Source organism: Pecten maximus, unplaced genomic scaffold, assembly GCF_902652985.1.
Source record: "Pecten maximus unplaced genomic scaffold, xPecMax1.1, whole genome shotgun sequence".
NCBI lineage: Eukaryota > Metazoa > Mollusca > Bivalvia > Pectinida > Pectinidae > Pecten > Pecten maximus.
Genome location: NW_022979449.1, coordinates 86,771 through 151,992, shown reverse-complemented (window position 1 = coordinate 151,992; position 65,222 = coordinate 86,771). Strand labels below are relative to the sequence as shown.

Sequence of the window (65,222 nt, the reverse complement as noted above, 5' to 3'; positions counted from 1 at the left end):
GTACAATATAAAGGACAAGGTAAGTTGGTCGCAAAAAGGGGGAACTATTGTTTATTCAAAGTGGTTAAACATATCAGGATCGGAAGGATTGTTACAAAAGACATACAGGTGAACAACTTAAAAAGGAATATGTTTTTTCTAAGTGCTAATTTGTTAAGCCAGCACTCCAGGCTCAACAACAATTATGAGCCCTAGAACCTTTGAAGGATGCAAGAGCTGTATCATGTGTTCTTTTTGTTCCGATTCTACTATATCGGACTTTATATTAATATCCAATGAGATAGCAAGTGGTCGACACTGCTGTTAGACTTCGTCTCCATGGTTTCAAGTAGTTTAATATATAAGCTGTTAAAAAATTATCTAGAATTATGAAATGTAATGCATAACGGGTCTATAAACCCAGCTTATGATTTGCATTTTGGCAAACCGACCTTAGGGAGAGGAGAAAAATGTAATTGTAAGACTTCAATGTCTTATTCTCTTTAACGCGACAACATTTACTGTTACAGGGGTACGGACATGTTTCCCTTTTTGATGAGAATTCTACTGACATCGTGTTAAGCCTGAATGAAGTAAGTTTGTTTACATAGCAAGCCTAATGTTTTATATCTATTATTATTACACGCAAAATTTTGACACTCTTCTTGTTAATCATTTATTTCATTTTTTTTTTACAATATAACTGCGAATATCGAACCACCTTCCAGGACATCCTTTTCATAATGCATCAGTGCTGGTTATTTTAAGTAAAACAAACAAGTGTATGTATTTCAAAGAACTCTTCCAGTAACGAAACAGTTAAGCTGAGGTGCAATTTTACGTTACTCTTAATCAAAGTTATTATGTTACAGAAAATATCCATTAACGGAAAAGCCTTAAGAATAACAAAATGGAGAAACAAAAATCGCTTTTCTAACACGCCGAGGCGAACAAATCCACCAGCCTGTAAAAACCATGTAAGTAACGAGGTGTTTGTTTTTCGGGGCTACGATACGTACACAAGCTACAAAAAACATCAGCCACAGAATGATGTACTCTACCATCACATCCAAATGAGCCCGAAGAAGAGAAAACCGAGGACAAAACCATGGAAAGATGTGAATCGTCTTTTAAAAGTGCCATCGCCAAAGAGTACAGCCACGCGAACGAGAAGACGAACATGTAAAAGGAAAAGACGTCGTATGAATACAGAGGTATGTTTATATATTTTAGAACGTTGTAAAGCATTGCATACATATGCGGATATTCTGAAGTTCAGGTAAACTTTCAATCTACTGGTCAATTATCATGTTTGTACTGAATTAATAGCACATAATGATAGTATTACTTCTGGTAGTTATCGTAATCTTCAAGATTTGCAATTGTTTGTGTATTACGAGTGAGAGATGTCAATTTAGATCATTCTGTGATCCTTCCGTGATAAGTATATTTTTGCAGGAAGATGCGTTATCCCCTTAACTCAAAATTACGGATTTATACGCATTGTCCTGTCGGTGTTGGAAAGATGGTAAAATCTGCATTAGCGATGGAGATTATTGAGTATTTTATTTCACGTTGCTTAAAATGTGCACAGAAATAATGCACGATATTTGCCATGGTCATACTTAATATTGTCAATTTACTGAACATCATGCAAGAGGGAGTCGGTAAATCCACAATTGAAAGCACCTGCGCAAATACAAATTAACATCAACTTTCGGCCGCTTTTCATCAGCAAATCATTATATTTGTCACACTTAATTTAATCATTCTAATTATATAAATGACGTGATGTCGATCTATTATAAGTATCGAGAAACCAGCACAAATAGAACAAGTGAAGTTGATATGAGACATCCAAATTAGCATCTGCTAGAATGGTAATCATGACAACTATAAATGGATGCAAAATGAGCATACATGTATAGAGATAACAACATTGTAGTTTAACGTTTTTTCAAATAATTATAAAATAAACTTCGATAAATCGTCTCATTCAGCATCATAATTTTGAAACACACGTAGCCTGTTCAATAAAACATTAAAATAGGATTGGCAAAAATAGAATTGTTAGAAAATATCTATTAGTTTTCAAACTAGTTTGTTATAAAAATGACACAGCGTCAATAAAAAAATATGATGTGTTATTAACAATTATATTCCTAATACAGCAGTTCAAGCTGCAAACAAATTGGTATTTCACATTTTAGGCAAGACGAAATCCCCTACGTATGCTTTTCTTTGCACATTATTGCATTTTATACATTAAATATTGGTTGCTTTTGTGATGTTAAAATGGAGAACACAATATGCCTTAAAATTTGGATAGGTCATCTATATGCTTTACAATATTCGACGATTGTGTAAACTGTCATTATTCTAATACAAAACCAAAGATCTTACAAAGGCGGGTAGGCAGATAAAATGGAAAAGAAAACTTTTTTTTTCAAAATCCTCTACTTCTCAATTTCAGTAACAATAACAACAACTGCAAATAGTCTGATTTTATTTAATAATATATTTACTTTCATTGGTTTAAATATGTTAACATAGAGATAAATAACTTGTTTTCTAAAAAATCAATCTCTTATGTCAGTTATCCAAATCATTAAGTTAGGTAACTATTGTCTTCGTGTTTGTCCTATAGCAATCAACGTTATCGTCGAACAGAAAAAGGCGGGAAAAACGGAATTCATCTGCGCTGTGCAATGCTGACAATTTGTTAGAAGAATTAACCCGTATAAATAAGACTGATGGAACTTCAGGGTCAAACACTGAAACTGAAAACACCATTCAAACCTCAACAAATCTCAAACGATTATCTGCTAGAGTTCATGTTTATGACCATGCGAAACGTCTATTCAGTATCGAAGTTGATAACGAAAGGGTACTTGAAAGCATTCAGTTCGGCCTTCGGAGTAAGCAAAGGTGGCCTTCTGACAATACGATACTTATATCACACGCCGGGAAAATAGTCAGTAGTGAGAGACAGCCAAAAATGGCAAATGGAGACAACATTCATATCATTGTAAAAGGAAGAGGAGGAATGAAAGAAGGCGAGATAGAGAGTAACGAAGGTCCGAAGAAAGATGAGCTTGCCGCTCCAGAGACGAAAACGCAAGGTGCCGATATACAAGAACATATTAACATATCCAAAGTAACGAATCAAGACAAAATTACTGGTGGAGATGACGAAATGCTTGCCATTCAACAAAACCAGGGCGACCCTGCTAAAGAGAACAAACAAGGCAAACCTGCTCATCCAAAAGACCCGGACGATACTCCCGATGAATACAAAAACGGCCGTGAACACGACAAGGGTAACACTCCTGATGAGGACAAACAAGCCGCCCTTGTACACGAAGATGGAGAGGGCAACACTCATGATGAGTACAAACAAGCCAACCTTGCCCATGAAGAAGGCAAGAACGACACTTATAATAAGTACAAACAAGCCGATCCTGTCCATGAAGAATGCAAGAACGACACTCATGATGAGTACAAACAAGCCAACCTTGCCCATAAAGAAGAAGAGGGCGACATGCATGATGAGTACAAACAAGCTGAACCTGTCTATGAAGAAGGTAAGGACGACTCTTCTGATAAGTACAAACAAGCCAACCCTATCACTGAAAAAGGCAAAAGCGGCACTTTCGATGAGTACAAACAAGGCGACCATGCCCATAAAGAAGATCAGGGAGACCCTCCTAATGATTTCAAACTTGCCCATCCTGCCCATGAAGAAGCCAAGGACGACTCTCCTGGTAAGTACAAACAAGCCGACCCTGGGCATGAAAAGCACGGGCGACATATCGCAAAGAACACTCCGGTTATATCTGTTCCGAATTTAGGTAAACTATCATTTCCTTATTCCGAAATAGCATTTGTTCTAATAGATACAAAGATAATACATTTTGAACTTTAACACATATAGACATTTAATTTGGCACTTTATCCAAATCAAAATATATTTTGGTGTTCTTGCCATCTGTATTGTACATTATTCAAAATGCAATAAATCAAAGAAGTAAAGTTCGTTTTTATTTTGCTTATTACTATGCTTTCCGTTGCTACCAAGCTACGAATTTAAACAAAGGACATCATGTTCAGTGTAAAGTCATACAATGTTTGGTTTCCGATAACTTTTTTTTTTTTTTTAATTTATAGTAGTTGCAAATTTATTGTTCTCGTTTTCCTGCTCTGTTGGAAGTATTACAATAACGGTGATATTGGGGTTATTTTTTTATATTAATTAAGTGGAAGTCCAACATGATCCATCTAATGTAAACGACCAATGCATATCTGCAGCCATACCAGGAAGTGCAGCTACGGTTAACGATATAGTGGGTAAGGTGATTTTATACGGATATATTGTATTAACCTTCATATTAGAATTCGGTCAAAACTGATATTCATTTCATTTTAGCCATTGTGGGTATTTCAATATAGCTTCAAACAGTCATTTTTGAAATTAAAATCATTCATGGCAGATATTGTAAATAAATGATTCTCTGTAACGGGAAAATGTATTCGCTTAGAGATTGGCGATTGATAGCGAAGAAATATTCCATCATTGCCTTTTTATAACGTATTATTCAGGTTTCTTTTATTGCAATATTCATTACATCTTGATGTTGATTAAGATGTATCAGTTTTTATGATTGTTGCAAACCTTAACAGGAACACCAACGATATTAGTATTGTCATCGTAATTCGACGAACAGTCTCACAATTGGCACAGATGAAAGGCTACCCCAAACTTGGTCCCTTTTTCAATCATTTAGATATTGATTACATATCAAGTAAAATTTAAAACCGTAGAACGTATACAAAACTGACATTTTGAAATATATTTTGATAATAAGTGCCATTTTTATAGCAAACACTGGCAAATTGTGTGAATTTGTCAGTTCAGCGGCAGGCCAAGTTGACCCTGTTTTGTTTTGCTGTACAAATTATACCTAAAGATACAGCTATTCCTTCGGATTATGTCGTTTGTAGTTTAATACACATACCTTTATCACACACAGATTCTCATCCTCTTTAAACCCTTTCAGATCCTTTGGATATAATTAAAAAATATGATTTGATTACTTAATTGACGAAGTGGCAAATGATTTGGCAAGATCATTACTACATTATCTTATTGATTTGAAATGTCTGATGTTTTAGCCGAAGATCGCCCGATAATTACACACGGAGCTAGTACAGCACAGGTAAACATCACAAAATAAATAACCTAACAACACATTATTTAGCTATATCTGTACCATTACCCGACAATACATGATCGTTTGTTGCGATTGATTATATTAGTAGAACAGTATATCTGTAAATGACGATTTAATCCAAGGATTTTATAACCTTTGTTATATATATATATATATATGAATGTATATGATTTAGTTAAGTTCCATATTCGAAGGGATCAAATGACACATAGCCATACAGATATCAAGCTCGAGAAGCTCTATAATCGTCAAACTATCAGTAGCTACCAATTTGTAACAACTACCCAGGTACTCCAACTTATTATTTATATTTTACAGGAAATGGTTTCCTCCTCTCCGTTCAAATCAACATTCTTACAAGGATCAGAAGGTAAGTGTTATAAATTTATTAACCTGGTCATAGGGCGATATGAATATCTGTTTACTAAATACACGTCACGTCTCTAATATCTAGACAACGGATTTTCTGTTATCATCAAAATGAATATTCAAGAAAGACTTTACTTTTAAAACAAGTTATTCAATCTATAGTACTTTTCAAAAAAAAGAATAACGAAGATTAACTTCTGATACAAATCTTGATTTGTTTTATCTGGTTCAGCAAAAGGGATCGTCGTCTAGCTGATTTGTATTTTTTGTTTCTGTTTTTGTTATCACCTTCGTATCACGAATTATAATTCTGTCTGAAGCCTACACGGGGCTACGCACGCGATATAGACTCGAAGTTCAATCTCTCTGGCATGTGAAATGCGAGGGTTCTAAAATAATCCCTGACTTATTTTATTGATCAGATATAATAATCGTGGTTTTTTGGTTTTTGTTTTTGGTTTCGTTGATTTATTTTTAAAATTGATGATTGTTTAGCTTGGGAATTCAATAACACACTTTATTGAGAAGAACATAGTGGTCTAAAAATATATTGATTTAAGGAAAAAATATGGAAACCACATATTTTAGATACCGACAGCCACGGTTATTCCCCTTGTGTTTTTGGGTCGGCTAAAGTAAACATTTCTATTTGTTTCGTTATGTGAGAGAAAGTGCAATAAAGTAATTATAAACAGTTTCCTAAAAAACGTGATACTAATTACTGTTATGATTTGTTTCTTTCTTTAAGCTTCCCAAGCCCACATTATTGCTGAACTGGGGTTAGACGGCTATTTTCCCGATCAGCTGACATTTGGCACTGTGATGTCAGTGAAAGATTACCAAAACGACGCAGCAGATTCGTTATCAGACATCCCAAGGTTAATGCTACGGAAATTGATCATGCTTGACTTTACTAGTAGGGAAAAGTATTTAAATGGATACTTCAACAAATCAAGCAGTGGAAGAGTTGGTTTGACTGAAGGAGTCCCAGAAGTAAGTTCCACTGTATCTAATAACGATTACGATTCACTTTTTAATGTTGATGAGAACGTGCACGACAAGGTTTCATCAAATGTAGATAAGCGTAATCCTATAGATGTTTTCCTGTCAGTTTTTATTTGTTTACATCCTACTTTCAAACAGAAAGTTTGTTCTAAAATGTTCATATGCCATCTAGCGATACCTTTCATATTTCCTGTCCAGATAAGTGAACGTCAGTCAAAAGTATTAATGTTTTCTATGTGGCCTCTTCGATCAATAATAGTGAATGATGGGAAAACAGAGACATCTGTGGTTAACTGTAAACAAAATGTTGTGTCATTTTTAAGATTAGGCCGCCCACCAATATCAAAATCAAAATTAGCAAATGAACTTTTGTTCGATAATGCTCATCATTCTTTTGTTAATTACGATAGCACTCTGGGTCCGATTGATAAAAAAGCATGTCTCGGACTTGTCGAAGCTTCTTGGTTTTTACCTTCCCCAAAGGAAAACAAAACATTTACTTCTGTGACACTATTTCTTAATCTTCGGGGAGATGCTATGCATAATTCAGAACAGACAGAATATTTGAAAAAAGTATCTTACGTGATGATAATTGTTACCGACAAAGAAACAATGAAAAACCGAGAAGCGATGGAATATTTTAAAGTTGCTCATTCCAATGTATTGTTTCTGTTAACTGGGAATGTAACAAATAATTTCATCAATAAATTCAAACAGTTTTACATGTCTTCAGCACCAGATGGTTTCAGCGCTGAGTTTGTTCAGGTCACTGAAAATGGTCAAAACATCAGTTTATCGGAGATTAAAGAGACAGTTCTGAACATAATTGGACCATGGCTCAGAGGAAAGGACTCTTGTAAATCCGTGCATGATATGTGTAAGCAAGCGCAAAAGCTAGGAATAGTTGTAGATGAAGCTGTGCCGATATACAAAAAAGGAATTGAACAAGCGAAATTGATTTTTGATAATCTCCGGGACTGTCCTCTTGCAGATATAAAGAGTAAATGTACACCTTTACAAAAAGGGTGTTGGGAAAAAATTACTGCTGCAATGAAAAAATTTCGCAAGGCAGGACAGGACATACACATAAAAGAGAAATTGAAATGTGAAATGAATTCGCACAGGAAAATTCAGTGGGAAAGTATGACACCGTTTATGCTGCACTTTATTGATATATTTACCGAACTGCATGAGGATCAATTGGTCGCTTTTTTAGACTCATTAAAATTTGAGCTTGATGAAAAATCAAGAAAAGAGATGCCAGCTTATAGAACAAAATATGCGGATGCATGGAAAAAATCAAAAACAACCCGTGAAGCTAACAAAGATAAGGCACTCGCTGCTGTGAGCAAAGCTGAACAAAACCTCAGTGATGCATCATTTGGCATAGAACATATCTTTCGTGAACTAGGTCAAATTTACGAGGCCAGCGTGATAGCAAATAAACCTAGACTCAGCAAACAATTTGCGAACGCGGTAGCCAGGTCCATAAAACTAGGTTACCCTTTTGAATTAATGGATGGGGATGTAGCAAATGTCCCAACAAAATGGATAGGTCGAATCTTTGATGAACTGAAAGATTTACTTAACGACAAAAAAGTACTCACATTGTCTATTCTTGGACTACAAAGTTCGGGTAAATCAACATTACTTAATGCAATGTTTGGCCTCATGTTTTCGGTAAGCGCGGGCCGCTGTACTCGTGGTATTTACCTGCAATTGTTTCCTGTGTGTAAGTTTGACTTTAAATTTGACTATGTTCTTGTAGTTGACACAGAAGGATTGCGAGCACCTGAGCTTGGTGATCAAAAACATCAGCATGATAATGAGCTAGCAACGTTAGTTTTAGGAATTGCAGATATTACGCTTGTTAACATAAAGGGCGAAAATACCAGCGAGGTGAAAGACATTTTGCAAATCTGCGTCCACGCATTCTTACGACTGAAAATGGCAAACAAAAAACTGAAATTACGTCAGTCTTGCATTTTCATACATCAAAATGTTTCTGACGTTGGCGCTAAAGATTCCATGATACTCGCAAGAAAAAAACTTGACGAAATACTGGATAAAATTACATTGGAAGCAGCCGAAGAGGAAAATATCATTGGTATCAAACGTTTCAAGGACGTAGTTAATTTTGATAGCAATGAACATGTATGGTATTTTTCAGATTTGTGGAAAGGGGATCCACCCATGGCCCCTGCGAATCCCGGGTACAGCAGAGATGTTCAGAACGTCAAATCACTTTTATTTAGTACACTGGCTAAAGAAAGAGACAACTATCTGACTATTTCCGATACCTTTGTCCATATTAAAGACCTCTGGAACGGTATATTAGCAAACGATTTTGTTTTTTGTTTTAAGAACAGTTTAGAAATAAGAGCTTACAATGCATTGGAAAATACGTATCGCGGCTTAATCTGGATACTTGAAAAATATACAAATCACCTCACCAAAGATGCTGAGGTCAAAATGAAACAAGTTGTTGCCAACGTGCATGCAGCACACAGAAATGAGCGTGGATTATCTCAATGGATGAACGAAACAAAGGAGGAATGCCTTAAAATGTTTCACAAAAAACAATTAGAACTGAAAGATGATTTGAAGAAGCATTTTGATCACACAGAAAATAAGAATGATATCGCTAAATGGAAAAATGGCAAAATTTGTTCTTGGGAATTTTTTGTCGAGGAAAGAATGCGCAAACTTAAAAAACATTTCAATTATATGCAGGAGCATTGTAGAGTTGATTTTGAAGTGAGAACGTCTCTTGAAAATTCAAAAAAAGACATTTATGGTAAGGCAAAAGCTCTGGCTGAAAAAATGAAAGGCAACCGGCCTTCAACAAAAGATATGGTGAAAAGTTTTAAAGAAATGTGGCAAAAATGGATAGAAGAGCTTGATGTTCAAGAGGAACACTCAGATGACATCGGCACATTATTGGAGAAGATTTTATACGACACGTTTCAAAATCACAGAGATGTTGTAAACACAGAGTTGAATGAACGCAGACTTGACTGCTGCAAATTATTAAAACAAATGGAAAACAGCCTTGATGACTTTAAATTTGGCAAACGCTACGTAAGTTTTAAAACAAAATGGTCGGAGTATCTTCCTTTTGTAAAGGGTACTGACGAAAAAAAGGTAATAAATGACTTCACAAATATAATCCTTAGAGAAATCGATGTACGATTGCTTGACCTGAGAGGAAAGGAGTGGGAATTCGATGATACTGAAATAAAAGAAATTACTCAGCGTATTGTAAAACATATAAATGATCATAACCAGGATAAAAAAAATTACTTCACACTTCTAGAACCATACAAAGTAAGACTTGTAGTTCATGTATTTGCATGTGCGCTTCCGTTGTTAGAGAGTCTGGATTCTGAATACAAGGCTAAGCATAGCATGAAAACCAAACTCAAGAACCATGAAACGGTCGTTTGGCGTCATTTTCAAGACGTCGTTGACGAGAAATCAGCTACCCTGATAGCAAGTGACAGATTCTGTGAAGTCATTCGCGATAATGTTGAAGAAGTAGTCAGATCCCAACTTCCTCAGGAGATATTTGAAGATATCGTTCAGGACTTTTCGCTTTCAAAACGTAGATTAATGACATATATATTAAAAGAATTAGCGGAGAAAAACGATGCATTATCATTCACAGCCTACATAGAGGATCCATACACGTATGTATTCCAGTGGTTAAAGGGATATATAGATGATAAATGTTTTAATCACAATTTATATACCGAAAAGGCAACATCAGGTCTAAACCGTAAGTTTGAGGTAATTTCAAAAAGTCTGGAAAACAACTCTGTTACTAGGTGCTTGCACGATTGGATAATTTCTTTTCAAAACGACATCAAGGATACTGTTTGGATTACGATTGAGTCATTTTTTGCAGTTGAGGACCAAACAATAACAAACCTAGATGACTTCCTAACAACAATCAAAACAGATCTTGAAAAAGTGCTTGTTGAACTGGAAGAAAAATTCAAACAGGAGACAAAAGGATCAGTCAAATGGTATAATGATAAAACCCCTTACAAACTATCAATTGACAAACTCTGGGGTTGTAAAGCTGTATGTCCATTTTGCAAAGAGCCGTGTCAGTGGGATTTATCACATACCGGTATACCCCATTCCTGTATCCAACATAGAGCGTCAGGTGTTTCAGGAAGGAGATGGACAAAAACCAAAAAGCTGGCAGTAGAGAGTTGCAGTTTCGATCTACAAGCAGGTAATAGGTTTTCGTGTAAAAAACCATGCAAAGGAGGATTATGCAAGAACACTTCCAATGATGACCTTTCACATCCTTATCGCGAATACCGAGATTACATCCCTGACTGGGATATCCATCCCTGTCCGGATATGTCATCTTCTTATTATTGGGCGTGGGTAATTTCTACCTTTAATGAACACTTCGCCAAATGTTACAGAGCGGAAAAGGCCGATATCCCAGAAGGCTGGGAGAAATATACTAAAGACAAGGCAATCGAGAGTCTTTGCAAAATTGATTAGTCAACAGATACTGGTGGATAAATTTGAAAACTTATCGACAATGCGAGTTTTAACACTTAAGCATTATACTTGAAATCTAACCTCTATACGAGCCAACAAATGAACTGTCCTCAACCAAACTGTTCGTATGATAGGCATGAAATCAGTAAAAATGTTAATACCTGGAAAAGCCGAAACCGTGATCGTATTTATTATCAGGTTTGAAAAGCAAAACTCTGAGAATAAAACCCACGATCAAAACTTTTGAGTTATATTTATTGAATATTTTGATAAAGTATGGCATAGACTGATTATAGTTGTATGTAGCTCCTATTTACCAGTAATAAATTTTATTATTGACATCTTATTTTATCCCTGTGTGTATTATCCTTAACATATGTGTATATACATGTGTAGGATCTGAAATGGGATTTCGCATTGAATGAGATTCAATGAAACGAGTTTTTATTTTTGCTGGCCTTGGAAAAATTCAAATCTAATGTCCTTTTTATCACATTACTTTAATTTTTTTAATTTTTTTTTACATATTTTATGTCAAAATGAGGAGAGCTTAATGAAAGGAAGACGGCCATTTTTAAGCCATTGATGGTGCCACGTCTTTGGCCACATTTTGAGGTCGTTACAATGAATTTAAGACTAGCACAGCCATTAAAAAACGACCCGTGGTTTATAACCTAGTAAACTATAGAAACACAACTGGATAACAGGTCGATTTGGCGTCAATAATTATATAGGGCTAAACTATTTGAGGTTGATGATTCGTTTTTAACTTTACTTCTATGTATTTATATGCAATGCCATTTTGCTTTTTCTTTCTTTTTCGCTTTTTACGAATATGTAGTTTTTGCTAAAAAATACAAAAAATCAACTCAATTATTGCGACTACATTCCGTTGATTGTGACATTTAAGAATGTAATATACATTGCTTGAACTTGGCCTTCTGTATAATATAAAAAAAAAAATTTAATCTTTGAAATCTTTAAAAAACATTATATGAAACATAAAAATAGCATGACATTGCTTTATATTTTCCTTTTATAAAATACCGTGAACATAAAAAACATCATGAAAACAAGACAAAAATAAAAGCAAATTTTGTCAAGGATTCTTTTTTTAAATTTAAGTAGAAAATCTATCGTTATCGAATTTTTCCTATTTGTTTTATGCTATTAGATGTGTCTAATAGTTCTTCAATGTAAATATTTAATTACCTATTTCTTTATAAATATTGTATAATGTGGTGTACTACCTGTATACTCATCTGTATATGCAACCTTTAAACATTCTCGATCATCATTAATCTTGTTTACAATGATGTTATATTTACATTTCATTTTTTTTTTAATTTTGTGTATTTGTATTGGCAACTTTCATAACTTAAGGTAATGTAATTGTGGATATGAAATAGATAATAAGCTTAAAATGTATTTTTACTTCATCATTTATCTGAAGAATACTGCAGTTATTCACTTTAATTTTGTTCAATAAACCTCATATATGCGGATGGATTTTGCAATATCTTCTGTAACATTCATACATGATTATATATATATATTCCCATGCATTTTTGTTTAATCAATAAAGCTTGAAATATTACTGCATATCGTGTTCTTTATTAAAAAACTAAATTAATTTTTTGTAAGAAACGTTCACTTAAAAAAAACGACATCCACTCATACTTACCGCAATGCATTTGCATTTGCGTTTCATCAATTTATTTGCTTTTAAAACAGGTGTTTTTGAAAGTGCATTATTTTCTATTGATCTAAACATCGATAGATCTGTTCTTGTACAATATACAATCTCAATAAAATCGCAAAAGGGAAATTCCTTCATTTGAATAAATTTTAGGTCGTCAAAACTCAACTCACTGGGAAATGTGTATTTTCTCAAGAGGTAAAAGACATAATCTAAACATTAATGAGACTGTTTTACTCTCAAGATAAACCACAATTCTGCGAGTATTAAGTCTTGAAAATTCGTAATTCGACCCGGAGTATCGTTAATTATGGAAAAGAAATATGGTTGCCAGTTGCCAGAGATATTCTCCCTTTGATAATTTAATTCAACTAAAAAGTTATGTAATGCTGTGTTTGTACGGAAGTAGCCATAACTTCACATGCTACATCAAGCAAAATAAAATTGCTCAATTAGAATCAATGCGAGACAAATGGATTGAAAACTCTCACAGGAGAAAATCATTATCACGCTAAAGATGGTGTTTTTAAACAATGCAAAGTAACATATTGTATTCCAATGCAATTTTTACGTTATAAGCTTTTTAACATCAGATGAGAGAAAAAATATTTAAGAAGAGAAAAGACAATAGTCATTTAGAAAGTAAAGTAGGGAAAAATAATAAAAACATTAAAAAAAACGATCAGAAAATCAAAAAAATATAAACTTATTAAAAGTATATAAGTCAGTAAGTATGCATGTGTTAGTTTAATTTGGACGGTATTAATTTTGATATATTTAAGATTAGCCCAAGGACCTTCAATATACTGTAACCTCATTGAAAACATCGTTATTTTAAATGGCATTACTATATCAACATACATGCAACTTTTCGCCAATTTATCTCGAATTCAGTTACTTGCTAAAATTTGAGTGCTCCAAAAAATATATTTTATATGTAAATACATGTAATAACTATCTCAACTGTCGGTTAAGAAAGTAATGAACACTGTCCGCCACATTGTTGTGAATTTATTTAATGACTGGCTTCAGCTCAATCCGTTACCGTCTGACGTTAAACACAATATTGCTAATCGAGTATTTAAACACATTTTATTGCAAAGACATCAAAATGAACTACACACCTTCAATCTAAGTATTTCTTTCTTAACAAATACAATATCTTTAACCTTATATAATATTTATGATTTACGTATTCAAGAAAATGTGATAATGTGGAGGATACGTTTGGTTCAAAGTGAGTTTATCAATAGAAGGTTAAGAAGAGAAGAAAAAAGGATTGAAAGTGAAGTAGTGCATATACAGATACGATACTGATTGCAATTGGTTAGTTAATTGTATACCAAAGATACTTTCTAGCTGTTTCCTAATAAAATAAATAATAGATTCCCACATAAAATACAAGAAAATCTGAACAAAGATAACATTTCTTCACTACTTTTGTCTTTTAATTGGTCTTAATCTTACAAGTAAATGGCAAAAGATGGCCAACAACGTGGCAGCTAAAGAGTTGGAGTAAACTGGGAACAGGATATTCCTCCAGACTCAAAAGCTGATGCTATAATGTGATGTTAAATGGTATAGACTTTCTAAAAAGCAGAGCAATATGTTGTCTACCAGAAAAATACCGCCAAATGGCAACACTGCACAATTAAAGAATTACCACCGTCACAAGGGAATGCGAGAAGAATGTCTGGTCATAACAGCATATAAAATTACCCCTCGCCAGGGGGAAAATAATGCCGCAGTTAAGGTAGCCAGACTACAAATTTAACCCGGCTACAAATAAAGTGCCGGATTTCAAAGCAGAATGCTTATGGTAGGGGACACCAAAGATCCGACTGAAAAAAGTAGGCCAAATCCAACAAAAATCTACAAATTGTAGCAAATAGAATAAGGAGCCGACCCATATAAAAATATGGGCGATTTTCTGGATTTTCAAATTATTATCTCAATAAATCTGAACGCAAACCACTACAGGGGTGTCTTATCCGACAACCAAGCTATTAACTACAAATGTATAAAAGTATGAATGGAAATATTTGATTTTTTATCAATATCTAAATTACTCAATGTCAGTGATTCAAACCCTGCCGCCAACGAAAAGAGAAAACTACGAGGACATCCAGATCTATATCGAGGGTCGGAAAAAAACATTTATTGCAGAAGGTGTAAATGACAATGTTTTAGAATAATCTCAAACCTATAACAATGGTGGATCAACAAGACGAAAGAAATTTGATGCTTCATGTTCATTTTTGTTCTATGCACAGGGAATACGTCCTGGAGAAATTGAAGGTTAGTCAACGCCACCTTTTGAATGTTATCGCTATTTCTCAGAAAGTACTTAAAGGATCTTTCTCAAATTCCATGTGTAGGTTGCCCTTGGTATGTAGTTGTGCATATTGGATTTTAGGACCGATCGAAGAACAACATGGCCGACAGGCAGCCATCTTGGATTTTGACAATTGAAGTTTGTTATCGCTATTTCTCAAAAAGTACCAAAGAAACCTTTCTCAAATTTTGTATGTATGTTGCCCATGGTCCCTAGTTATGCATAATTCATTTTGGGACCGTTTGAAAAACAACATGGCCGACAGGCAGCCATCTTGGATTTTGACAATTGAAGTTTTCTATCGCTATTTCTTAGAAAGTACTGAAAGGATCTTTCTCATATTTCATATGATGATGCCCTTGGTCCGTAGTTATGAATATTAGATTTTGAGACCGATCGAAAAACAACATGGCCGACAGGAAGCCATCTTGGATTTTGACAATTGAAGTTTGTTATCGCTATTTCCGAGAAAGTATTGAAGGGATCTTTCTTAAATTTCATATGAAGGTTCCCCTTGTAGTTGTGCATGTTGCAATTCGGGACCGATCGGAAAACAACATGGCCGACAGGCAGCCATCTTGGATTTTGACAATTGAAGTTTGTTATCGCTATTTCTCAGAAAGTCATGAAAAGATCTTTCTCAAATTTTATATGTTGGTTGCCAATGGTCCCAAATTATGCATATTGCATTTTGGGACCGATCAGAAAACAACATGGCCGACAAGCAGCCATCTTGGATTTTGACAATTGAAGTTTGTTATCGCTATTTCTGAAAAAGTACTGAAGGGATCTTTCTTAAATTTCATATGAAGGTTCCCCTTGTAGTTGTGCATGTTGTAATTTGGGACCGATTGGAAAACAACATGGCCGACAGGCAGCCATCTTGGATTTTGACAATTGAAGTTTGTTATCGCTATTTCTCAGAAAGTCATGAAGAGATCTTTCTCAAATTTTATATGTTGGTTGCCAATGGTCCCAAATTATGCATATTGCATTTTGGGACCGATCGGAAAACAACATGGCCGACAGTCAGCCATCTTGGATTTTGACAATTGAAGTTTGTTATCGCTATTTCTGAAAAAGTACTGAAGGGATCTTATTCAAATTGCATATGTTTGTTGCCCTTAGCCGTAGTTATGCTTATTGTATTTTGGGACCGATCAGAAAACAACATGGCCGACAGGCAGCCATCTTGGATTTTGACAATTGAAATTTGTTATAGCTAATTCTCAGAAAGAACTGAAGGGATCTTTCTGAAATTTGATATATATATATATATTGCCCTTGGTCCCTAGTTATGCATATTTCATTTTGGGACCAGTCCGAATACAACATGGCCACGAGGCAGCCATCTTGGATTTTGACATCTGAAGGGATCTTTCTCAAATTCGATATATCGCTTGCCCTTAGTGCCTAGTTATGCATATTTCATTTTGGGACTAGTCAGATAACAAGATGGCCAACAGGCAGCCATTTTGGATTTTGACAACTGAAGTTTGTTATCGCTATTTTACAGAAGGTACTGAAGGGATCTTTCTCAAATTTCATATGTACGATCCCTTTGGTCTGTTGTATTGCATGTTTGTACCAATCTGAAAACATTGTCGACAGACAGCCATTATCGCTAAATCTCAAATTTCATATATTAGTTCTCCTTGTTTGAAAAGTACTGGAGGGATGTTTCTCAATTTAAACAGATTAGTAAGAGGAAGGGGAAAATAGAAAAAAAAATCAATCTGAAATTGAACGTATAAAGATCATTCAATGGTGGGCGCCAAGATCCCTCTGGGATCTCTTGTTGAAATGTGTACGGTGTCCACTAAAAACAGACGCAATTGTTTACCTTAAAGCTGAATGCACACAGCCGCTAAATTACGGCGGATATTTAGTAGATGATATAGACAACTTAAAGAATATCAATCAACAAGTAATTTACAGAATGATGTTAAAGGTATATTTTCTAACTGAAATATGCTAGAGATTACTTGAAAATATTCATTTATCATCGTTATGGTACAAAATTATATAATACTAGGCGAATACGTAATCAATACGATACAGATACTTAGTTTTCATATACTTTGAAAGAACAAGATATAAAACTGTTTGCAGGGTCGTCTTGGATAGTCGCGGAATATCTGCACTATTAAATACTGCGCGACCACAACACAAATTTGTATTAAAGGCATATGGTCTCTGATATTTCCGCACAAATACATCAAAGAACATTTGTGATATTTTTGTATATGTTGAAAACACCTAGGTAATTATCATTAATCGTTAATATCTCCTTAATTACGATTATGACAGTGATCGTGAAACAATTTAACGCATGTTTGTATGCATTAAACTTGAAAATTATTACCATTAAAAGTGGAGATGATTTTTACACACGAGTAACTTACATTCTATATGTGATAGTTGGTGTGTTGGTTTTTTTTTTTTTTTTTTCGTGTTATATGGCCATTTTAGTTATTTAATGGTGTATAGTATACGTGACTAATTTTCTAAATTATTATCGTATGGAATATCTTTTAATTGATTCTCAAATTACATCTTTTATCTTTCTCGCACTCATGTAAGAATCACAGTTCTCCAAGGTTCTGTCTTTTTTCCATTACAGTTCTTAATTCCTGTTAATGACTTACCAGTATCTAATGTAATTCTGCTTCCAGCCTTTTCTCAGGTGACACACCTATAGTACAGAATATCCTCCAATTTTCAGGACATAGAGACAGCCTTCAGCCGGGACCTCGATCCGTTAGGTACATGTAATTGGTCGAAAGTAATGTATATTTCAATGCTAGGAAGACCAGTGGTGTATTTATTTCTAATGCGATAGATTTATTTAGATGTCGATTTTGAATTAAGATTCAACGACAAATACTAATTGTAATGACAAACACTGTGACTTAGTTTTCGACTGTGACGGTAAATAGTGGATAATGTTTAGCTATATATCGTCCGTTATAAAGGACTAAACGAGAAATTCACAAAATTATAGCGCTTGAAAATACATATTAAGTACATTTGGTTTGTTTTTGTTTAACGTCATATTAACAGCCAGTGTCATTTAAAGACGTGCCAGGTTTTTGAGCTGGAGGAAAGCCGGGAAAAAAACCACTGGCCCACGATTAGTACCGGGCAACTGCCCCACTTAGGCTTGGAACTCGCAACCCAGAGGTTGGAGGGCTATAGTGATAAAGTGTCGGGACACCTTAACCACTCGGCCACGGCGGCCCACGCAAAGTCTATATATACATACATATATTATCATATACTAGAAATATCATATATATTATGTATATTATTTTATACATACCTATATATATATATATACCTGTGGAACGTCCGGTTGTAAAAGAACCTGCTATTGGTAAACACGAAACTCTTGAACACGATTTCAATGGCCGTTAGATGTCCACTTAGTATAACTTAGTATATTTGTCTCTATATTCAGATCGAAGTCCATGTACTATTCAAACAAAGGTATATATATATAATATCCAAAGATATTTACGTTGGACAATTTTTTTCATTAGAAAATCTATTAATAACACAGGCTAGAAGGAAAGAATCCGGGAGCCTTTCAGTCGGGAATTATTCGTGTTTTGCCGTAAGGACATCACATTTAATTGACGACGGGGATTCCCGATTGACGTTTGTCGTAGAAAACTCGTAAAAGTGTCTATGTTCCCGCGAAATCGCTGATAGCGGCTGTAAAACCTTTTAAACAAATTATATTATCATATACTAGAAATATCATATATATTATGTATATTATTTTATACATACCTATATATATATATATACCTGTGGAACGTCCGGTTGTAAAAGAACCTGCTATTGGTAAACACGAAACTCTTGAACACGATTTCAATGGCCGTTAGATGTCCACTTAGTATAACTTAGTATATTTGTCTCTATATTCAGATCGAAGTCCATGTACTATTCAAACAAAGGTATATATATATAATATCCAAAGATATTTACGTTGGACAATTTTTTTTCATTAGAAAATCTATTAATAACACAGGCTAGAAGGAAAGAATCCGGGAGCCTTTCAGTCGGGAATTATTCGTGTTTTGCCGTAAGGACATCACATTTAATTGACGACGGGGATTCCCGATTGACGTTTGTCGTAGAAAACTCGTAAAAGTGTCTATGTTCCCGCGAAATCGCTGATAGCGGCTGTAAAACCTTTTAAACAAATAAGAAAATAAAATCATAAAACCATTGTGTATTTTAAATATAAGTACAGAAAGATAAGAACAAATTGTATCCATAAAGTTTAATTGTAGAATGTTAATACAAATATTGAAAATAATGGCATTTTCTGACATTGTTAGTGCACACGTTCATGTTGCAATGCATGGAAGCGTCTTGTGTGGTATGTAGGGTACGGTCCTAGGGTACGTTTTTTATTTACACCTACCTAAGTGTGTAGGTACTTTAAAGGAATAATCTGCATAACAAACAGTGAGAATAATTATATTTTTCTTCACTATCCTAATCATTTAAATGAATTAAATTTGTATGATACTTTTTCATTCAGGGTCACAGGGGTCAAATATGCTAAAAACTTTTAACGACCTCTTCTTGATAACAAAAAGGCCCAAAGACCAAATATTAGGTCTTTACCATGCTGAATGAAGGCCTACAAAGTTTGTTCAATTGAATGAACTTGACCTTCATTCAAGGTCACGAAGGTCAAATATGTAAAAATCTTAGGGGGCATCTTCTTGGAAACCAAAAGGCCCAGAGACCCAATATTAGGTATGTAACATGCTGTGATAAAGCCCTTTGAAGTTGTTGAAATGGATGACCTTGATCTTCATTCAAGGTCACAGGGGTCAAATATGTTAAAATCTTAAATGTACATCTACTTGATAACCAAAAGGCCCATAGACTCAATATTAAGTCTGCACCATGTTGGGATGAAGGGCTACCAAGTTTGTTCAAATGGATGACCTTGACCTTCATTCTAGGTCACACGGGGCAAATATGCTTAAATATTGTATACGACTTCTCCTTGAGAACCAAAAGGCCCAGAGACCTAATATTAGGTCTGTACCATACGCGGATAAGGGGTACAAAGTTTGTTAAAACTGATGACCTTGACCTTCAACAAGTCGCACGTAATCACCAATAAATATCATTAACGAGTAGGCTACATCAGACATGGTGTCAGGGCCAAACACCAAAAGAGTAACGAAAATCTTCAGACAACCTCTCCACTCATTAATTGTTTGTTGTTGCAAGAGCATTCTTCAAAATATTGGCATCATTGCTGTTTTTTTTTCTTTTTTCTTTTTTTTCTTGTTTTGTTTTTTTCGTTTCTTGTTTTTTCGGCATGGCCGTACAATATTCTTTTGTCCCCAAAAATGACGCGACAGGTGGCGTCACTGGTCAAGATGAAGTATGTGATTGGTCAATGTAGCGGTAAATGCAAAATGCAGATATGCAGATATGCAGTTAAAAACGGAACAAATGTAAGATTGAATGCAAGCTGAATAAGTGGATGCATCTTTTCAAATGACACATTAATAAAATCATATTCCTGATTGAAATGCATTCGTATTCAGGCGCGTAGCTGCCTTTACGCAAATACGCAGTTGCGTACACATCAGTTTTCAACAAAACAAAAAACAAAACAAAAATCAAACAAACAAAACAAACAAACAAAACAAAGAAAGAAAAAAACTATTTGAGCTTATCTTTTATACACAAACTTTGAATGCTGTCCCTAGGTGATGGTTCTAGTCAGGCCCACTAATTGATATAACTAGTCATTGGTAGGGAACGCAATCAATCGATCGGTTAAAGTGGGACAAAGAAAACCCCGAAGACCTTTTTTTTTCTTTTCTTTTCTTTTTTAAGAAATTTCAGCTCGTCCCGCAGGAACCATTAGAAACAAGTCAAATGATAGACGTAATGTAATTGCAAAATGTTTACGCTAACATTTTAGAGCATTCAAGACATAGAAGATCAATGCCAAATTTATGCATTTTATATACAAAATTTGCAAGATGTATACATGAGAGGTTAAAGCAAATTCTAAATAGCACAGAAAACTTTGTTTTGATATCCAACGGTTTACACAAAATATGGGGGAAAAGAAAATAAATCCAAAGAATTTTGAAATTAGTTGTCAAATAAGAAAGATGTCAGATAAATATACTAATATAGATCTAAAAACTTAATATAGACTTAAAAGTGTTTCGATAAGTTTAAAATGAGCTTTGATACTCTTTTTAAGGTTCAATAAGAGATGCAATATTAATACATCCTTTTGTTGAAACATGTACCATTGGGTTAAACAAGAGACCTTTCTATATATAATTTACCCGAACATTTGCGTTAGACTTTTGAATGCAAATGAAAGTTTCGTCAAGCCAGAGACCTATGTACTAATAAGTCTCTGGTCAAGCACAAGGAATTTAGGAGACTACACAAAACATTGTTGCTATGGTAGTGTCCAATCACTGAACCGTGTTATACAAATGTATACTGGGGAAACGCTGGTTGTGGTATTGCACACGGGTGCTGCGCATGCACAGAAATAAATAAATATAGGTTTCCTTTCTTGCGCGCTTCCATCCGGGCCAACAAACGTGCGCGTGATTAGTATAAGTTGATATAACTTGTTTCACAAATTTTGTCAAATAAATAAAGCTTACAACGTATATTATTAAGGCATATAATGACAATTTACGAGCAGAAGAGAAGTGCGCATGCGCAAGTGTATAGACCTGTTTTCTCTCTGTGGAGACGATTCGAAGATGTAAAATCGATTATATCACCAATTTAAACTGCAAGTTCAACTAGAAAATAGACGGTATTGTACCTGATAGTGTTTTGAAGATGTAGAGACGTTAAATCCCAGGAAAACCTCCCCAAAGGCTGTTTGTGGGCTGGTGAGTGAAATCTGACATTGGTAACATAACAATAACAATATGGCGGACCGCGGGGAATTTTGAAAACGAAAACTTAAACGAATACAACCTGTGTTAAATTATATGAATCTAACTGTATATTTAACTGTAAATAGATGTCGGAACCTAAACTATTCAAATACCTAAACAAAACTGAGGATTTTCTAGCTGTGATACCGAGCAATACAAAGAACATTGTGATAGCCGACAGCAAGGGGGGATGTCTCAAAAGGCACTCATTCGGTCGTATTTACAACAGTATTGACTGGCGTATTTTCAGTGGAGGAAGCATACAAAAAGGAAAAGAGTGGATAACTGATAACGTGTCCCAATTATCAGACAAATATGGGTCAGTCTCAATATATGTTTGAGATGGGCACGTGTGATTTGACGACAAAAAATGGCAAATATATCTCGCTATCCAGTCACTCAGAAGACGCAGTTGATCATATTGTAACACAAACCGACCTTATTGTTCAGGAAGTATGCAAAGTCAAAAACTGCAAGTTAACAATATTGGAAATGCCCATGTACTCAATAGTAAAATGGAACACTAGCAAAGGCCACAAAAACCCGTCATCTTTCGAGGATCAGGATTTAGCTCTACAAGGACAAATAGAAACTCTGAATGCTAAGATCCGAATAATAAACAAATACCTACATAGCCATAGTCCTCCTCTTAACTTTGACATCTACAAAAACTCGAAGTACAAATCAGGCAAGGGAAAGAACAGTAGAACCCGACAGTACTACAATTACAATCTATACACAGATGGAGTCCATCCAGGTAACTTGTTGGCAAAGGTGTGGTTGAGGAGGCTTAGTCTGCAAATGATTGAGGACAGCAAGTAGTCAGCCCAACATACTGTATGGTAAATATGTGATAATTATAATTGTGGTATGTGTGGAGACCAAAGCTACAATATACAATGCTGTGGAAATCTGGTTCATATACCTCAAGATATCATCCATATGTGACCCTGACATTGTGATTGGATAATATGACAAGTAATGAAGAGCACAACTCTCCCTCAATACCTGTTTAACATGCATATGGTTAGGTAAGTAAGTGTGGATTTCCACGCTACAATCATTGATATGTTGTGGAAACATCTATAAAAATTAACCGCATAGAGAGACTGAGTGGTCAGTGTGGATTACCACGCTATACTATAATTATCCACATGTTGTGGAAACATTTATATAATTAAGCAGCATAGAGAGACTGAGTGGTCAGTGTGGATTTCCACGCTACACTACAATTATCTATATGTTGTGGAAACATCTATATAATTAATCAGCATAGAGAGACTGAGTGGTCAGTGTGGATTACCACGCTATACCATTAATATACATCAACTCTATCAGTATTACAAGAATCTCTATGAACATCTATTTGTATAAATAAATATCTGATGTATCCATTTGTCAATGTAATGTCTATGCTGAGGTAAATATAGGTATCTACACTACATCCTACACTAGTAGCTACTAGTGTTAACCTCAAGATGGCATCCAACAAAGCTACTACGAACATTGCCAAACGGAGAAGAGGGAATAGCAGTAGGGAAAGGCTAAGATGTCCCATATGTATGAAAGAAATAGGTGAACTCGATCTGTCACTCTCCTGCAATGTATGCGAGATGTGGTTCTGCCAGCAGTGCTCTGACCTTGACACCGAAGTGTTGAAGGTAATCAAAGAGAATGATGGTTTGACATGGACATGCCGAATTTGTCAGGACCATTGGAGTCCGAAGCTCTCAGCAATTGAAAAAAGTCTGGATGATATAAAGCATCAAACAAGCGAGCGGCTGTCATTAGTGGAAGCCAAGCTTGAAAGCATCGATCAAGTTATTGATGCCAGAGTCGAGTACAAGACAAATACAATCAAGGACAGTCTTCTGACTGATATTAAAAGTCAAGTAGAAGAACAAGTATTAAGCTGCTTCAAAGAATGTCAGGACCAAAAGAACCGGGAACTCAATCTGATGGTTTACAATCTACCTGAATCAGAACTGGAAGGAGGCCAGGCCAGGAATATAGAGGACAGGAAAGAACTAGACAGAGTAACAGAACTCCTTGGAATAGGGAATCTAAGACCAAAACACATAAGAATTGGTAAACCAGGAGCCAACAAAACACGTCCAGTCAAACTTGTATTTGAGCAAAAAGAAGAAAGACGCCGACTTATGGAAAAGGCACCAAATATTAGAATACTGCAAGATGAACACCAGAGAAGAGTTGTAGTTGCCAGAGATTACACACCAAAACAGAGGAAAGAAAGTAAAGATTTGCGAGAAGAACTACAAAGAAAAAGAGATAATGGAGATTACTGTTTTATTAGAGGTGGGAATATAATCCGAGCCATTGGTCCAGCTCCCAAACCAAAGGGATGGAAATCTCCTAGCCTACCTGTAATGCCTGTGCATTCAAGCAATCCATCTAGTCTAAATCAATTCAGGCCAATAATTGCAACTGGACAGAGAACAACCAACCCAGTAAACATACCTCCAATTACGCCTGCTAGTGGACACCACAATGAGAGAACGGCACTGGTCACACAGGGGATAGGTAGGGGATTAAGGTACCAACATTCACCAAGCAGTCTGCTTATTCAAACTAGCGACGTCTTCACTCAAAATACTCTACACGACTCACAAATATTCAATGACAGCGAGTGCGAAACGGAAGATACATGCGATTCAATTGAAGGAGAAAGCGAAGAACCAACACTGATTTATGGAAACCAATCTGTGGTAGAGAACATGGACCTTATAGGAGAACAATAGGAAATTGGTTTTAACAGCACAGTCACTGTAGATAAAGCACACACTCACAGAGTCTTATACAGTAATGTGGACACCCTGCTAAACAAAAGGAACGAACTTCAACATGCAATTGAAGAAGAGAAACCATCAATTATATCCTTAACAGAAGTTCTTCCAAAAAACAATTCAGGTGATCTAGACCCATGTGAATTTGCCCTAGAAGGTTTTGATTTGTTTTTAAACTCCACAACAGAAGGTAGAGGAGTTTTGTTGTACATAAAATCAGAACTTGAGGCAGAGTTAGAAGACAACCTCATGGATATGCAATTCAATGAAATGATTTGGTGCAAAGTGAAACTAAAAAGTGCGGATAAACTCCTGATTGGCTGTATTTATAGAAGCCCCTCCAGTCCAGAAGAGAACTCCAAAAGGCTACAATCTGTAATAAAAGAAGCAACCGGAATTGCAAGCCACCTCATAATAATGGGCGATTTGAACTATAGGAATATAAACTGGCAACTGGAAACAACAACAGATCCATTAAATTCACCTGGCTATGACTTCTTAGAATGCCTGAAAGACAGTTTCCTCTTCCAACATGTCACTGAAAACACAAGATATCGCCATGGAAATGAGCCAACATTACTTGATCTCATCATATCAAATGAGGAAGGTCTGGTTAGCAATATTTCACACAAGCCTCCACTAGGTAAAAGTGATCATGTGGTAATTTTATTTGACCTCCAGCTGTACACTCCTAATTCAACTGAAAATCAAGAACCGAGGTACTGTCTGTACAAGGGTAACTATGACAACATGAACAGAGTACTTGCTGAGATCAATTGGGAAGCAGTACTTCACAGTAAAGGAACATGTGAATCTTGGGATATCTTGAAGGATAAAATTAAAGAATTGATTATTACAAATATACCAGTTAGTAGAGGTAAACCAAGACGAGCTAGGTCCCAGTGGATGAACGGCACTACAATTGATGCTCTAAAAATTAAACGCAAATGTTGGAATAAGTACCTGAGGAACAAGAACCAAGAGACATACGAACAATACAGAATAGCCAGAAACATCGCCACCTCGACACAAAGACAATCAAAGAAAGAATTTGAAAAAAAGATAGCCACCGACTTCAAAAAACATCCAAAAAGCTCCTGGAAGTATGTACACACCAAAACAAAATCAAAGGTAGGAATAGCTTCCCTGGAACAAACAGACGGGAACAAAGCGACGGACAATAAAGAGAAAGCCGAAGTGCTGAATGAATGCTTTAGCGACATATTCACAGTAGAGGATCTTGATAACCTACCAACAACTCCAAATCTTGACCCAACAGCTGCTGCCCTAGAGAATATAGAAATCAGTTCAGAAAGGGTCATCAAGAAACTAGATAACATCAACACCACAAAATCACAGGGACCAGACGATTTACACCCTAAAGTGATCTATGAACTGCGGGCTAGTATAGGTAAGCCATTATCTATCCTTTTCAACAAGTCCATTGAAGAGGGAATTTTGCCACAAGATTGGAGAGAGGCCAATATCACTGCTATTTATAAAAAAAGGATATAAAAAACAGCCGTCCAATTACAGACCAATAAGCCTGACTAGCATTATAGTAAAGATACTTGAATCAATTATTAGAGATGAGATCATGGAATATCTTGAGACCAACAACAAACTGTCATGCTCCCAGTATGGATTCAGAAAGGGTCGATCAACAACACTCCAGTTATTAGAAGTTCTAGATGAAATTACCAAAGTTCTGGACTCTAAAAAATGTATGGATATAATTTATCTTGACTTCCAGAAAGCATTCGACACAGTTCCCCATAAGCGCCTTGAACTAAAACTCAAGTCATTGGGAATAAGCGGCGCACTGTTGTCATGGATATCAGCGTTTCTTAGCAACCGTAGGCAAAGGGTCAAGGTCAAAGGTCAATCGTCAAGCTGGACATACGTGCGAAGTGGAGTTCCACAAGGGAGCGTACTTGGGCCGGTACTCTTTCTTATCTTCATCAACGACATTCCTAACGGTACAAGATCCACTGTCAAATTATTTGCAGATGATACGAAAGTGTACGGCCCCAGTGACTCTGAGCAAGACACAGCCATCATCCAAGAAGATTTAGACAAACTACAGTTGTGGTCAGACAAATGGCAGATCAAATTCAACCCCTCAAAATGTTCTAGTTTACACTTTGGCCAAAATAATAAGAAAACCAAATACAAACTGAAAGATCAGGAAATTCAAGGAAACCCTGAAGAAAAAGACCTGGGTGTTTTATTTGATCCAAAACTAAAATTCAGTGCACAAGTCGCATCCAGTGTCAAGAAAGCTAATCGCATGCTTGGCATCATCAAAAGATCATTTGAAAATTTGGATAAATTCATGTTGACAACCTTGTTTAAATCTCCTGTAAGACCACGACTAGAATATGCTGTCACAGTCTGGAGCCCACAGTTAAAAAAAGACATTGTAGCAATTGAGAATGTCCAAAGGAGAGCTACTAAACTGGTCAGGAACATATCTCATCTCTCTTATCCTGAAAGACTCCGCCACCTCGGTCTCCCATCACTCCAGTACAGGCGGAAAAGATATGACATGATCCAGGTGTTCAGAATTCTTAATGGGATAGATGTGACTTCAGAGGATCTACTACAACTAACTGGAGAAGGCAGGACAAGAGGACATAATAAGAAACTGGCAAAACCATACACAAGGCTAAACATTAGAAAGCATTCATTCCCAGCCAGAGTTGTTGACGACTGGAACAGTTTACCAACTTCAGTTGTCAATTCACCATCAATCAACTCATTTAAAAGCAACCTTAACAAGTACTGGTCTAACAAGGAGATCAAGTTCCACCCATCCTGCTACACGTACTAGTTAAATAACGACCCGCCAATATTCTGTATAACACCTACCACCTATACAGTCTATACATGTATATAAAGATAGTGACCCTAGATACAGATGGTGTGTCAACTGTTAATAGTCCAAATATGAAACTGAACACCAATTCGTCTTTTGTGAATGAAAATTGATGACCATATTGAGGAAATTAGAATATTGTACACTATTTAAAAAAAAATATTTTTTTTTTTTTTTTTTTTAATGAGGAATCTACTATACTTGATACATAATTAAACATGCGCACTGTAAATAGAAGTATATAAACAGGTGGTCAAGAAGCGGACACGCTTACAAGAAGACCGATAACTGCTATTGCTATTGCTATTGCTATAAAGCAGAGTGTCAAAGACACGTCCATTCATCACAACGAACAGGCTAAGTCTGCCTGAACAAAGGCAGACGATTTACAAAGAAAACTCTGTGACGACTTGACCTCACACTATTACGTTAAAGAACACAAGACATCTCGACTACATAGATTGACATCTCTCTCGTGACAAGACATTCCGACACACACACACACGCTAACAATAAACAGGTACCCGAGCCGGTTATCCAGGTGTGACGGCTAAATATAGATCGTCTCACCTGGAGAGCGGCACGTGCACATGAACACGACAATAAATAAAGGCACTCGTTCACTCACTTATATAAACACACGTATCTATACATACATACACAGGCTAATAATTACATGTCATACATAAAATTACATGTCATACATAAATAAAAAACTAACTACGTGACAATATGGACATACAATTATATATATAGATATATCACAAAACATTTACCATTAAATTGTTTTGTCTCAACGGTTTTATTTATTTATTTTATGACATACAAGAACACTAACGAGATTGAAATACGTCACATTTCCTTAGTATAGAGGTGAGAAGTTTTATTAGATCATGTATATACCGTCAGATTTAAGTGTGGTTTCCTGATGATAGTCTTTCCCTTTAAGCCGCTTACAATATTAATAAAAAAAAATCACACCTTCATGAACTTAGTGTCAAATTGAATATTTCTGATGGAATGTAGATTAAATATTTAAGAACACATTCAACGTTTTTACTTGGCCTATCAAACTGTTCCAGTTAAGAAAAAATCCCATTTGAATAATATTATTTTATTTGCTTAAGCGGCATATGATGCATTCGAAAATGGTGAATTTGGTGAGTGTTAAGTTGTGTCAGAGATTTGGTGCGTGGGTACTGTAATAAGAGTACTGATCTGCCAAATCATATCACATGGTATTTTGGTGACTGTAATACATAATCATTTAGGACTTGCTGACTTCGTCCAATTTTTTGTTAGTAGTCTAGCCCAAGTCTAGTAAAGGTATTTTCGCACAGCACGAAATATCGCACACACCTGGCGATTTTATTTTTTTTAGTTTTTCCTCCAAGTTGCAGAAGACTGTGCTTTTCTTGTTTATATGCCAACTAATACCAGACTTTCGTCGAACTTTTGCCATTTTAAATGTATCTCTTCGGATTAACTTCGTTTTGAAAACAAAATCTGCAGACACCCCAGTCGCTCTCGGCGCCTTGTTTACATTACCTCCGTACATAGGGAGCGGCCATTAATGGATTTGTAAGGAGTTTTATAGAAATGTCTTTAAATACATACCGAAAGCGCGTAGAAGTATGTTACCTACAGAGGGATAGCTTTGTTAATAAAACCAGAGACATATATGTCTCTGATAAAACTAGCCAAAAATCACTTGAAACATAGCTTTTAAAATTTTCGTCAAAGTCGCATTAGGCCTACATATGTAGTTTAGTCATGAAACATCATACAAAAGCAAAAATGAAAATGATTTTTACGTAAGAAAAATTGATGCAATACTTCCTGTTGAGTAACACCAAGTTTCTGACTTAGTAGACAACTCTTTCAGTAAAAGATTTTTTTTTTCTTGTCATAAATAAATGGGCCATTACATAATATGTATTATCGAAAAATTCAGTTTAAGTGATTTTTAGCCAGTTTTAGTAACAAATCCATACTCTAACTAACTGGTGTATAATATGCGAGTATGCATATTATATGCAAGTTGGCAGCTTCGCCAACCTGAGCATAGTAGCCCTTAGAAAGAATATTCATACCCTGCCTGCACTGCTCTCCGGCACAACAATCGGTCAGACTGTCCATGCCCCATCTTCCAGAGCTGGGTTTATCGCAGCTAACAACGACCATCATCCGTCCTTCGTCCTACAGCTAAGAAGCCTTGGCCTGGTTACCGCTATAATATACACATGCAGGTTGCTTGGATGAAAACCATGTCACCAAGTTGCATATAATACACAAACTTGCCTATTATAATTATGAACAGTTAATATGTTATTTAAACAAAAAAAAAAAGGTACATAATATGTTTTACTGAAAGCATTGGGTAATTATAAGAAATTTGACGTTTTTATACCAGAAATATTGCATAAAATTATTGTACTTTAAAACCTACAAGTAAATGTTATTTTTGTCTTTTTGTCATATTTCATAAATAAATAAATGTGATATAGATGAAAATTTTTTAATAAGTTTAAAATTATTCTTGTTTTTCTAAATTTATGTATAATATGCAGATTTGCATATATTGTATACAATACGTCCCCTTTATAATATAATTCTTATGTGGACAAGAATGAATCTGTATATGTAGCTAACAGTACAAGGGTCATCTTCATCAGAGATAATATAATATGCTGTGTACATGTTGTATATGTTTCAGGGCTGAAAAGTACAGACATATCTGATCATGTCGCTTAGAACTCAAAGCACGATGCACTTTACTCTGCTGAGTAAGAATGTCCTGTCGCCAGAGGAACAAGAGTTGTATGAACTGGCAGACCTAGCCGGCGTCGTTATAGATCCCGCGGTCTTCAAGTATGTAGACACAGTGATGACAGCACAAACCTATTTATTATCTCATGAGAAATCATCCCTTTTTTTTTCTAAATTCCAGTCCTTTCTGAAACATCACAGGTTTTGTAAGTGTTATTAAATTTCAAGTAAAACATCTATCCCACCCCAGGACTCCAGGTTTGGTTAAGGGGAACCTCCTATACAATTTATTTGACAAATTACAAATGGACATGTACATACCAGGTACTAAGAAGCTAAGTAATAAGGCAATCCAATCATGTATAAAATTGATTTATTGTGGAGTCCTGGGGTCAAGTAGATAGTTTAATGGAATATAGCTCTAAGGTTTATTCACAGGGGCTTGGCACGATTTTCACTATAATACATATATATATGGACCATCATTTGGAAAATCATGCCAAGCCCCTGTGGGTTTATTCATATAATACTAGTAGAAGAAATATAGCAAATTTAAAAAAAAATATTCGTCTTCTCTAGTAAGAAAGAATTTGGTCTGAATCATTCTCAGGCAAAGAATTCTTCTTAAGGAAAAAAATATAGGTGTCACCATATTCACTGCATTATCTAGGTGAGCGATACAGTCTCTAATGACATTTTGTTAGTTGTGCACTGGATTTAGAGGATTGAGATTTTTGGAAAAAAAAATTTAATTGAAATTTTTGTCAGGTTTTTACTAGAGTACACGTAGTCATAATCAGACTAGTGGTTTTGGTTAAGTGTGCATCTTTGAATATCTCTTTGTATACATGTATATAAGAAAATTGTATGTCATCAATGGGTATACGTAGTTCTCTAAAAAAAAGTTACTCGTTACAGAATTGTCCTTGACCTTCTGAAGATGAATGTAGCACCAACGGCAGTGCTCCAGATGCTGAAGTCTATGTGTGGTCAAAGACGAAAGAAAGCTCAGACTGTCGGAGGAGACCATTCAGCCCCAGATCCATCTTCTCATCTCCCCACACGAGCCCGAGATGAGGGTAAAAGCCTCCACTCTACACATCGTGTCCGGTCAGGGAGTCCAGATCAATCCTCACAACTTCCTGCAAGGTCTCGCGACGATGGCAAATCTCAACATTCTGCACATCGTGTCCGATCAGGTAGTCATGGGCGGACAATGGCATCCCGATCAGATCCCAGGAAATAATTTTCATAATTTACGGTCAATGCTTTTGTATAATATTAAATATTCTGAAGTGCTCAGTCTTTCAGGATGATACAGGATGTTTGAGAAAGGGACTTGTGGTGGATATTTTTGACTATTTGCGATCTTCATCATCTTGTTATTAATGTTTTTGTATGATATTCTTAAGTGCGAAAACTGAATTTGTATCTTCACTAGCCAACGCTTCATTTCTTGAATTTGGTGTATCCAAATGACCTCTTGGCTAGCTTGATGCCGAGTTTGTGGTAAACATCAAATTTTGATTGTGATAATTTATTTTTCCGCTTTGTGTGGATAAAATGAAAAAAGCTAAAAATTGTGTGAAAGAGTATGTTATGACTATTTGTCTGAAATATTGTAGAAAGTAATGTTTGAATGAGAGGTTAGTAGACAGGAATAAGTCAAAGCAAGACATTTTATATCAAAGTTCAGTCATTGACAATGCTGATCTCAATGTTATGTTGAATTCATTGAAAAATAGGTCATGGTCTTAGTGCTGTGCATGTTAATAATTCAGACAGAAACATAACTAATGTCTTGGAAATTAAAAATTCATCTTAAAATATGTTCAATTTTGAGAAACTAGAAATATGCATATTTTTCCTTTTGCTTAAATTATAAACAGGACGAAAGTATGGAAAAACTGGTTTTGTGGTGGAAATATGATATGAAAAAAATAAAATTTGTTGAAAGTCTTCTGTTGTTTTTGTAAATCAATATTGTTGGAACAATTACTAATGTCGTGATTAGTGAAAATTTCATTTCTCATTTGTTGTAAAACCTGTGAGTTTAACTTATGCCAGTTGGAAGAGAATTACAGAATTTCATTAATTAAAGTGGGAAAATCCCCAAAGTGTAGTTTAAGACAAAGTTCGGCTTCTAGGTCTCAAGAGGATACCACATGGTATGTAGGGCGCTCTTAAAAAGTAGATAAATCAAGGTACATGTATGAAAGAAGAGCAGCAACTAGGTACGGAGTCCAGGTTTGAAAATGATCCTGCCGACTTGTTTCAGTCTACTAGGCAGGCCGTCATCGGGGCACAATTTATTAGTGTGACTGTTACACATATTGAAGCTGAATAACAATAGAGGTCATGTGACTAATAATGGACAACATGATGATGTCATAACGTTACCAAGTAGTAAGGGAGCAACAAGGCATCAACATGATGATTGGTCTAAATTAAATAAAGATTTGTCACAAGAATTAGGTAGATAATAGTAAAGTATTAGTGTGTGTAAGTCCTTGTGTAAGTAACCAGTAAAAGAGCCTAAATTATAAGATGTATGTAGAAAAATAATAATAAAGCAATTATTATACGATACAAAGTATTAAAAGGCATGATAAGTATGAAAATGTTCAAGTGATTTTTAGAGGTATAAAGTTAAAGGCAACTGCGAAAAGTAATAGCAATCGATCAGACATCTAATGGCTTCAGTAGGTACTAAAAGTTCAAAGTTTTGTCAAGTTAGTTCTACCAGAATTTATGATATCAGGATTTGAAAAGTTGTTAAACAAGAGATCCCAGAGGGATCTTGGCGCCCACCATTGAATGATCTTCATAGGTTCCATGTCAGATTGATCTTTTCTCTACTTTTCCCTTCATTTTACTAATCTGTGCAAATTGAGACATCCCTCCAGTACTTTTCAAACAAGGGAATCCTAGCTATATAAGAAATTTGAGATTTAACGATAATGGCTGTTTGTTTGCCAGGTTGTTTTCAGGACAAACTGGTCCAAAAATGCAATACAAGGGACCAAGGGGAACCTACATATGAAATTTGAGAAATAGAGATAACAAACTTCAATTGTCAAAATCCAAGATGGCTGCCTGTCGGCCATGTTGTTTTCCGATTTGTCTCAAAACGCAATATGCATAACTAGGCACCAAGGGGAACCTTCATATGAAATTTGAGAAAGATCCCTTCAGTAATTTCTCAGAAATAGCGATAACAAACTTCAATTGTCAAAATCCAAGATGGCTGCCTGTCGGCCATGTTGTTTTCCGATTGGTCTCAAAACGCAATATGCATAACTAGGCACCAAGGGGAACCTTCATATGAAATTTGAGAAAGATCCCTTCAGTACTTTCTCAGAAATAGCGACAACAAACTTCAATTGTCAAAATCCAAGATGGCTGCCTGTCGGCCATGTTGTTTTCCGATTGGTCTCAAAACGCAATATGCATAACTAGGCACCAAGGGGAACCTACGCTTCAGTACTTTCTGAGAAATAGCGATAACAAGAATTGTTTGCGGACGGACGGATGACGGACGCAGGGCGATTTGAATAGCCCACCATCTGATGATGGTGGGCTAAAAATGTGATAAGCCTTTTGAACAATTGGGCTCAGAAGTGGGCGTAATACGGTAGCTACTGATGACTGTTTATGATGTTTTTTAACTAATGTCTGATTAGAGGTCCCAGGTTATACACTTTGAAGCTCTTGTTTGGCTTCGTTGTGTTTGAACTTTTTAACAATACTTAATAATAGTGGTGTCTTCAAACAAGAGGAAGGGAAATATGTCTTCATGATGTGCTTGTAAGAGGTAACTGGAGGTGGAAGCCTTGTGAAGGTCAGAAATCATTTCCCAGATGTTTTTTTTTTGTTTTGCGAACTTTAGACACCATGAATAAGGCACACTGTTCCCCACTGTAGGTTGGTTGTAGAATTCGACTAAAAGATGGCCCCCCACAGAATTTGGAGTTTTATCTTCTATTAAGAAAACAAAATTGATCCCACTGCCCACATTACTGTGGTCAGGGTAAAGATCAGGTCTTTCTTGTGTCTTTTTCGCTTTGTTTTAAATCTCCTTTCTTGGTAACACATCCTCCTATGGCCCAGTTTTCAGCGATGTTGTTATAAAAACCATAACACCAAGACACTGCTCAAAGCTTGTTCATTTGTTTAGTAAGAAAATACTTTATGCCATTAGGAAAGCTAATGACTAGACTAAAATTTTACAGTGTTTTTGCTTGAATGACAATTTTAACATCACCATATGATCAGGGCCCAGTTGTTCAAAATGTGATTAGCTTTAAGTTAATCACTTGATAAGTGGAAATTTCATTTCTCATTTGTTGAAAAACCCAAGATATTTCCTTACTTTAAATTATGCCCATTTGAAGAGAATTGAAAATTACGGAATTCCATGAAGTTTTGTCAAGTTAGATCTACCAGAAAATATTTTATTAGGATTTGAAAAATGTTGTTAAAATGTGATTAGCCTAATCACCTTTTGAATAACTGGGCCCAGATGATTAGTGGAAATCTCATTTCTCCCTTACATCAAATCCTGAGTGAGTATACCTGGAAGCACACAGGTAGGAAGAGACTGACCAGTGTTATTGTCTCGGGAAATTATGTCTAGTTACTTTTATCAGAAATGATTTTATCTGGATTTTCGAATTACTGTCAAACCTGTATTAAGCGGCCACTCGAGGGACCGACAGATAGTGGCTACTTAAACCATGTTGGCAAAAACGGCCTGTTTCCCAATTCTTTTTTCAGCAGATTATTAAATTGATATTATGATGCACTTATTGATATTGATAACAATGTACCATGTATAGTGTATTTTGAAATGAAAACCAACAAAGATAAAAGTTTTGATGAATTTGATGAAAATACCCTGTCATGTGATCATCACGGATGTCTACTTCCGGACAAAACAGCCTCTTAATACAGGACGATACAACGACTCAGAGCAGATTTTTGTGGCTGTTGACCACGTTAGACAGGTGACCGCTTATTTAAGGTTAACTATATAATGTTTTCCATCGGGCGGACCACAGACTGACCACTTAATGGGGGTGGCTGCTTATTCAAGGTGGCCGTTAGAGCAGGTTTGACTGTACTGTTAAACTGTGATTAGCCAAATCACCTTTTGAATAACTGGGCCCTCGGGTCTCTTAAAACGACTGGATTGTCTCCCTTCATATACATAACTTGAAACTATATTATATGTTAAAGTGTTTGCAATTCATTTGAAAAAAAAATTAATGCATACCATATATACCGTATTTGACCTAATAAGGGCGCCTGCCCTAATAAGGGCGCCCCTACATTTTTTCAGGGAAATAAATCTTTGAGTGTCAAAATGGTGTTCAAAAGTAATAATTCATGTGAAATATTTTGCTACTTTATGTGTTCAATTTTCTTCAGCAAATTAAGTAACTGGAACACATGTTTTCGCCACATTTTGTGTATTCCTACAGGCTACAGATGACATGTCAGTGCAAAGAGCACCCAAAACTAAACACACATACAAATAATAACTTACCATCTTTATTTGAAGATAAAGTAAAGACTTCATTCTTGTTGATAAATAACTTTTGTTCAGAACAGAAAGCTAGTAAAAGACATTGTAAATCAATTATTAGGTCAAAGCAGAGACCTATATACTATATATAGTATATAAGTATATAGGTCTCTGGTCAAAGAAAACGATGTCTAATATGATCTGGGAAATCACCTGTTTCTATAAATAGAACACAAAAGCGTTCCATTTGAACATAAATGGTGGAACACATGTTCTCTGGTCTAAAGATCAGCTGGCATGGTTTACAAGTTTACAGGAGTATTCAAGTGATGTTTAAGCTTAATATATGATAATGAATAGATATCTTCATCTGGAATATTTTTATGACCGAATATTTAACCGTTTCCACAACCTTGGGTATTCTGCTATAAGGTATATTCTGTTTCATAAAACTTCAGAATAACTAATCTTAATAAGGGCGCCCCCACTGTCAATTACCCGCGCCCTGCGCCCTTATTAGGTCAAATACGGTAGTTTAATATAAATTTACAATCATATTTTCAGTGATATTTTATCTTTAGCTTATTCAATAATGCAATGAACTGAGGAAAAACAACTTCATGAAATCAAACGCAAATTTAATTATTGATGATAAACAAGTGATTCACTTAAAAAAATCTAGAAATCTGATTTTGTAACTCTATTCTGTCAAACAGTGCTAATTCATAAATGTTGACCAGTTGTTATATTTCAATAACCAAGCGTATCCGTGTATCACTGTTAGCCATCACAGCACATCTGAAAACATATTTTTAACGTCGTGTATCACCATGGAAAGTTGTAGTATGTGACTTTTACTCCATTAGGCTTGTCAATTTGATCAGCTGCCGGCGTGAGTAAATCACGATGTTCACAAATGTATCTGGTTAAGTTCTGACCAGATACATGACTGGACAAGTATCTTATCAACGAGATCGGTTACTAGAATGAGATCGAGGTTCCCACCTGAAAAAAAAAGAAGAAAATTAAGCCTTCAATTTAAAATGATACAAATATACTAAATATTGCGTATGTATACAAATACACGAATACAGACACTATCCAAATTCCCTGTAATGAAAATATTTCTCAAAACCCCGACAAAATTTTAAAAAAGTTTTACTTACTCAAAGAGTTCCTGTGCGCGTCTATTAGCCTCAGATTGTTGACTCTCCGCCTGTATCAAAACAGAAACAAATTACTAGCCTAAAGAAATCAGTGTATGTTTACCTGTGCATGAATACATGTGTAGTATATAAAAAATAAAAACAAAACTTAACAACAAACTTTCTCTAGCGCTCTCACAGCTATTGCTGCTCTGCAGGAAAGTTTATTTTTGAAAGGACAACATGATGACGTCCCAAATAATGCTTTTTTAAGTAGCGTAATATTTACTAGAGTCTGTTGAGACTAAGTCTTAATATTTCTATTATTTAATACTTTTTGTTCCCAACAAAAGAGTATCAGATGAATGTAGTCGATATATATATTGTATTTATATTTCAAAATCATGTGCCACCAAATATCTAGAACATATGGAGTACATAATTTGATTATTAGAGCTGTGTATCACAAGGTGGGTAGCGATACGATACGTATCACGATATATGAGAAGCTGATGACCTATCAGATAGCTATAGTATTCCATCACACAGTAGTCATGTTTTGTTTGTAGTATTTCTGGAATATTGGAGTCTTTGTCTATATTTATTACAAACAAAAAACAAAAAACAAAAACATAAGTTTTGTCCGTTTCCCGCAAAATGTTTTTGAATTTAGGTAATTTGGAATTGAATTTACTCATACAGCAGCTTTATACCCCGCTGGAACAGCCTTGTCAGCCATGTTGTTAATACACATACAGTATGCTAACGTTAGTCGAGGGAGATAACTACAAATTTTCAAGTATCTCGATATAAATCGAGGATAGACGATGCATCGATGCACCACTCTGCGATCCAATACAGCCATGCATCGGTGAATCGTCACACCACTACTGATAATGTCTAGGCTATTTCAGTACAACACCCATGTCGACCCATGCCCTATGTACATATATAGTACACTCCCAAGTATAGAATGAAGTTCCTGTGATCAGTGGGGTGCAGGATAGAAAGACTGATCTAGATGAATTGAGGAAGAGTAAAAGGAAAGATGGATACAACATAAACCTATTGCTCTCAGTAACTCAAAGTAAACCCTGCTGTGAAAATTCCACCCCAGACATTTTTCTTGACAAGCCTTTTTTATACAGCTGTCAATGACAGGTCGTATAATGGTACCCTTCGCTGTCTGTACGTCCCTCTGTCCGCTTGACCGTCCATTAACTCTTCCTTGTTAGCACTCTCTAACTGTTATTTTCTAGCCTTTATTTAACAATGGATTTTTTAATCTTATGAAACTTGCTACAAACTTGACACAATAGCTCAAACAAGGTTGTGTTATAGAATCACGTGATAATTCTTACCAGAGTTACGTCCCTTTTATTGCCAAATATTGTGTAGAAAATGCAAGAATTTTCTATTTTCCATTCAATTGCTCTAAGATTTGGTTCACTACAACAAGAAGCAATTATGTTCAATATATATTAGGGGTTTTACACTACATTTTCCTGTGGTAGCTGTTCCAGTGACAGGCGTATGATGTTCCCGCCATCTTGGCAGATTTAGTTCAGTTGTAGCCCTCAATTCGAAATTACATCCCTTTATGCATCAAATGTTCGACCAATCAAAACGAGCTTTACCGATGTACTTTATCGGTGATGTTTACAGACACATGGAGGCTTGTGTCATTTTGATGAGATATGTGATCAGTGACTTCTACCAATTGATCAAACACTGTGAATGTTTCCGAAAAGATTGTACGTCTCTGTATTTAGGTAAAATGACATGACATAGTCGACAATGTAGCTCTGTACTGGGTGCCGCAATTTGTGTTTACTGCGAAACCAAGTCTGAATGCAAAACAGGATTTGATTGGAACGGGTTTGTGGAGTGTAACGTAATCAGAAGCCTTGGTTAGTGAAGATGTGCTCCCGCTTGCGGCCCTTATGTTAAACCCACCTGCTGAGCTTCCTTGAACCACTCGTCAAGTTCACGGCGCTGAGATATTACGTGTGGAACCAGATCACTGCCACCAATGATACTTGGAAGTCTGTCTAGGCCAGCAACACCAGCCTACAATGAAAAACAAACAGTTACCGTCTGCTACCAAAGGATATTTCAATGATTTTATGATAATTGCGTGTCGTCTCAACCAATAACCAATTTGACCTTTGACCTTAAAGTTAATGCCAAAGTAGTGACCTTTTGAGGACACTATGTATATATGTTGTGTTAGGTGTTTCCATCACAAAATCAATAACTAATTTGACCTTTGACCTCGAAGTAAAGGCCAAAGTAATGACCTTTTGAGGACACGATGTACATCTGTTGTGTTAGATGCTTTCATGACAAAATCAATAACTGATTTGACCTTTGACCTTGAAGTAAAGGCCAAAGTGACATTTGAGGACACAATGTACATTTGTTGTGCTAGATGCTTCCATGACGAAAACTTTATGAAGATGTAATTAATACTTGAAGAATTCCATCAAGGCAAAGTTTTCAAGAAATAGGAGAAACATACATAAATCAGAACAAAATAGCTCCTTTCTTTTCCAGTGAATGTGAAAATAGTATATAATTTTAACATATATATATATAATTTTTATATGGTTGGTAAATGTTCATCCTTTCTTAACACCTTCTTGAATTTCTTGGAAGTTTTTGACAATACAGCCCTTCCATCGCGAATATCCTGCAGGAACGTCCCTTTCTGACCTTCCAGGAGAGTTTTGAGGTTGTGAAGGTCGTCGGGTCACAAGGTCAACAAAAACGGTCTGGACTAGGTCAGTAGGGACCCCCTCCTCCTTCACATAGTTTCCATGGTAATTATCTTCTTCCTGCAAATATGGTTAATACATCAGAAACCATGCCCTGAACCACTTACTAATCGTCCGACATAACAAAAATGACATTTTCATCCCAATACTGAAATAATTTACAAATAAGAAAACCTGTTCTATATTGTTATCACAGGTAACTAATACATGTATTTCTAATCTAAAATCAACAGGAGGTTTTCAAACTGTTATTGATACAGTATGTTTAAATTTATGAAATAATGCCCCAATATACTGATTTTCAGCCAGATTTTAAAAAAGAAACAATGCTCCACATGATTGTGTGAGGAAATTAAATCAAATAGATGTTTTTTTTTTTTTATTAATTTGGAAGTGTAATTTTGAGAAAATATTTGATTTCCTTGTTCCTGTGGGCTCACCAACAATTTGAGACTATATATACCCCAACCCTCCTTAGGTTATGTATACTTGACAATTTGAAAACGATTTCTATACAGTTTTTCAACGTGCTCTAGTCTAGTCTAGGCATGTTCTGGGGGTGTTTTGGGTGTATTTTGGGTGTTTTGAGGTACTTTTGTGTGTCTGAGGGTATTTGTGGGTGTTTTCAGGTACTTTTGGTTGTTTGAGGGTATTTTTGGGTGTTTTGAGGTACTTTTATGTGTTTGAGGGTATTTGTGGGTGTTTTGAGGTACTTTTGGTTGTTTGAGGTTTCTTTTTGGGTGTTTGGAGGTACATGTACTTTTGATTGTCTGAGGGTATTTGGGGTGTTTTGAGGTACTTGTACTTTTGAGTGTCTGAGGGTATTTTTGAGTGTTTTGAGGTACTTTTGATTGTCTGAGGGTATTTGTGGGTGTTTTGAGGTACTTTTATGTGTCTGAGGGTATTTTTGAGTGTTTTGAGGTACCTTTGATTGTCTGAGGGTATTTGTGGGTGTTTTGAGGTACTTTTATGTGTCTGAGGGTATTTTTGGGTGTTTTGAGGTACTTTTGGTTGTTTGAGGGTATTTTGGGGTGTTTTGAGGTACTTTTGGGTGTCTGAGGGTATTTGTGGGTGTATGGAGGTACATGTACTTTTGGGTGTCTGAGGGTGTTTTTGAGTGTTTTGAGGTACATGTACTTTTGATTGTCTGAGGGTATTTGGGGTGTTTTGAGGTACTTGTACTTTTGGGTGTCTGAGGGTATTTTTGAGTGTTTTGAGGTACTTTTGATTGTCTGAGGGTATTTGTGGGTGTTTTGAGGTACTTTTATGTGTCTGAGGGTATTTTTGAGTGTTTTGAGGTACCTTTGATTGTCTGAGGGTATTTGTGGGTGTTTTGAGGTACTTTTATGTGTCTGAGGGTATTTTTGGGTGTTTTGAGGTACTTTTGGTTGTTTGAGGGTATTTTTGGGTGTTTTGAGGTACTTTTGGTTGTTTGAGGGTATTTTTGGTTGTTTTGAGGTACTTTTGGTTGTCTGGGTGTATTTCTGGGTGTTTTGAGGTACTTATGGTTGTTTGAGGGTATTTTTGGGTGTTTTGAGGTACTTTTGGGTGTCTGGGGGTATTTTTGGGTGTTTTGAGGTACTTTTGGTTGTCTGGGGGTATTTCTGGGTGTTTTGAGGTACTTATGGTTGTTTGAGGGTATTTGGGGTGTTTTGAGGTACTTGTACTTTTGAGTGTCTGAGGGTATTTTTGAGTGTTTTGAGGTACTTTTGATTGTCTGAGGGTATTTGTGGGTGTTTTGAGGTACTTTTATGTGTCTGAGGGTATTTTTGAGTGTTTTGAGGTACCTTTGATTGTCTGAGGGTATTTGTGGGTGTTTTGAGGTACTTTTATGTGTCTGAGGGTATTTTTGGGTGTTTTGAGGTACTTTTGGTTGTTTGAGGGTATTTTTGGGTGTTTTGAGGTACTTTTGGGTGTCTGAGGGTATTTGTGGGTGTTTTGAGGTACATGTACTTTTGATTGTCTGAGGGTATTTGGGGTGTTTTGAGGTACTTGTACTTTTGGGTGTCTGAGGGTATTTTTGAGTGTTTTGAGGTACATGTACTTTTGATTGTCTGAGGGTATTTGGGGTGTTTTGAGGTACTTGTACTTTTGGGTGTCTGAGGGTATTTTTAAGTGTTTTGAGGTACTTTTGATTGTCTGAGGGTATTTGTGGGTGTTTTGAGGTACTTTTATGTGTCTGAGGGTATTTTTGAGTGTTTTGAGGTACCTTTGATTGTCTGAGGGTATTTGTGGGTGTTTTGAGGTACTTTTATGTGTCTGAGGGTATTTTTGGGTGTTTTGAGGTACTTTTGGTTGTTTGAGGGTATTTTTGGGTGTTTTGAGGTACTTTTGGGTGTCTGGGGGTATTTCTGGTTGTTTTGAGGTACTTTTGGTTGTCTGGGTGTATTTCTGGGTGTTTTGAGGTACTTATGGTTGTTTGAGGGTATTTTTGGGTGTTTTGAGGTACTTTTGGGTGTCTGGGGGTATTTTTGGGTGTTTTGAGGTACTTTTGGTTGTCTGGGGGTATTTCTGGGTGTTTTGAGGTACTTATGGTTGTTTGAGGGTATTTTTGGGTGTTTTGAGGTACTTTTGGGTGTCTGAGGGTATTTGTGGGTGTTTTGAGGTACTTATGGTTGTTTGAGGGTATTTTTGGGTGTTTTGAGGTACTTTTGGGTGTCTGGGGGTATTTTTGGGTGATTTGAGGTACTTTTGGGTGTCTAGGGGTATTTTTGGGTGTTTTGAGGTACTTTTGGGTGTCTGAGGGTATTTGTGGGTGTTTTGAGGTACTTTTGGTTGTTTGAGGGTACTTTTATGTGTCCGAGGGTATTTTTGGTGTTTTGAGGTACTTTTGGTTGTTTGAGGGTATTTTTGGGTGTTTTGAGGTACTTTTGGGTGTCTGGGGGTATTTCTGGTTGTTTTGAGGTACTTTTGGTTGTCTGGGTGTATTTCTGGGTGTTTTGAGGTACTTATGGTTGTTTGAGGGTATTTTTGGGTGTTTTGAGGTACTTTTGGGTGTCGGGGGGTATTTTTGGGTGTTTTGAGGTACTTTTGGTTGTCTGGGGGTATTTCTGGGTGTTTTGAGGTACTTATGGTTGTTTGAGGGTATTTTTGGGTGTTTTGAGGTACTTTTGGGTGTCTGAGGGTATTTGTGGGTGTTTTGAGGTACTTATGGTTGTTTGAGGGTATTTTTGGGTGTTTTGAGGTACTTTTGGGTGTCTGGGGGTATTTTTGGGTGTTTTGAGGTACTTTTGGGTGTCTAGGGGTATTTTTGGGTGTTTTGAGGTACTTGTACTTTTGGGTGTCTAGGGGTATTTTTGGGTGTTTTGAGGTACATGTACTTTTGGGTGTCTGAGGGTATTTGTGGGTGTTTTGAGGTACTTTTGGTTGTTTGAGGGTATTTTTGGGTATTTGGAGGTACTTGTACTTTTGGTGTTTTGAGGTACTTTTGGGTGTCTAGGGGTATTTTTGGGTGTTTTGAGGTACATGTACTTTTGGGTGTCTAGGGGTATTTTTGGGTGTTTTGAGGTACTTGTACTTTTGGGTGTCTAGGGGTATTTTTGAGTGTTTTGAGGTACTTGTACTTTTGGGTGTCTGAGGGTATTTGTGGGTGTTTTGAGGTACTTTTGGTTGTTTGAGGGTATTTTTGGGTGTTTTGAGGTACTTGTACTTTTGGTGTTTGGGGGTATTTTTGGGTGTTTGAGGTTTTTTTAAGGGGTGTTTTGAGGTACATGTACTTTTGGTTGTTTGAGGGTATTTGTGGGTGTTTTGGGGTACTTTTGGTTGTTTGAGGGTATTTTTGGGTGTTTGAGGTTTTTTTGGGGGTAAATCGTTGTGCCACTTTCCTGAAACCAGTTGTACAAACAAAAAATGGTTGAGACTTAACCCAGTCAGTCGTAATACATCCTTTTGCTTTGTATGTATTTAAATCTGAGTAGGAGATCAAGTATAGATTTCCATAGTGGGACCCCATTTGTCGTCAAGTTTATTGATATAACATAATAAGATTTGAACCAAGGGAAGTAACTCAGAAGACGAAAATGATAAATTCCCCATCATCATGGGAGTGTACCTCAGCCTGTCCACGTACTGCTGACAGGAATCCTGGAACAGATGGTGTTTCTCTCCCATTCTGCAAATAGGAAAAGCTCTTTTATTATACATAAATAAAAGAAATGATTTATAAATTAAGTGAAATTTATATTAGTTTTCTTTTAATTAAATATTTTTCAATAATGTTCCATAATAGACAAATGTCAAATACCAATTAAGATAAGTTATCTTTGTTTTGTAATTGACATTTGTCATTTATGGAACAAAAACATTTTTTTTTAAAAGATTAAAACGATAAATCTGATGACTTTTTTTTAGTTTGATCAGAGCATAGTAAATGTAGACAAAATCAAAGTACTGAAAGTACTGAAGACACAAACGAAAACAAATTATTTTAACTGCTTTTGTTTAGTGGGGACATGGTCAACTTTGTATGGAACATCACCAATACCTAGGATTAGGACTAGACCAAAATATTGGCAAGAAAAGAAATTCATATCTACTTTTGATTGCAAGTGCGTCTTGGCAGCTAATTGTCAGAATAGGTACTCAGGTAATCTTATTTGACATCTTCAATGGGTTAATGTATACGTAGTTGTAGATGTAATATGAAGGTCCTAGATTACCTGTAAAATGAATGAGGCCTTTCTTTTCCAACTTTTGAGGATCCCATGCCTATAAGCGCTTCACAAATTATCATTATCATTAGCCATTGAAAAGATATTTATACATTTGATGTAGCGCCCCATCTAGCTACCAGCTTTTAGATCAGAGCTCAGGTTAAAAACACTTGTGTGATTGTTTTATTATTGTATCGTGTGTGTGAGCCCTGGTTTGAATGATGTTATGTCAAGGTTTTGAATGATATTTTGTGGCAGATTGTTCTATCCCTTCAGTACCTTCTGTAAAATAGCGATAACAAACTTCAATTGTCAAAATACAATATGGTTGCCTGTCGACCATGTTGTTTTCCGATTAGTCTCAAAATGCAATATCCATAACTAAGCACCGAGGGGAACCTACATATAAAATTTGAGAAAGATCCCTTCAGCACTTTCTGAGAAATAGCGATAACAAACTTCAATTGTCTAAATCCAAGATGGCTGCCTGTCGGCCATATTGTTTTCCGATTGGTCTCAAAATGCAATATACATAACTAATATAAGCACCAAGAGAAACCTATATATAAAATTTGAGAAAGATCAATTCAGTGCTTTCTCAGAAATAGCAATAACAAACTTCAATTGTCAAAACCTAAGATGGCTGCCTGTCGGCCATATTGTTTTCCTATTGGTCTCAAAATGCAATATGCATAACTAGGCACCGAGGGGAACCTACTTATGAAATTTGAAAAAGATCCCGTCAACACTTTCTGAGAAATAGTGATAACAAACTTCAATTGACAAAATCCAAGATGGCTGCCTGTTGGCCATGTTGTTTTCCGATTAGTCTCAAAATGCAATATGCATAACTAATGTTAGCACCAAGAGGAACCTATATATGAAATTCGAGAAAGATCAATTCAGTGCTTTCTGAGAAATAGCAATAACAAACTTCAATTGTCAAAACCTAAGATGGCTGCCTGTCGGCCATATTGTTTTCCGATAAGTCTCAAAATGCAATATGCATAACTAGAAACCAAGAGAAACCTATATATGAAATTTTAGAAGATCCCTTCAGTACTTTGAGAAATAGCGATAACAAGAATTGTTTACGGATGGAGGGACAGACGGACCACGGACGCAGGCGATTTGAATAGCCCACCATCTGATGATGGTGGGTTAAAAACACCTGGGTCTGATAAACAGACTCTGGAGGCGTAGAATGCGGATGTAGACAGGGCAGGGTATACCATCACAACGGCCACATTAAACTAAGCACTATATTCAAAACTTACAGTTGAGACAGTTTCTTAATCGCTCATTAGAGTGAACATGATTTTCATATAGCACTCTACGTTATATGTTTACACTCCATACTGTGTAGCTACAAATAATCTATACAACAAAAACACATTCATTCACATGTACAGTTCAAATCAATTTGAAGTGGAATTTTGTTTTTCACCTATGTACATTGCATCAAATATTCTCCGCAATAGTATATGTACCATATACATAACTGTAACTGCATGATACATATATATATGTATGTATGGTATATATATCATGTTAATTAATGTTGGTGAGATGTGAATGTAGCTATATGTATTGATATCGTCGATTTCAAAATCAGAGTTTTTTTTTAATCTGCAGCATCTGTCAGATGAAAATGTAGTTCGAATGCCCAAACTGGATGAACTGTACATGTAGTAGCTTTTTTTAATCTGCAGCATCTGTCAGATGAAAATGTAGTTCGAATGCCCAAACTGGATGAACTGTACATGTAGTAGCATTCTTCAAAGTCCATTATGAATGCTTTTCATACAAATGTATTTCTTTCAATTGTTCATGTGTTTAAATTATTAGAACACTGAAGTAATTTTTATTTTCGTAAAAATGGAAGTACTGCTTATCTTTAAAACTAAATTGGATATTGATAAGATAAATTTGCCAAAATGTTAAAAATCAAACCTTATTAAGTAGAATCTAAACAGTTGTAAATGGCTAAGCCCACTATTCTTAACAACAAAATTACTCATTTTGATTCTCTGTCAAATATAATCAGGTTACTTGAAGACTTTGTCAGAAAAGTTAACACATATATACATTATTAATAGTTGCTTTAATTAAATTAATCTGAATTTGAACATTAAACCGACTTAACAATTTAAATGAAAAAAATGTGTTTTCACCATTGACCATAATTGATAAGAAGAAAATAATTATTTAACTCAACCTATGATATAGTATGTAACAGCCATCTCTATTATCTTTAGTCATGCCAAGTTATTTCACAATAGGATATATGCACAACACAAACAAGTTTTACACATTTTTGTTGTTTAGAAGAATAATGAACTTAGCAATTTTTGCTGTTCTTCTCAAATAATATGTACTAGTGTTGTAAAGAAAAAAAGATTAAATAATAATAATAAATCTAAGTTATAATAAATTATTTGCAATGATGTATCAATACTTTACTGTGCATTAGTTTAAAGGTTAATTTAATTCAGAAGCTGAAATGATTTAAGACAGAAAAAACCGCAGATGTAGGAATATAACATTTCCACTGCCTTTAAATATCTCTGGTTAAATTTAGCAATCAGTACATTTCCATGAAAAATTGTGTTTTCTAAAGAGTTACTGCCCTTTAACCGTCCCTGAAGCGTTCAAAACTCCACCAAACATAATAAAGGTCTATGTAGATGTACATCGTAGACCCCTTTCTTTTTTATAATATGCTTCGACTGTTATGTAATATTTCAAATGATAATGATAGATCATTTTCTTTTTTTTTTTAAACCATCACAAATATTAGAAAAAAAGAATCAGTCGCTATAATTAGAGATGAAATTTTCAGTGACGTCTACATCTGCATGCAGACAGCCACGTTAATGCGGTACGCGTTCTGTAAACGAAAAACTTCATGTGCATTACGTAGGATATAATCAATAGATCCGAAGTCAATATTAATATTCACAAGTCCATTTGCCTTTTCGAGACCCTATTCAGTGAGAATTTATTTAACTTTTTATTTGCAAACATGCGTATGGTACTCGACTGCCGTTGTTGTGATATTGTCATGATGAATAGACAAATTTTTTCTTTCGTAAAAAAACATCTATATAATCTAACCATCTGCAGACTACATCAATCACATGCAAGTTAATATTTCAGTGAGAAAATGACAGTCAAAGTTGGGTTTGATCACCTACTCTTGCTTTTATTATTGTTTACATTACTGAAAGATGGCGGACAAAATCGGATGCTGGATGAGTGATTTTCAATGTACAAAATGACAACGATATTCCGACGAAACTTTATCAATATTATAACCCATTCAGTAACATGCCACCAAAGAAAAAAAAACACATAGATGTCGATGATGAAAATTCAGCGTGATGTTAGTAGATTTTTCTTCCGGGTCACAGGTAAGCAGCAATATGGCGCCAGCGAAAAGTCGATTGTATCATTCCGCGTGAAATCTAATGCGTTCAACGCGGAAAAATATTCTTACGTATCATCGACAGAACATACTTAAATTAAATACTTTGAAAACTATCTATTTGTGAGGTTCTGTTGTTTTGTCATATATCTAACGAAACTGCAGTGTTGCATTTAACTCCGTAAGTCACGGGACTATTATTTTTTTGCGATAGAATATGATTGTGAAGTGGCAGTGGAAGTTGTGTCAGAGCGAACGAAAATGCCAAAAAAAAAAACACATTGTCCTGTCAGCTTCTAAAATACAACAAAAACAAAAGGTGATTTTTTTTAATAGCTGAACTTCACTGTATGTCATTTTTTATCGTGAAGTTAAACAAATATTTACTGCATAACATTACGGAGTTACTGCATACAATGTGTACAGTATGTAATGAATTGTCATTAGTGTATTTATCGACTACCCTCATTGAATGATGCATGTTATACTCACAATCATAAAATACTGATGCAAATACAACTTCATGCCACCTATGAGGAAACTCGCAATTTTAAACCTAAGGAAAAGCTTTTTGACACAAACGTAAGTTTGAGTCTATGTCAGCGCTTTTGAGGTGTAGCTGACAAAATCTACGATGCCCTCTGGCGGATACTGCCTTGGCCAATCTAACCGTTGCTTTACAGTAACTCCGTAATGCTATGCAGTAAATATTTGTAAATATCGTAAATATTCACGATAAAAAATGACATATTGTAAAGTTCAGCTATAAAAAAATCACCTTTTGTTTTGTTGACACAAACGTAGACACAAACGTAAGTTTGAGTCTATGTCAGCGCTTTTAAGGGTAGCTGACCAAATCTACGATGCCCTCTGGCGTATACTGCTGTTGGCCAATCTAAACGTTGTATAGCAACGTTTAGATTGGCCAACAGCAGTATACGCCAGAGGGCATCGTAGATTTTGTCAGCTACACCTCAAAAGCGCTGACATAGACTCAAACTTACGTTTGTGTCAAAAAGCTTTTCCTTAGGTTTAAAATTGCGAGTTTCCTCATAGGTGGCATGAAGTTGTATTTGCATCAGTATTTTATGATTGTGAGTATAACATGCATCATTCAATGAGGGTAGTCGATAAATACACTAATGACAATTCATTACATACTGTACACATTGTATTCATTCATACATTGTACTGTCAACAGCTATACGCCAACAGGTATATACAAGTATATTTCAGTGATATTCTTATTTTAGTGGTTTTTGGTGCTGAACAATTTTGCTTTATCGTGATTGTACTTACTGTAGTTCTGTTTATTGTTTTCTAATATATGATAATTACGAGTGTGACATTTTGTCATTGTGCAAATATGCTTAAATTCAGTTACATGCTAAAATTACAGTGCTGAAATTAATATATTGACGGTATTACCTCTTGCCTCTGTGTTCGGGCATGTACTGTTCCCTGAACCGACGTTCTGTCCGAGATAGGTTTGCGTGGAGTTATCCTCTCCTGTTTGGTGTTCATTTCCTGTCTGCCCGTCTGTTCATCTTCTCGTTCCTCCATCCTGGTGTGGCGCCCTCTAGAGGAGGTTGCAGGTGAGTTAATTCCAGGTTCTTCTTTGACCTTTACTCTTGACCTTTGACCTTTATCCTCATCTTCTGATGAATCGTCTAACTTCTTTTTTCCTGTTTTTTGCGATTCCTCAACTATTTCTACTATACCTTTTTTCTGCTGAAAATTACGACCCTTGGGTGACCTATTTTTTCCTTTACCTGTCCATTTTGTCCCAGAATCTGAATCTGAATCAGAAACTCTCACCTCATGACCTTTACTTGACATTGACCTTTGACCTCTGTTGCTCTCGGTCTCAGATTCAGAGTCCATTATGACGACTTCTTCGTCTCTTTCTTTTTTCAAACCTCTGTTAGAACTTGCTAATTCTTTCACAACACCTTTACGACTTGACCAATCGAACGGGTCATCATCATTTTGAACTTCATCGCGTTTTCTTTTAGATTTTCTAGTAAAACCGTAGTCCTCATCTGAATCATCCTCAATAATTTGTCTCTTTCCGGGTCGAGACTTTGGTTCTTGCACGACTTTCTCTTTTTTAACAACAATGTCCATTGTGTTGTTTTTAGAGCTTTTGGGGCTACATTTACCCCCTTTCTTTGCAAAAGGTCCCTGTGATGTTGAGGTATCTGTCACAATTTCACGAACAGGAGACGATTGAAGATTCAACCTTTTTGAAACTGGTGATACTGGTGACCTTGACCTGAGATTTAAAGATTCACCTTTATCAGGAGCTGGAGATGGTGACCTTGACCTTGGACTTCTTCTGGTTGGTGATAATTTTGATTTCACTGGTTTCTTTTTAGGAGAGGGTGACGCTGCTATATCAATTGAATTATGCAATCTGTCTGTTAGCAAACTTTGACCTTTTGGTTCAGAAGTCATGGAAGTATGACCTTGACCTTTTGATTTAGAAGTTGTGGCTGTGTCTCTGTGACCTTGACCTGACACTCTTGTTCCTGGAGACTCTTTGCCTTTTACACTGAGTGGAGCAGGTGAAGATTTATGCTGTACAGAACTTGATGGTGGAGTTGTCTTCTCTTGTTTCACTCTCCTGTTTTAAAAAGCAGGAAAAGCATGTAAATTGGACCATCATTAGCCTTTAGGGCAGGTTCACTGGATATACACATCGAATTTGACTTTTAATCATTTTGAAAACATATTAAGATAATTATGTCAACTTACCAGGTAGATTTATTCCCTTGATGGCTAGGTTAGAAGTCAGAGTACAATAAAAACTAATTTCATCTTATGTTCTAATATATTTGGATTAACATTAAAATCAGCCCATGACCTCCATACGCCCTCAGCTGTGGTGGGGGAGGGGATAGGGTGTAGGGGAGAGGGGTAGGGTTTCGTCACCTGTGGTTCTGGGTAAATTCTCTCTCCCTTCCATCTGGGTCAACTTCAGTGATCAACATAATTCAAAACAACTTATCTAGCATTTCTTTTGGAAATAGATGAGATTGCAGACTTTTGGTTTTGATTTTCATTTTGTTCTTAGGGGTCAGAATCCGTACAAATACTTCTGCCCGATTCATATGCGCAATCCTAATTTATACTCTCTTTCCCTCCCGAACATTTGCCTGCTCTATGACAATTTCTGTCACCTGTAAGGGAGATCCATGAACCATACATTCCATTATACACTTACTGTGTCTGAGTGAATACAGGGGCCTGTGACAGAGACTGGCTGGGGAGTCGGGTCACCATCTGACTCGCTGTCAAACAAAGATGTAATAAGAAACCAGCTTTACTAAGAACAAAAATATCTTTAAAAAAGATAAATGGCACAGTTTTGATGCTGGTGGTTATAATGTAAAACTGCTGGTGAAATAAATCAACGAACTAATGCGTTTCAGCACGGATAACAAAATTATATCAGTTTGAATCATTTCTGGTGATAATAAGACTGCATTTGAATCAGGAATATAATTTTATCAATGTTACATTTGAAAAGATACATCCACTTATACAGCTTGCATTCCATCCTAACTTTGTTTCGTTTTTAACTGCATATCTGCATTTTGCATTGACCACTATATTGACCAATCACATACTTTATCTTGACCAGTAACGCCACCTGTCGCGTTATATCCGGGGCCAAAAGAATATTATACGGCTATGCCGAAAAAAGTATATTATAATTTAATCTTTTATAAAAGGAAAGGATGTAACTATGGGGTGTATTTATCATTATTTTCATTTTATATTGTTAAACATCCGAAATACATTAATAATTGAAATATCCAAGTCTTATGATAAGACCAGATAAAGGGGCTTGCAATACACATCTTACCAAAGTGTATACCACAGGGACCTGTCACATACACTGGGGCTTGTGACAAAATTAATACTGAAGTTAACATAGAGACTTGTGACACACAACTTACGTAGGCATGCACAGGGATTGGTGACATTTTAAGTATTAGTCAGCACGGGGACTTGTGACACACTGATAACCAAAGTTTACACCGGGTCTGTGACAAATTACATGCAAAATTCTACGTGGGGGGTTTGTGACAAACTTCTTACCAAAGATTAAACAGGGGTGTGTTACACACTTACCAAAGTCTACACAGGGGTATGTTACACACTTACCAAAGTCTACACAGGGGTCTGTTACACACTTACCAAAGTCTACACAAGGGTCTGTTACACACTTAGTAAAGTCTACACTGGGGTCTGTTAAGCACTTACCAAAGTCTACACAAGGGTCTGTTACACACTTAAGTCAACACAGGGGTCTGTTACACACTCAAGTCTACACAGGGGTCTGTTACACACTTAAGTCAACACAGGGGTCTGTTACACACTCAAGTCTACACAGGGGTCTGTTACACACTAAAGTCTACACTGGGGTCTGTTACACACTTACCAAAGTCGACACAGGGGTCTGTTACCCCTTACTAAAGTCTACACAGGGGTCTGTTACACACTTACCAAAGTCGACACAGGGATTACAGTATTGTTCTGTATCACAATGTAACACAGCCAATCCCAGCTCAGCATCCTGACTCATGTGTCTTTTATGCCTGAAATTAAGACATTTCCTTATACATAAAAGACTGTCTGAGAGTGACAGTGGCAATGTTGCATCTTAAACATTTCTCCCTGAAATGCTGTCTTATGAAAATGCCAAACCATGGCCAGTTGGTCAGCAAAAAGATTTTTGTTTTGTCAACCCAACTTTCAGTTGAAAACATTTTCATGGATGAAAGTGACCTTATTATTTTAATATTAAGTGTACTTGTTTTACACTTCTGTAAAACCAACATGAGCATATTAGGTCAAATTCGTTATCTTTAAATATTGCACTTGAATTATAACACAAATTCAAAAGTTGAAGTCTTAATCATAGTGAACTCTACACCAGTAATTACATGATGCAGATACACTGTAAATATAACAAAGACATTGTTGATCATTTTTAAAGTTTAAATTTTTCCACTTCTAACAAACACACTGGGTATAAATTGATGAAGCAATACATTTCCTCTACTGGTTCCTGCTAAAAATAGTCAAAGTCAATCTTGACCAAAAACCCCGGAACCCAAAACTTGTCTGAGATATTATGGTCCTTTATTATTGTGTGAAGTTTGATCAAAATACCTCAAGAAATGAAGCTGGTAGAGCGCTGACAAACTTTGGCGTTGGGTAGATATGTACAAGATGGAGGGAAAGCCAACCTATAATCTCCCCAGTTTTAATACTCACCTAGCAAGCGTCTTTTCCACATATTTGTACCATTCTTTCCACTGGCTTGACGTACCACCATCAGGACCACAGTTCATGACGACTGTGTCTTTTTGTGTGAGGACAGCTTCCTCTCCCCGTTCCTCGGGGCGGTTCTCCATCAATAAAGGCATCCCACCCCCCAGTTCTACTGCCAGACTCATCTTCTGGAACTAATGGCAATGCAATAAAACTTTTATTAATCAAAAATGATCAATTTGATTATCGTATATATCGTCACTAATAATAGAAAAAATTTTGATATCGACCAATCAAAACACTCGTTTCCATTCACCCCATCGAAATTCAACAATTTTCTAGTTCAGATACAAAGAGAGAATGAACAATTTTTATTGGACTTTATACATGATTGTGGTTTTTATTCAGATTACATTTAAAAGCCCAAAATTGGAATTATTTTCATGTGCAGAATATGAAGGCAATGCACATGTCTTCAGTAAGTAGTCTGCATGAATAGGTTAGATAAAAACAAATAAAATAGTCACAGATTTTAGAGAAAAGGGTAACAATCGGATACATGAATTCACTCTAAACTGTTATGAATAAAATTAAAACTAGAAAATTACAAGAATTTATAATAAGTACTTTTAAAAGACATAGAGTTGAATTCAAGTATCAAGTCTAACATCTACATGTCATAATGTACATGTCTTGAGTAAGTAGTCTGAATACACATATACATGTAAGATCCCAATTTCTCAGTATTGTAAAAATAGCATTTGCGCTAAACTAGATTCCAAATTTCCATCAGGATTAGAATTTAAAGCATTATCGGTTACAGTAATATTTAGGGTACAGCAGCCTTGGTGATCACTCTTGCATGGTGCTGAACTTTTTCAACTGGGGAAATTTAGGCAAAATTTCAGAAAATACAGGACTGGTTTTCAATTGTGAATACGCTTAAGTTACGGAACCTACACACACCTGACCAAATCCCTGATAATCTCTCTATTATGGTAAAATGCTTATGAAATGGAATCTTTATAATTCAACACTATACCTGCTTTTGCTGGAGAAAGATGAATGTTTTTCCTTGGAAAATTGTCTTGCGACGAGGATCGTTGGTGAAACTAACTTCAGTGGGATCGACTTGAGATTCTGATACAGTAGGCAGATAACTAGCAACCAAAAACAGATATCAATCAAACATAGGGCAACAATATTTTACAAGTAGTGCTGGTATCTAGTCTAACTATAGCAATATGAAGGGCATACAAGTGCTGAAGTGTTAATTTCTGGAAAAAACATTGATTCCAATACTAAATTAATATAAAAATATCTGGAAAATCCAAAAAATATCTTTTCTCTTTTTTTTTTATTACAAAATACTTCGATAACCAAATTGTTTAATCTGGAGAGTTTTTTTTAGTGAAGATTAAAAGATTTTATAGTCGTACAATGAGCAATATCCTAATTTTGATGTGGGCTAGTTATAAAGAATTCATCCTTTTTTGTTTTTTATTTTGATGGCAGGGTGGACTCACAAGTTCACGTCCTAAAATTTTAACGCTAAAAAGTTTAATTTCGGTAAATGAAAAAAAAAGATTTTTCTCCACTGTACCCGAAGAAATAATCTCTTTTCAAAGTACCCTTAAAAAGAATGGAAACAAATGAAGAACAGCACAGGGCAGGGACTTATAATCATTTGCAGATAAGTACAGTACATATATTCTATATTAATATTTTAATACAAATTACCTCTCAGGATTTGGCTGTTCTTTACCGTTCTCTAGTGATCGCAGATAGGCGTCCAAAAAATCAGGGGAGACAATCGGTTTAGTGGACACCATGGCACACACCACCTATATCATACATAAGTAAAATACCTAATGTATTGATAATATCATACTGAGTAAAGTAAAGAAAAACCAATAAACAGACAAAATAGTATACATTATAAACCTGATATGCAACATAATGTACATATATGTCTATTGGTCCTGAATTCATACCAGGGGCCTGGTCATTTATGAGGACAGACTGGTTCGTCAGTTTTTACATGTTATATTTCAAATGTTAATACAGGCCTTGGAAGTCTTTGCCAGGGCTCAACTGAAAACAATATAAAATCACCAGGTCCGTCTTCATTTCATAAATGAACAACATTGGTCCAAGGTGGTCTAACAATTTTGACCGCAAAAACAAAAACAGCCCAGAACTTCCAGCAGACCCTCAAGAGATCCAACTCTTTGGTTGGAAGAGACATGTCTATTAGAAAAAATGTTTCGACTCTTCAGATTTCTGAGTAATAATTATTTGACTTCCAAAATTGCTCGGAATCAAGGGTCAAATGGATGTCCTGTCATACAACTGTGACTTTCAAGATAAATCCAGATCTCTCTCATTTCCTATTGAAAACTATCTATTTACATTTCAACAAATATATAAATCGTTAATTTTTTTCACATGCGATTAATAAGTAGGACAAATTTAAAGTGAGAGTATAAAGAAGATGTGTACCTTTATTGTGACGCTGATGGAAGTCATGACAAGGTGAGTGCAATGCCGCGACCAGTCCGCTACGATGTGACCACCCAACCGCATCACTGCTTGGCGAACCTGCTTCTTCAACGGAGGACTCAGACAGGAAGTGGAAACTACGAATGGCTCGTACACGGCTCTACCAGAAAGATTAAGTAAATAAACCATTGTAAATAAGTTGTGCTTCAAATTTGCGATAACTGACACCTAAATACCCTTGAACATGTAAATATGAATTTAAGCATTCAGTTTTTAATGTTTTTTGATAAAAGTTCACATAAATCAAATGTATTTATGGAATATGTTAAAAAAATATTTGACAATAGATTCCAAAGGGTTTATTGTCAGTACTGCATGTTTTTATGATGGAAATTGACAAAATAACATGGAGACTTGTTTCTAAAATAGTTTAAAGTACCCAAGACTCAAGATACTTAAAACTCATTTGATATCATAAAGATGAAGCTTTTTAATTCACCACATCTTCAGACAGAGACAATATCAATATTTCATAATTTCAAATTCCCTGACATTTTAACTGAATACATTTCAAAAACAAAATAAAAACAAAAACAAAAACAAAAAAAGAAACACACAAGAAACATTCATCTACATGTACAAGTCCCTCACCTCCAGCCAAAGTTAGGTGTCAAATAAAGGGCCACAACTCTGTATATAATTTGCTCTGAAACTCAGTTGATGAGTGTGGTCCATATGGCCATATATCAAAAAGTACTCATACACATATACATAATTAATTTTTGTACAGTTAACTGTATATAATTGATGCCACAGACAATGCCGCTCTGTGAACAAAGGGCCGTAACACTGCATCAGATCCAGTCTTAGAACGCTTTTATTCATCTTTTTGCAATTTGGTTTAAACAGGTCTGTGTAATAGATAGGTAGATGACCATCTCAGACACTCACATGAAAGCTGACTTTGGTGAACCAAACGTGACCTCGTCTCCATCCTTGACCGTTGCCTGACCTTGAACTTTGCTCGAGTTGAGCATCGTGCCATATTTAGAGAGATCCTTGATGGACAAGGTCGGCAGTAATGAAGGTTTGCTCTGAAATGAAACAAATGAAATAAGTTTATAAGGAATAGATTACCGGGAAATCATGCAACACTTAGATGTAAATGTAAGTAATATAAGATAGCAATGTTCATGTAAATGTTAACTTTATATATTTTACAACAATTGCGAAACAAGTTTTCAAATGAACAATTTATATAAATATATATTAATCATGCTTTTTGGCCCGGATTGAAGTGTGCGAGGGGTTTTGCTGTTGGAAGAAACCTGAGTACCCGGAGAAAACCCACATGGTCAGGCAGTTGACCTCATAACTTTTCACTACATTAACAGACCCTTGTAACTCGCATTCACTAAATACACAGAAAATTTTCATATCTTAAAATATTACCAGATTAACCTCCGGGTGGGTTACTGTCAGCTCGGCATGTTTACGACTGACCGCAGCGTCATTCTCCACAAGGATTTCACAGTCCTTCCGCCCCACAATGTAACTCTTTCCCACCAAGAGTACATGCCGCACATCTACAAAGCAGCACACAAGAAAATGTCACACAAAGAGCATGTAATAGAATGTAAACAGTTATTTCATGGATAATGAATTAAGGAGCCTAGCAGCTTCAGGGAAAGAGTTCCCATGGTCTCTCCTGATGCTTGTACCTCCTGAGAACATTTTTATCCGTACCTGTTATGTATTTCTAGGGATTAGAAAAGTGTAATTACCTAATAATATATATTTATAAATAAATAATTAACTTAATAATAATTATATTGACCATTTAAGTTGAATTGAGATTACTTTAAGTAAATTGCTTCCAAATAAGAATAGTACTAACTTCCATATTACATGTACTACTGCAAGTCATTAAGGTTACATTATAATGCCTAAATAATAAATTATAAGTGTCACAGTGTGGATGTAAATTTTGGAATTAGATCAAAATTTGACCTAAGCATTCAAAGTAGGATGTTGTTTTTATTACAGAAAGCACATGTGCCTGACTCGTTTTATAAGATAATAACATATAAGAGTACATATAACTATGTACTCTTATATGTTATTATTTTATAAAATGAGTCAGGCACCTGTGCAGAAAGTAGATATGTCTTGCACATAAAGTGCATAGCTATACAGACAGAATGTAATATACGTAGCAGAACTGGAACTCATTGGCGACCAGCTGGCAGCTCAATTGGTAGAGCATCCGGGTAGTGTTCAGAGATCCTGGATTCGAACCCTGATCTAGCCGTGCATTTTTAAATGTAATGTACATCAATATTCTATTAAATAAAGATACAAGTCAGAATTAATTGTGATCATAAATTAGATTTTTTTTAATGTAGATGAATAAGATTTTTCTTTGTTATATAATCAACAAGAGTTTTTCCTTAGAATGGAAGATAAGTCTTTTTGATACATTACATGTTCAATGTGTAGTTGAATAGTGTTTTATAGATAATAAGAACTTTCATAAAAATAAATAAGGATTTTTTTTAAACTAGTATTCTTATATACAAAATGTATAGGTAAAAAAAGAGGTTTCCTATATAGATAATAGTTTTTATATAGATAAAAATAAGTTCAAAATAAAATTGGCTGCGGTTCTTATATCACAATATGATATATTGCACAAGAGGAATTAACACTCTATCAATTGGATTTGTGGTGGGTTTTTTTTTTATCATCAATTTTTTTTTAAAGATTTATAGTGTTAAATTAAGATTTATCTTCCAGATTTCAAAATTTTGATGCTTTTCATTTATTTTTTTAGATGTAATTAAGAATCAAGAATCAGAAGTTTTGTATATTCTAATTTATGTTCTGTAATATCTACACAACAGGTTATGCACATGTATCTGTATGGATAATTGGTACTCTCAGGACATGCCTGTTGTCATGGCCACCTGGGCCTCAGGGCCCAAACCATATACGTACCTCACCACAACCTTATTGTACCTCCATATATAACACCTTTATATATATGTATCAGATGAGGATCAGTCTTAAGGTGTGCCTGTTTTTTAAACACCTGTCTATAGTTTTGTCAAGTCCCCAATTACCCCCCCCCCCCCCCCCCCCCCAACATTTATAACCTGTAGCATGCTGTGACAGGCTCCTCTGCCTTACCTACCTGTCATTAGCATCTAACACTACCCATATATAATATCTACCTGTGCATGTTTTTTCAAAAATGTATAGGGTGGCATTTTTTTGCAAATCATCAAAAAATAATTAATTTTTATATACATTTTTCTTCACAATAAAGATATTTAATAAATATAGTTTATATGCTGATTTTCTTAAATTACATGAAGAGGTAAAATCCCCATCAGTTATACATCTTAAGGTAAAGAACAATCAATCATTTTCTTAATGCAATAGGGAAACACTTTAATGCTGATCAAAACATATCCCAAAATTTTGTTTTTAAACAATATTGCAAAAAACATGTTAGTCTGAACTGTAAAAAAAACTTTGGCTTAAGGTCCACATGTATATATACAAATGTATGTGTTAGCAGTTAACTTTATAGAAGAAAATCATGAAATTACAAATACAAGTGTATGACAAGTACAGCTCCAGATACATGAACATGTATGTGTGTTAAATAAGCTTAAAACTGTTGCCCTCCCCCTCCCGAAGTTTGCCAGTATATGTATTTCATAACAAAAATGACATTAATTGTTCCCTCAGGCCATTATCTCATTCTGTGTTACTTGTAACCGATACATGTACCTTGAATCAGATCCAATATGTTAGATCTTCAAAGTATTACCGTAGATACCTGCACACGGGTACATGTACAGAAATTTCAACTATTTCAGTAAAGGAAGATGGAAGGTGTATTACAAGTAACATATACCTTTTATAAACTAAAATTTTGAAATGTTGAACTGTTATGATAACTTAATTACCAGTACATTCAAAGAATCTCTTTCTTTACAGTAAAAGTAAGTAAGTAAGTAAAAATAGTTTATTCAAGTGTCACATGTTTCAATACAATACATAAAATACAGTTTTCATCACTGAGTTATTAAAACACCCGGCCAATTTCGACCTATGAGACACTGTCATATCATCATCTAATAAGAGCTATGCATTAACTAAATTTAAGAAATCATGCTAAAATATTCTAAAGTATTGTCACATTTGCTTACAATATATTACAATTTTAAAATGTACAATAAACCTGATCCAATTCATAAAATATTCAACTATGATAAAATCAGATAAATCTACATGTTAAATCAAGGTTTAATTAACTTCTTTATATGTTCAGGTTTCTGACTTTAAGCATTGGATATGTATATAAGTTTTAATAAGTATATCAGATCAAAAATGAAATTATGAATATGCTGCTTATAATTTAATTTGAAATTAAACTACAATATAAATTAAATGTATCAAATTGAAAATGTTCAAGTAACGATGATTGTTTTCAAATATTTTATTATGTACTTTCATGTGATGAACAATTACTGGAATTGACACATGAAATATATAACTGATCAAACAATACAAAATATAAAGTACCAAAAGATAAATGAAACTTGGCTTGAACATTTTAACTTAGTTAAAGGATTTATAAAGTAAATATCTATCTTAACTTATTTATAGTGTATAATTAACAAGAATAGAAAGGTTGAAATATGAAATCAAACTAAACTTCCAAAACCTTTTGGAAGTTTAATAACTCCTTGAATATAACTGCTAGATAGCCTTATATATACATTACAGGTAAAAATCACAGGTAGCCTTGGGTACTGCCCATTACATGTATGTGGGTTTTGCTGTTTATCACCTCTTAGGGTGTTGTGCACTACTAGTTTACCTATAGTTTAAATGTAGTGCATTACTAGTTTATAAATTACCTATAGTTTAAATGTAGTGCATTACTAGTTTACCTATAGTTTAAATGTAGTGCATTACTAGTTTACCTATAGTTTAAATGTAGTGCATTACTAGTTTACCTATAGTGTAAATGTAGTGCATTACTAGGTGGTGTACAAGTTAGCTTACACTCAACTGTATTCTTATTTCTGTAGGAACACAAGCAGAAATACGCCGATCTACCGATAAATTACTGAATGACACACATTTTACTTCTACTAAATATTGGATATTGCATGTAAACTGGCAGACAACACCTACAATTCCGTCAGAGTAATTATCTTTCGAGATATTCTACCTGGATTTGACAGAGAAGTTAGAAGCCACATCGTCCCGTGTTATTTCCGGAAGTCCATGTACCCGCGAAAATCAAGATCAATCGCTGTCAACTAAACGCTTTTAAAGAATTAACATCAAGACAATATACAAGATTGGGCAGGATCAACAACGATTCACAGGATTAAACAGGAACGGATAAAATTGGACAGAACGGATTGTTTAGATGGTGGTTATGTATCTTGTTTTATAAGAATGAATATTCAAAATCTGATGAGCTGATATTAAAGAAAATTCTAAAAAACAAAAAAAGTATCTTTTTGCAGGTCTATACTGGACCGAAAAAAGTATTTTTTACAAGATTCATCCATCTATCCAACCATTATCAGGAAAAAGAAAAAAAGAACTATGTGAAAATTATATGAACAAAAACAATGTAACTTATGTAACAGCACACACTTATATTGTTGATTTTAACTAACTGTCGCAACTTCAAGGAAGTGATTGATGGATTGATCTATCTCTGCCAAACAAAAGTATTTGATATACACGTCCGACTGTGCCCCCTCCCCCCCCCCCCCCCCCTACGACATAACCTAAATACTGATGGCCATGGGTAGTGATTTGGCTCAGTATAGGGCGGCGATCGGACATTTCTTCTTTAACTGTAACAAACATGTAGCTCAGTAAAATGCATCGGGAGTAAATGAGTTCATCCCGCTAGACCTGCAACTAATATTACATGGAAGTCCTAATTTAACAAAAGAAGGAAACGAAAAAATATGTCTGCACACTCAGCAATATATATTCGTGATACAAACAGGTTTTGATTTCTGTATCTCCCTCCGCACTATTCTTCTCCCTCTATTACTCCCTCTCTATCAGTTTTCTCTACCTTTAGTCAAGTATACATGTACTGTATAACTAACGACAGCGTCTTTGAACTTTCTCGATTCATATGGCATTTGTGAAACGGATATATCAGAAGGAAAGGAAAGACAACGATGAAAGCAAAACATGGCATGGGCTATGATGAACATTGAACAGCTGAAAGTATGGAATAGTGTAATGTCAACAAATGTCAGCTGAGTCGAGAAAGATCACTCACTCTGTCTAAAAAAAATATATTAAAACTTCCTTGTTAAAAAATGTTCTAATTATTCTTCAAAAATTATAAATTAAATTGTAAATGAAGGAGACTTTCAAATTCTCTTCCTCCGTTTCCCTCTTATTATCACCCTATCTCTTTTCATATTTTCAAAAATGGAATCACTAAGTAAATTCTAATGTCATCTTGTGTAAATATTTGTGTTAACTTGTACACTGCTTTTTGGAAAACGGCTTTATATAAGTTGGAAAACTTGTGCCCGATTCCTTTGTATATTTATGATACAATAAAATATGTTTAAACTAAAAGGAAAGTAGCAAAGGAAAAACAAATACACAAATTCATGAACAGTGAGTTACGTAGAACAACAAACTATGAAAAGATTATTTTTTTTCGAAAATTCTCTTAAATGTAAACATGATAAAACCTTGGAGTGTTTTTTGGAAATAACAAAAAAATGTCACTTAAATGTCAAATTGTATTTTACTGAAAGAAGGCGGGGGTTCCAGAGCAGTTAAATTTTGGCCTAACATACATGTACGCCCACGCCCATTTTTGACTAACACAGGAGGTACAACATATGATCATAACTATATACAATCATATGATAAAAACAGTTTGATTTTAGAACAAACTATGTATATGTCACCAGGTTGTTTATTATTATAAACACTGTGCGGCATAATGAATGAGTGTATAAGGTTTCGTGTCGTGTGTAGTGACCCGTGTCTATATATATTATATGTTATGTACGTGTACAGTGTCCTGCCGCAGTCTTGTCGCAGTGTTCAGTCTTAGGTGTGACGTGTGCCCATGCTGATTGGGTATGGTTGCACAGGAATTTCGGGACCAAGCAGAAAGTTCGATACAGCGAGAAAATCGAATCAACGAAGTTCGAATCATCGAGGTTTGACTGTATATTTGTTCATATCGATAATGAGTTTTGATTGGTTGTTGTAAGTGTGCGTGCATGCATGATACCTGTCATTTCCCTGTCACTTGCTAGCCTGGAACTGACCTGTAAGATTGATAATTCACTACGGTCAACTCACCACATTAGTATGCTCACACAGTATAAGGTACTGACCGTAGGCCGGTGGTTTTTCTCCGGGCACCCCGGCTTTCCTCCACCTGCAAAAGCTGGTACATCCTTAAATGACCATAGCTGTTAATAGGACGTTAAACAAAAACAAAGCAAAGTATGAGGTTATCCAGCTGTGCTGGGGTAAGTGATAGCTAATATTTTGAATATATTCAAAGACCAAGTACATTGCGAATCATTAAACTTTCGAAAACTTTACAAGAATTCTACCCCTGCGAAAAACCTATATTTGCGAAATGGTTCATGAGAACTGTCAATATTTAACCAAACTCGTCTAGAGTGTCTCAGACTGAAAATGTCATAATATCCTGCTATTTCTTCTTCAATGGCTACAGTGTTTCGCCTACAGTTTCCAAAATTTAGTTGAAATTTGAAAATCCCTGTAGGCGAATGTTTAACAGCAATTTTGTTGAATTTGGAAACCACATCATCAACAGGACTATTGGCATACCCAAGGGAACAAACTGTAGCCTTCTGTTCACTGACTTGTTATGTATCTCCATAGCTTTACATTGTGAGTGGACGCATTCAATCCAGACATGCGGGTACAGTTACTGCATAATATGACATATGTATATGATAAATTTTATCTTATCGCTATCACGTTCATATCTTCATTAATTGTCCTTATTATTTTCGGTCATCTATATTCATTTTATTATTCATGTTTTAGAGAAAAAACGGATTATAAGTTTTATACTTGTGTGCAATCCAATTTTGTGTTTTGACAAATAAGATACATTTAAATCAAAATCAAATTTGTTTTCATACGCATTTGATTCAATTGAAGAACTTTTCAGATCAAGGAAGAGGGACCTTTATCATCTCTTGAATTTTACATAAAGGTATGTAAATTAACGATGTTTTATCATTTGAATTACAAACATTTTATTGATCGGAAATATATATAGAACTTGAAATCAAGGAGACTCTTCAGAATCAGCTGCTTAATCTTGAACTTGACACAAAACGTAAAAATGTTTGCATCACACGCAAAATAATTTCACGATGTCAGTTTCCTAATTGTTAACTTTCCATTTTTATGTAGTAATATTTCTGCTTTCCTTACCTAAGCTGTTTTCACGTACAGTTGATTCGATATGCAAGAGTCTGTTTCAATTGCTTTCGTATCCCAATATACGTAGCATACGGAAGGTGTATGAAACCATGGGTTGATGGTCGATATAATAATCTGGTTTTAAAATACTCCCTTTTCCTTTTTGATATTAAGTCAGAAATATCCAATGTTGCTTAACCATTATTTAACTTACAGCTGCTTTAAGTAATTTCCTATTATAATTATAATTTTTAAATATAATTACCTACATTCCCCCGGGTAGTATTTAAGTTGTATGTCGTTCGGTCAAGTGTAATTTTGCTATATCACCTAGTTTTCAGTGATGTTTATATATGTGTGTTACCGCTTACAATTAGTGTTCTCTACGGGGGTTGGAGACACAACGTCCCTCTAGGTAGAATTCGGTACTGATCTTGATAAAACAGCCGTGGATCCTTGTAGATACCGAGGTCTCACACAAAATCCAGGTAATAAGTATAGCAAGAGTGAGTCAAACACGGTGTTTCTTCCAAATATTTATTCCTGCAGTTGTTTACATGTTTCGACTGTTAGACAGTCGTCATCTGATAACATCTGTCTAACAGTCGAAACATGTAAACAACTGCAGAAATAATTTTTTGGAAGAAACACCGTGTTGGACTCACTCTTGCTATACTTATTTATCAGTGTTCTCTATTTACCTGTGATGTATCTTATACATTATAGTATGGATGTGCGTCCGGTAGCAATATAATGGTGCGTCTACATTGTATATACAGGCGAACCTGTCATATGTGACCTTCCAAGGGAGTAAATAAAAAAGTCACATATGACAGCTGGTCTCTTAAAAAA

At 35.4% G+C, this 65,222-nt stretch overlaps 2 protein-coding genes across 2 annotated transcripts; one reads left to right on the top strand and one right to left on the bottom strand.

The window, feature by feature from the left end:
* The first annotated feature begins 28,850 nt into the window (after window positions 1-28,850).
* LOC117318658 (mitotic-spindle organizing protein 2-like) lies at window positions 28,851-32,517 on the top strand. The gene is made up of 3 exons (XM_033873620.1): window positions 28,851-28,949; window positions 30,506-30,660; window positions 31,477-32,517. Exons 2-3 carry the CDS (start codon window positions 30,533-30,535, stop codon window positions 31,802-31,804), a joined length of 456 nt encoding a protein of 151 aa, XP_033729511.1. The 5' UTR covers window positions 28,851-28,949; window positions 30,506-30,532; the 3' UTR covers window positions 31,805-32,517.
* A 4,189-nt stretch (window positions 32,518-36,706) lies between these two features.
* LOC117318657 (nibrin-like) lies at window positions 36,707-61,206 on the bottom strand. Its single transcript, XM_033873619.1, has 15 exons — window positions 61,126-61,206; window positions 57,327-57,460; window positions 56,826-56,968; window positions 55,875-56,034; window positions 55,113-55,216; window positions 54,415-54,532; window positions 53,376-53,566; window positions 52,602-52,693; window positions 51,313-51,379; window positions 49,515-50,712; window positions 44,059-44,118; window positions 39,867-40,067; window positions 39,187-39,300; window positions 37,252-37,301; window positions 36,707-37,090 (listed from the first exon to the last, which is right to left on the bottom strand). The coding sequence occupies exons 1-15, from the start codon at window positions 61,154-61,156 to the stop codon at window positions 37,051-37,053; spliced, it is 2,703 nt and encodes a 900-aa protein (XP_033729510.1). The 5' UTR covers window positions 61,157-61,206; the 3' UTR covers window positions 36,707-37,050.
* Between the last annotated feature and the right edge of the window lie 4,016 nt (window positions 61,207-65,222).

What these genes read in the sequence shown, in the direction of transcription:
- LOC117318657 (XM_033873619.1), bottom strand. Translation starts at nt 61,156, where the DNA reads ATGTGGCTTCTAACTTCTCTGTCAAATCCAG. An exon ending in GAACAGCCAAATCCTGAGAG is followed by an intron (nt 54,533 to 55,112) that starts GTAATTTGTATT and finishes TTTGGTTGCTAG; the next exon opens with TTATCTGCCTACTGTATCAG. An exon ending in GGTTCAAGGAAGCTCAGCAG is followed by an intron (nt 37,302 to 39,186) that starts GTGGGTTTAACA and finishes GTTTTGATACAG; the next exon opens with GCGGAGAGTCAACAATCTGA.
- LOC117318658 (XM_033873620.1), top strand. Translation starts at nt 30,533, where the DNA reads ATGTCGCTTAGAACTCAAAGCACGATGCACTTTACTCTGCTGAGTAAG. An exon ending in ATAGATCCCGCGGTCTTCAA is followed by an intron (nt 30,661 to 31,476) that starts GTATGTAGACAC and finishes TACTCGTTACAG; the next exon opens with AATTGTCCTTGACCTTCTGA.